This window comes from Nycticebus coucang, chromosome 14, assembly GCF_027406575.1.
Source record: "Nycticebus coucang isolate mNycCou1 chromosome 14, mNycCou1.pri, whole genome shotgun sequence".
NCBI classification, from domain to species: Eukaryota; Metazoa; Chordata; class Mammalia; order Primates; family Lorisidae; genus Nycticebus; species Nycticebus coucang.
In genome coordinates this window covers 63706490-63766520 of record NC_069793.1, presented here as the reverse complement: position 1 = coordinate 63766520, position 60031 = coordinate 63706490, and the positions used below count along the sequence as shown (strand labels likewise).

At 44.3% G+C, this 60031-nt stretch overlaps 2 protein-coding genes, 1 non-coding gene and 3 pseudogenes across 3 annotated transcripts; 5 read left to right on the top strand and 1 right to left on the bottom strand.

Annotated features, from left to right (window-relative positions):
• Positions 1-10557: 10557 nt before the first annotated feature.
• On the top strand, positions 10558-15022 carry LOC128564513 (splicing factor Cactin-like; annotated as a pseudogene).
• Positions 15023-24630: 9608 nt separating this feature from the next.
• Positions 24631-27935, top strand: LOC128564512 (ATP-dependent RNA helicase DHX8-like; annotated as a pseudogene).
• A 4271-nt stretch (positions 27936-32206) lies between these two features.
• On the top strand, positions 32207-36933 carry LOC128564511 (BUD13 homolog; annotated as a pseudogene).
• Positions 36934-45165: 8232 nt separating this feature from the next.
• On the top strand, positions 45166-48469 carry LOC128565892 (olfactory receptor 51D1). Its single transcript, XM_053562668.1, has 3 exons — positions 45166-45286; positions 45531-45660; positions 47415-48469. The coding sequence occupies exon 3, from the start codon at positions 47429-47431 to the stop codon at positions 48401-48403; it is 975 nt and encodes a 324-aa protein (XP_053418643.1). The 5' UTR covers positions 45166-45286; positions 45531-45660; positions 47415-47428; the 3' UTR covers positions 48404-48469.
• A 3430-nt stretch (positions 48470-51899) lies between these two features.
• Positions 51900-58775, top strand: LOC128565192 (olfactory receptor 51E1). Its single transcript, XM_053561539.1, has 2 exons — positions 51900-51969; positions 57685-58775. The coding sequence occupies exon 2, from the start codon at positions 57727-57729 to the stop codon at positions 58678-58680; it is 954 nt and encodes a 317-aa protein (XP_053417514.1). The 5' UTR covers positions 51900-51969; positions 57685-57726; the 3' UTR covers positions 58681-58775.
• Positions 56033-56139, bottom strand: LOC128566112 (U6 spliceosomal RNA). The gene has a single exon (XR_008374408.1). It is a non-coding gene; the product is annotated as a U6 spliceosomal RNA (small nuclear RNA).
• Positions 58776-60031: the final 1256 nt, after the last annotated feature.

Below are 60031 nucleotides of genomic sequence, written 5' to 3'. Positions count from 1 at the left end.
GTGCAGAACAGGTTGAAGTATTTCCTGTAGAGCTGGTCTTGTTGTGGTGAATTTCCTCAATATTTGTATATCCGTAAATGATTTGATTTCTCCGTCAATTTTGAAGCTTAGCTTAACAGCGTACAGAATGCTGGGCTGGAAATTGTTCTGTTTAAGTAGATTAAAGGTAGATGACCATTGTCTTCTTGCTTGGAAAGTTTCATTAGAGAAGTCTCTGGTCACTCTGATGGATTTGCCCCTGTAGGTCAACTGGCACTTACTCCTGGCAGCTTGCAGAATCTTTTCTTTTGTATTGACTTTGGACAGGTTCATCACAATGTGTCTTGGAGAAGCTTGGTTAGAGTTGAGGCGACCTGGGGTCCGATATCCCTCTGAAAGCAGTGTGTCAGAATCTTTGGTGATATTTGGGAAATTTTCTTTTATAATATTCTCTAGTATGGCTTGCATTCCTCTGGGGCATTCTTCTTCCCCTTCCTATAACTCATATGTTGTAACACTTTATAAAGTCCCATAATTCTGAAGGTGAACATTCTACTTTCTCTCTCTTCTTTTCTGCCTCTTTTACTATCTGAGTTATCTCAAGAACTTTGTCTTCTACTTCTGAAATTCTTTCTTCTGCATGGTCTAACCTGTTGCTGATACTTTCCGTTGCATCTTTAAGTTCCCTACTTGACTGTTTCAGTTTCTTCAGCTCTGCTACATCCTTTTTATATTCTTCATATCATTCATCTCTTATTTGATTCTGTTTTTGGATTTCCTTTTGGTTATTTTCCACTTTATTAGCAGTTTCCTTCATTGTTTCCATCATTTCTGTCATTGTTTTCATCATGTGTATTCTAAATTCCCTTTCTGTCATTCCTAATATTTCTGTGTAGGTGGAATCCTCTGCAGTAGCTACCTCATGGTCCCTTGGTGGGGTTGTTCTGGACTGGTTCTTCATGTTGCCTGGAGTTTTCTGCTGATTCTTCCTCATGAGTGATTTCTTTTATCTGTTTCCTTGCCCTAATTTTCCTTTCACTTCCTCTTGCTCTTGAAGTTCTCATGCCTGTGGACTAAGGGTTACAGGACCAGAGGGATGAGAAGGTTGAAGAGTAAAAAAGGGATGAAAGAAAGGAGGACCGAGTGATAAGAAAAAAAAAGGAAAATAGAGAAAGGAGAGGGGGTGTGTAAAAGGAATATTGACAAAAAGAAGAAAGGCACAGAAAGAGGGAGACGGAGCAATATAGGTGTACAGTAGGGTACTTTGACACAACCTTAAAAAAACCCCACTTTCTGGGGTGCCCAGTTGTGTGGTTCCCTTGAGGTCAGCAGCTCTTTGCTAACCTGATCAGACACAGTACCCCACCTCCACCAAGTAGAGAGAAAAGACAAAAATGCTATAAATCAAACCAAAACAAGCAAACAGAAAACTTTACGGGATAAAATTGTGTGGAAAACCGTATAATAGCAGTAGAAACACTAGCAAAAATCAAGTTCTAGTTATTGAAAAAGGCAGCAATGGGTAATCGTAATTAAACTAGAAAAATTGAGAAAGAAAAAGGATCTGTATGGAAAAGGTTGAAATTAAAAAATGAAACAACATCAACAACATCAAAATAAACAAACAAAAAAAACAACCAAACCAAAAACAAAACAAAACAAAACAAAACAAAAACAAACAAAAAAAAACACAACCAAAAACAAAGCAGTATGTATATGTTATTGAATAATGTCTGGGCAACACGTGGTCTTCTGTGTTATGAGATGTTAATCACAGTTCTGATACAACTGGAAGCTGCTGATTTCTCAAACCCCAGCAGGTAGACACCCTAAGTCTCTCTTCAGCCCACTTAAAAGGTACTTTGAACTTGTAAACTTGCTGAGCAGAAGCTTTCCCAGGAAAGTGCTTGTCGCTGGAATCGCTGCTGAAGTGGCTATCCACTTACCCAGTGTGCCAAAACCGGTCTCACTTGGCCCCTGAGGGTTAGGGCTGCAAGGTGGCTCAGACCCCACCCTTAGGCCACTTGGTCGCTGGGTTACCAGCTCCCACCTGATTCTAGCTCTGCAACCCTGAGGGCGGAGCTTGCTGGGGCAGATCGCTCACAATGGCTCCCTGTGACCCACAGCCAAACACTATTAGCTCCGTCTGGCTCAGTGGCTCAGACTGGGGCCCTAGACAACAGCCAAAGTTCTCCGCACTCCCGCTCAGGGTCTCCCCAAGGCAGTTGAACTGAGTGCCAAGTCCAAAGACACCAAAACAGTTCACAGGTAAGGCCTTTCTGGTTTGCAGTCTCGCTGCTACTGAACTTACAGTTGTGGGTGGGTTTAGCCGGATTGAACGCACTCGACCACTTGCCATTTTTCCACTGTTTTAGTCCTCCTCTTGGGGTCCAGAAGTCTCTCACTGACTCCCTGTATCCTCACAGGGGTGATGATAGGTAGATCTTACCAGCCATAGATGCCTGGAGTCCTATCTCTCCAGACTCTCGGTGCCCAGATGCAAGGAAACTGTTACTCGGCTGCCATCTTGCTCCGCCTCGAGAATTCACAATTTCAAACACAGCCAATCTGAGAGGGACCCTTTCTGGTACTAATGTCTTCTCCCACAGCCATTAGTAGAGATGCCTTGCATCCCCAGCTGGATCCACCACTGAGTGAAGTTGTGGACCTCACCATTCACTGCTGAGAACCATGATCAAGACCCCACCTATTCCTGTGAATCTTTGGAAGAGCTCAACCTTCTATTTAAAACACAACCAGATAGGTTATGATACTTTTCTTATACATTTTCCCTCTAACTTTTGGCTTACATCAACTCTTCAGCTCCCACTGCTGAATGTGTGGCCAGTTTAGCCAATCATACCTTTATTGGAAATATCCTAAAGGTAATCAAAAACGAAGACCTCCCTTTCATTGCTTTACCATTTAGCATAGACAATCTTATACAGATTAGACCTCATCACAGGTATAAATTCAATGTGGAAGACAAACTAGTTATAACCGTATAGGACATATCTGGGCAAAACAATTGTGGGCCAGACACCTAGGCTATGCTAGTTTCTGCACAATATTTAATACCACCTTGTTTTTTTAAACTACTCAGGGAACTGATCATAATAGTCATAGCCTGAAGAAGCATAAAACCATTACTTTGCAGCCATGCTACAGATAATCCCATATTACAGCACCCTGGGATAGTACGTTCTATTTTTAGAGGCCCTTTTTGGTTTACGATGATCCCTTTCTTAGGAAGGTCGGTTCTTAATGTCTCACCATGCAAGAATCTTGGTAGACCACTGTTAATACGACTGAGGCCCAGCAACGGTCTCTAAGTAGCCTCACAGATGTGGTATTCCAAAACAGAATTGTATTTAACAGCCCAAATAGGAGGCACTTGAGCACTCCTCAATGAGTCTGGTTTTCTTCTACCATACTGGCCAGATGGTTGAAAATTTGGATATCCTTAGGAATATTAAGAAAATTCAAACTCTTGGCTGGGCACCTGTAGCTCAGTGTTAAGGGCATCAGTCACATGCACCCAGGCTGGTGGGTTTGAACCCAGCCTGGGCCTGCTAAACAAAAATAAACAAACAAACAAACAAACAAAAATAGCTGGGCCCTGTGGTGAGCACCTGTAGTCACAGGTACTTGAGAGGTTGAGGCAAGAGTATCACTTGAGCCCAAGAGTTTGAGGTTGCTGTGAGCTGTGACATCATGGCACTCTACTGAGGGTGACAGAGTTTCACTTCATGGCCCTTGGTAGGCTGTGGCATCACAAAGCTCACAGCAATCTCCAGCTCCTAGGCTTAGGTGATTCTCTTGCCTCAGCCTCCCGAGTAGCTAGGACTACAGGCGCCTGCCACAATGCTTGGCTATTTTTTTTTGTTGCAGTTTGGCAGGGGCTGGGTTTGAACCCACCACCCTTGGTATATGGGGCCAGCACCCTGCATACTGAGCCACAGGTGCCACCCAAGTCACCACACCTTTTTAAAATAAAGTTTTCATTCTAAGTTGCTTCTCCCTCATCCTCCCCACTCTTGGGCTCAGAACAAGTTGAAAAAGTGGGTATAAAAGAACCAACTGCTTCTTCTTTGCAGAGACAGTACTTCTGGATAGCTTTAGATTCCTAGAGTAAGTAGACCAAGAAATGTTTAACTTAAGCACTTTGGCCATTCACCTGAGTTTTATTAGTTGTGGCATACCAATCTGAGTTTTTAGGACTTCCTATGTGGAGGTCCTTAGGTTCTGTTCCCTAAGGCTACCTTAGCTTCATGTCTTCTCTAAATCCACTGTCTTGGCAAATGCCTATTTTGATATTACCTGAAAGAAGTTCTCAGCCCAAGACTAAGGCTTCAGGGTTAGTATTAGGACAGCATTTTCCAGTCTTGATGACAAGGTGAACTTATTTTATTCATGCTGAGAGACTGAAGGAAACAAGAATTATGTCACCTGAAAACACAACTCTTGACATGAATGTTTGAGCTAAATGCAATTTAAGCAGCAAACATGAGAGTTCTGTCTTCCCCTCTTTGTAAAGACAGGGTTATTTCTCCCTTATTTGAGACAACGCTTAGCATAAGAGATATCAGTAGAACCATTGTGATAAAAATGTGTCAAATGGTCTATGAAGTGAGTGTATGATGCCCCACGATCATATCAATGTATACAGTTATGATTCAATAAAAAAAAAGAAAAATCGACAAACCTTACTCTTTTGCTTTCTTCCCAGACATTTACCTTGTCACAATTATTTGCCTTCAGAACCTAAAGTCACTTCTTTTGCCCGATAGTTTCACTATAAGTTTATCTTCTTTGCTCAAGATGCTACCTGAACTAGAATTCTAAGTCTTGAGTTACCTTTCATTGAAGTTTATCTCACAGGATGTGTGCTGTACACATAAGCTTGTTTTTCACTTGTTTCAATAATCTGTTATGGGTGTGTCCCAACTACAGATCCACAGGAGTGGAGAAATTATGTTTATTTTTTATTCCCTAACAAGATAAATAGCTTCCTACTCCAACTCCAACCTCTGTCCTTTGAGTACTACTGAATAGTTTAAGGATTTAGAGTTTCACAGGTAGATTCATATACCTCATTGATATATTTTAGTATTATTGTATCGTACAGCATCATTACACAAACAAGTCCTCAGATATTGAGAGGTCTGTGGCTTGCTGTACTAATTTTTCACTTCAGTAGTACCTGCATCACTGGCTCCTGAATATAGGTACAGTTTCATGTCAGTAGTGTCAGATAGAGACAGATAATTAGTTCCTTGAAGGATAGTCCATTTAACTTGGTAACATGATTTACTGAAAGGAGGGCCTGTTCAATAAGTCTAGTTTGAAATCATCCACACTTAAGATGGTTTTCCCCCCATCTTATTGTGTACACAACACAATGACTCTTGATTAAGGACTTATATGCAAAAGATAATTTTGTTCTTGGTATATGTTTTAGGCTCTGAAGTAGAGAAACTTAAAGACACTTCAAGAATTTTAATTCCACTCTAGGTTGGAATAAGCTTTATTTCCTGAGTGACAGTTGACCTCAACTGACACTATGAAGTACTCTGATCGAATCTTCTACCCATTTCATTACATTGCAAAAATCTTGGGGATAGTGTAATTTTACTTGTTTAATTCTGTAAAACAAGGTAGTGTCATTTAACAAACATTCCCTGCCAAAAGCTGAGTATTATCAATTTGTGTAGTATGAGCATTCCATGAGAATCTATTTGTACCCTTTGATTTCCAGTTCCCAGTTTCTGTATTCAGAGACCGAGGGATATGTAGGTCCATATTTCATTGAAACCAATGGGACAATATCATATTTACTGGTTTGAGTTAGTTTCCTGCTTTTTGAAGGTTTTGACTCAGTTTAGCTTCATAGTGGAGCTTAGGAAGAGGCTATGGACAGGAAGTTAAAACGCAACCTGAGGTGGAAGATTTCCCCCCAAAATATGTATGGGTAGTTGCTTCAAAATTACCTAAAGACTGCGAAAGTGTATACAAAATGCCTCCCCAGGAGGAATTAACACCATGTTATTACCTGTGTTCCTAAGGAGCACACAATGTATTCACAGGCATTCCAGTCTCATACAGTGTGTATGGTATGACAGATCATGGCATATAGTGAATCTGTCAATGAACTTTAGTGTTCATAATCATGAATAAAATTTCAGAAAATTTAAAATTCAACCTTTAAAATTCAGTAAGTTTTTATAGTTCATATACTAGTGTTACCCAGGTCAAAGCCACCAAATAGACATTTTGAAAAAGTCTAAAAACCAAACTTTAAAGCCTAAACAGTTTTTACCTTTATTTGAAATTGTTGTAGGAAAATTCCTGCATATGGTCTGTACTCTGGTCAGATTTCAGCTCACATACCAGTAAACTGTTGGGAGCTGATCTCCTGGGAGGCAAGGTTCCCCAGTTTTGAGGAACCGCATCTGAGTCAAAGACTGAATGCAACCTGGCCCCAGCTGTTCCCTGTTATGGCTGGTTCTTGAACCAGATTAGAATGGAGACATGCCCTTTTGGTCATCCCAGACTGCTGAGAATGCCATTCTGTTTTTAGGCTGCTTTTACTCAAGTTATGCAATTATGATAAAAATCATGCCTTCAAGCTACTGTATATAAAAGCTGTGCATTAAAGTTGAGGTTGCCTTGTCCTATTGAGGAAAGGTCCTCCTGATCCCGCTATTTTCTGTATCTCTTTTTTCTATCCCATGCCTGTCTACTCCTGGGTTCCTAATAACTCAGCTAGGCTGATTCTTGGCAGTAAACAGTAGGGGTCTTCACTTCCAATATTTCGAAAGAGCAAAATCTATTGCTATTCTAGTTGGTGTCAGTGAGACTTAAGGGTTTACCTAATTATACTCCTAAAAACCATTCTAGAATAAGATACAAGTCAGTATTATTTCCTGAATATGAAGTTTCCATTTGTAGGAAGCCAAAAATTTCTGGTATACTCATTTAAGAGAAATGAGATTCCTGTGACTCAACTGTTCATCAGAAAATCCACTAATTCAAAGCTTAATTCAAGAAAATTATTTTCAAATTAAAAAATCAAGTTGATAATGTAGGATTCAATTAAACAGTCTTACTGTTAAGCTGTAACTTCACTTTGCAGGAAAACCAAAAGACAGAATGTCAAACTTAAAGATGTAGTAATACTTATACAGGTGGCTGTAATACTTCAGGTGACTATGGGACCATTCCAGGAAGATATATCTAGTTTTGATTTAATGTGGAGAAGGTGATCCCAGGTTTGGCTGCACACAACTACTTATGAAGCCTGTTAGAAGTTTGAGCCCCACTGAGATTGCTTCATTGAATCTTGGAGGTGAAGAAAGTCTCTACTTTTTATAGATGCCATAAAGTGATTATGTAGGATAATATTTACAAATAAACATATCCTACATCAAGCACATAAAGTAAATTCAGTGTGAGTTTAAAATGACTTGCTTTTCTTCCAGAGGCTTAAGAGACCTGGACCCCACTGGGTTACTCACAGGGTTAGGCTTTTTTGGAGTTGTAAATTCCTTAGGCCTTTTCTCTGAAGCTGTACACCCCATGAAGCCTGAGATCCAAGGGCATGCTGCCCTTCCTCAGAGAGGGTTGACATATGTTAACAACATATTGTCGGAGGTCTATAAGTGCTCTGCCCTGAGGGAAGGACACAGTCATTACTTCACACTGAGTAAACTGAGTGAATGCTTGAGGATATTCAATTCCCCTGTGGCTACTTTCATCTTTGTGACCTGCTCAGAAATTAGTCACTGTTTATAAGAAGAGATTTACTACACAAGTGATTGCGTTGATAACAAAATATTTCCTTTTGAGTTAAATTTCAGATATGTAAAAAAGAAGATAAAGAAACTAATAGATAATAGATTAAGTGTGTACATGACTGGAAGAGTATAAAACTAAAACTTGGAATAAAGATGTTTGCTATATGCCATCCCATGGTGTATAGTCTGTTTCTTGACTTAATAATTACAGGAGCGAGTTTACACCCACGGCAAGGTTGCTGTTCATTCACCTCTCTGGTCATGCAACAGATTATGGCCCAGCTGGTCTAGTTTTGGGGTAACCTATCAAAACACGTTTAAAGAAAACCTTTGCGCTCTTGCAGTTCAGAGGTAGAAGTAGGTAGCTTTCTGAAGAAAACAGTTTTATGTTTGGGGGTAGATAACTACCCTAAAATGTTTCATGTAAACCCGGTAGGAAGTGAAGTCTCCAGCTAACTGATGTTTTTAATTACTGCTATAAGAAATAAGCTTTTATATATTGTCTTAAGCAAAACATTTTATGCTTTGGATTTAATGTGGATATAAGTTTTTGAAGAAATAGAATGGGTTTTAAATACACTTAATGATTCTCAAGTTAAAATTTAAGTCAGAGACTTCACAGCTGATTCAACACAGTTCTCTTTTATTTATTTATTTATTTTATTACATCATAGCTGTGTACATTGATATAATCATGGGGCATCATTCACTAGCTTCACAGACGAAGTTTCACATATACCCTTGTAATATGCACCGCTGGTGTAATCCCACCAATCCCCTTCCCTCTACCCACCTCCCCCTCTGCCCCCTCCCTCCCCTCCCTTTCCCCCTTCCCCCTATTCTTAGGTTGTAACTGGGTTAGTCAGCACAGTTCTTTATGTCAGGGTTCAGGCAGTTGACTGTTCTCAGTTTTTGGTGTGCTCTTAGCTGAAGAATCACCAGACCCACCAAAATCAAGGCAAGCATGAAACTAAGTCTGAGTAAGAAAAATGTTTACAGAACAAGAGGAAGATACATTTGTCATAAATAAATAGGCCTCCTTGTCACAAGGAATGTCTGGGACCCTTCCTCCTGGTTCAGATACAACTGTGCATCAGAATGGGTCCATGGTTAATTAGCTTCAGGTTACTGTAGGTGACTTTCCAAATCATATTGTGCCTAGGCTGCCAGCAACACTTCTTTCCAGGTATAGAAGTTGCTCAGGATGGGATTAAGGTGGGGCAACACAGAGATGGGGTGCTTCATCCTTCTTTCCAGGTGGGGCAATTATTCCAGGCAGAAATCAAAGTGAAGAAGCACTAAGTTGAAGTAAGTACCCAACACTTTGTGTCCAAGGAGAGCCTGCGGTCCTAACTCTCTACCTGACAAGTAGTTCAAAATTTCTCATTTTAGGATACTAAGCTGCAAAGAGTTGACCTTACCCAAAAGGAAGGCTGTCATTCTCCCTAGGCTCCTGGGATATAATCTCGACTCTTGGAACGCCATGTTTGATAAGAGTCTTTGTTCACTGGGGGCTTTGTGGAATACCAGATAGTAATGTAACGTGATTTAGTGTGGGGTTTTTGGGTCGTGTGGTATCAAGTTTGACTGCTGGAGAGGGTGGAGACTAATATTAGACCTACTTGGTTGTCTAACTGGGACCAAGTCCCAAATCAAATAGACCCCTGGATAAAAAATACTTCCTGGTCACCTTGCCGGGGAAGTTACTAATTGACTCCATTGGAGAGAACTGTAAACCCTTGAACTTTTCTGGACTCTGCCCCATGTTGCTTGCAAGCTGTGTCTTTTCTTTGTGGTAAATTGTAACCAGGAGTGTAACAGCTTTCAGTGAGTTCTGAGTCCTAGAGAATTACCAAACCTGAGTGTGGCCTTGGACATCTGAACATGTAGTTATGTCAGAAGTGAGGGTCATCTTATGGAATACCAGACATGGTGTTCCATGTAGCTGTGTAGAAGTAGGGTGGTCTAGCGAACTACTCATTAATATCATAGAAACATTTCCCCCCACTAAAGAAATTGTTTAAAAGCTGAATTAGCACTTCAATTTTACTTAACCCAAGTCAGTGTTTTCAGATTACTCACATATCCCTTCCTGTGAGGATTTTTGATTTGAGCAGTGTCCTCTGAGGCCATAGGCATACCTCTTAAAGCACGGGTCCTCAAACTATGGCCCGCAGGCCACATGAGGCAGTGTGATTGTATTCGTTTCTTTTTTTTTTTTTTTAACTTCAAAATAAGATGTGTGCAGTGTGCATAGGAATTTGTTCATAGTTTTTTTTTTTTTTTTAAACTATAGTCCGGCCCTCCAACCGTCTGAGCGACAGTGAACTGGCCCCCTGTTTAAAAAGTTTGAGGACCCCTGTAAAAGAGGATGTAAAGATTTCTCTTTTGTATCTGTAGGCTTTGATGCATGTCAAGACAAATAAAAATACCCAAGTTTGATCTGGTGTATATTGTTACTGGTGTCTTAGGTACTTGTTTCCTATAAGAGGTTTTACTTTCTCCATTAGGAAAATTACATTCACTGAGATATGTGCATTAAGAAGGAAGCATCTCCCATTTTTTCCTCTTGGTGTAAGTGGCTTTAAGAGTTTGGCTTTTGGCCCCGGGCCACACTTCTGCCGGCATACGTCATGCCTAGACCTGCCTCTTTCAGATCTCTCTTGGCCTATTCACAGTTCTTGACTTGCCCTTGCCCCACAGTTTCTCAGACCCCCCTCAGGAGAGGACCCGTGGGAGGATGCCTCTGGTATTGCCTGAAGGGAGATTCTCCCTTCGCGGAATGGACAGTTCCATCATGCTGACCACATTTGCAGATGGAGGGAAGGCTCCAGGGCATCAGAGTCCTCCAGTGTTGGGCCGGAGGGGTGGGTTCTTCTTTCCTGGTTCAGGCGCACAGAGGGCAGCCTGGGAGCGCACCTGTCGAGGAAGGCCCCCGGCGCAGGCCCCAGCTGTTTGTGTCCATGCTGAAGCCATAGTCTTTTTTTTTTATTAAATCGTAGCTGTGTACATTAGTATGATCATGGGGCACCATACACTTGGTTCATAGACCGTTTGACACACTTTCATCACACTAGTTAACATAGCTTTCCTGGCATTTTCTTAGTTATTTTGCTAAGACCTTTACATTCCACATTTACTAAGATTCACATATACCCTTGTAAGATGCACCGCAGGTGTAATCCCATTAATCCCCCTCCCTCCACCCTCCTCCCTCCTCCCTCCCCTCCCTTTCCCCCTTCTCCCTATTCTTAGGTTGTGACTGGGTTATAGCTTTCATGTGAAGGTCCTACATTAGTTTCATAATAAGGGTGAGTACATTGAGTACTTTTTCTTCCATTCTTGAGACACTTTACTAAGAAGAATATGTTCTAGCTCCATCCATGTAAACATGAAAGAGGTAAAGTCTCGGGTGGTGCCTGTGGCTCGGTCGGTAAGGTGCCGGCCCCATATACCAAGGGTGGTGGGTTCAAACCCAGCCCCGGCCAAACTGCAACCAAAAAATAGCCGGGCGTTGTGGCGGGCGCCTGTGGTCCCAGCTACTCGGGAGGCTGAGGCAAGAGAATCGCTTAAGCCCAGGAGTTGGAGGTTGCTGTGAGCTGTGTGAGGCCACGGCACTCTACCGAGGGCCATAAAGTGAGACTCTGTCTCTACAAAAAAAAAAAAAAAAGAGGTAAAGTCTCCATCTTTTTTTAAGGCTGCATAATATTCCATGGTGTACATATACCACAATTTATGAATCCATTGGTGGATTGATGGGCACTTGGGCTTTTTCCATGACTTAGCAATTATAAATAGGGCTGCAATAAATATTCTGATACAAATATCTTTGTTATGATGTGATTTTTGGTCTTCTGAGTATATGCCCAGTAGAGGGATTACAGGATTGAATGGCAGATCTATTTTTAGATCTCTAAGTGTTTTCCATATCTCTTTCCAAAAGGAATGTATTAATTTGCATTCCCACCAGCAGTGCAAAAGTGTTCCCTTTTCTCCACATCCACGCCAACATCTCTGGTCTTGGGATTTTGTGATGTAGGCTAGTCTCACTGGAGTTAGATGATATCTCAAAGTAGTTGTGATTTGCATTTCTCCGATGATTAAAGATGATGAGCATTTTTTCATATGTCTGAAGGCCGTGAGCCTGTCTTCTTCAGAGAAGTTTCTCTTCAAGTGCCTTGCCCAGCCTGCGATGGGATCCCTTGTTCTTTTCTTGCTAATGTGTTTGAGTTCTCTGTGGATTCTGGTTATTAAACCTTTGTCGGAGACATAACCTGCAAATATCTTTTCCCATTCTGAGGCCTGTTTGCTAGCTTTACTTACTTTGTTCTTTCTGTGCAGAAGCTTTTTAGTTTGATCAAGTCCCAATAGTGTATTTTTGAAGCAGCTTCAATTGCCCGGGGGGTCCTTCTCATAAAAAACTTGCCCAACCCAATTTCTTCAAGGATTTTCCCTGCACTCTCTTCTAGTATTTTTATAGTTTCAAACAAAGCAGGAGGAATCACGCTACCAGACCTCAGACTATACTACAAATCGATAGTGATCAAAACAGCATGGTACTGGCCCAAAAACAGAGAAGTAGATGTCTGGACAGAATAGAGAACCAAGAGATGAATCCAGCTAATTACCGTTATTTAATCTTCGACAAGCCAATTAAAAACATTCAGTGGGGGGTGGCGCCTGTGGCTCAGTCGGTAAGGCGCCAGCCCCATATACCGAGGGTGGCGGGTTCAAACCCGGCCCTGGCCAAATTGCAACCAAAAAATAGCCGGACGTTGTGGCGGGTGCCTGTAGTCCCAGCTACTCGGGAATCGCTTAAGCCCAGGAGTTGGAGGTTGCTGTGAGCTGTGTCATGCCACGGCACTCTACTGAGGGCCATAAAGTGAGACTCTGTCTCTGCAAAAAACAAAAAAACAAAAAAACATTCAGTGGGGAAAAGATTCCCTATTTAACAAATGGTGCTGGGTGAACTGGCTGGCAACCTGTAGAAGACTGAAACTGGACCCACACCTTTCACCATTAACCAAGATAGACTCTCACTGGATTAAAGATTTAAACCTAAGACATGAAGCCATAGTCTTAAGCGATAGGTCTGGACACTCCCTAGCGCTCACAGTCCGCGCGTCTCAGGGGCCGAAGGCGACAGAGCGGCAGCAGGAGTTGAAATGGTATCCTTGAGCAGCGAAACTGGCGGCGCCCAGAGGAAGAGCGACGGCATAGACGGAGGCGACGGAGCCGGGAGCGCAGGTCAGATTCAGAGGATGAACCGTGGCAGCGGCCAGGGAGGCGCAACCGGAGCTCCCCGCCAGTACGATGGCGCTTAAGGGACCATTTCTCTGGGTCTGACTCAGGCGAAGAACAGCAGCGGGGCTCGTGGGCTCACCACCAGAGTACGCATTCTTGGTCTCTAGGTTCCTCGGGGTCCAACTTCGTGTCCCCAGCACGCTCCCAGAGCCCCCTAGCTGTGGCAGCCGCCCTGAGCCAGCAGCAGAGCTTGCAGGAGGGGTTGCAGCTGTGTGAGGAGCGGAAGCAATAGGACGAGCTAATGAAGGCCTTGCAGTCAGGGAGAAATGTGCACTATGAATGGCCAAGAAGGAGGCCAAGGAGTGAGGGCAAGAAACGGGAGAAGATGGGCTGGGGCGAGGAGTACATGGGCTACATCAATACAGACAACCCCTTTGGGGACAACAATCTACTGGACACTTTTATCTGATCCCCTGGAGAAGAAAGGGATCAGCCACCTGGAAAAGAAGGAGCTTAAGGAATGCAACAAGAGAATCTAAGAGGGCAATCAGCGGGAGCAGGAGTGGGAGCTGTTGCAGCCAGAGAAGAAGGCAGAGCACTTCAAGACATGGAAAGAGCAAGAGGACAACTTCCACCTCCAGCAGGCCAACCTGTGCTACACGATCTGCATCTGGGATGGGTGGGCTAAGCCCATTGACCTGTTGGCCAAGTACATCAGTTCTGAGGATGACGACCTGGCTTGGAGATGCATGAGCCCTACACCTTTCTCAATGGCCTTACTGTGGCCAACATGGAGGATCTGCTGGAAGACATCCAGGTGTACGTGGAGCTGGAGCAGGGCAAGAATGCTGCTGATTTCTGGTGGGACATGACTATCATCACTGAGGACAAGATCTCCAAGCTCTGCAAGCTGGAGGCCTCCAGCAAGGGGCCAAGTGAGTGCCGTGAGGGAGTAAATGCCTCAGTCAGCTCACACATGCAATTGGTCTTCAAGGGGAAGTCATACAGCCAGCTGAAGGTCATCTTCCAGGGTATCGAGGTCAAGACCTGGACATAGGCTACTTAGAAAGCCTGCTGCAGTAGCTGCATGCCCACATGCTGGGGCCACTCTCCACCAGCGCCATCAGGATGCACTGTGGCAGAAGCTGTGTAAGCTTAAGCAGGAGCAGGGCATGGAGAGCCAAACTCTGTTCCCCATCCTGAAGCAGGAGCTGCAGACCCCAACCCCAGCCTGGGGCCCAAAGATGTGGCCCCCACCTCACAGGGGCCTTGGAGGGTAGCCAGTGGAGCCCAAGGCAAATGGGGCAGCAGCAGCAGAGGGCAAAGGTGAGGGTGAGGAAGTGCTCATGGAAGAGGACCTGATCTAGCAGAGCCTGGGCAACTATTACGCTGGCAAGTACAGCCTGTGGCTGCTCAATGCATGAACTGCCCCTGGATACACATGTGCTGGAGCCCAATGAAGACCTGTAGGGCCTGCAGCTGTCACGCCAGCAGCTCCACATCACAGGCAAGAGGACATGCCAGTGAGAGTGCAGGGGATATCTTCTTTGGGTGTGCCAAGGAGGGCATGGGCCAGGATGAGGCACAGTTCAGTGTGGCCATGCCATTAACAGGCAAGGCCTACCTATGGGCTGACAAATACTGACAGTGCAAGCCATGCTTCTTCAACCATGTGCACTTGGGCTTTGAATGTAACAAACATAACTAGATCCACTACAATTTTGATAACCCCCCCATTCAAGATGGTGCAAGGTTACAAGTTCAACATCTTCTACCCTGACCTCACCCATAAGTGCTCTACTCCAGAGTACTTCCTGGAGACCTGCTCAGACAACAAGGACTTTGCTATCCTCTGCTTCCATGCCCGGCCACCCGATGAGGACCTTGCCTTCAAGATTGTCAACTGTGTGTGGGAGTACTCTTACTGGCACAGCTTCGGCTGCCAGTTTGCCAGTGGCATCTTCTACCTCTGATTCCACTTCAAGTGCTACCATTACTGGTGATAACAGTGGCTGGAAGACAATGGCACCTCCAGGGGCAACGGGCAGGTGTCCTTGGGGATGTAAGTAAAGGGGGCTTAGTGAAAGTTGGAATTCACTCCAGAGTCACCATTTGGGTTACAGAATTGTGCCTAGCCATGTTGAGAAGCCAAATCCTACCCCAAGCTGGACCTTCCCCTTACCTGGCTTCAGTTTTACCTTTTTCAAAATGAGGATCACTGCACAACCTGCCTGAGAGTTGAGGGGATGCTGGGACAGTCTGGCCCAAGGGCTTCACATGTCAGAGGGGCTACTGTTGGCATCTTCAGAGCATGCACAAGACCAGCAGCTGCCACTGGCTTCTGTCTGGGTGGACACCTGGGCCCAAGACCTGCTGTCCCACTCAGAGTATAGAAAGCCAGACTTGAGCCTCTTTGGCTGCATCTGGGCCCTGCATGTGCCTGTCCCAAGTCCCACCCCTGACACCTCACGAAGCACTGATTGGTCCTCAGCGCCCTTGGACAGTGGCTACCAGTCTAGCAGTACCAGAGCCCACCCTTTCAGGCCATTCCTGCTCATGAGTCAGCAGCAGCAGGAACTGGACCTGTCCTTCTACACAGTAATTCTCAATCTTCCTAATGCCGCAGCCCTTTAATACAGTTCCTGTGGGTTACAACCCACAGGTTGAGAACCGTTGCTCCTGCACATCCCAGAAGAAACCATCTGGGGATGTTCAAGCTTGCAGTGATTGGGCCCCCCACAATTTGCCCGGTGGGTGTTAAGCACCTGAGAGGAAATGATGCCATTCAAAGGCCAAGTTTTGTCTCTAATCAGCATCTTTTTGCCTATGAGTATTATGACAGTGTAAAAGCCAAATTTTTTTTTTTTTTGTGGTTTTTGGCCGAGGCTGGGTTTGAACCCACCACCTCCAGCATATGGGACTGGCGCCGTATCCCTTTGAGCCACAGGCGCCGCCCAGCCAAATTTTTTTTTTTTATTCTAAAATAAAGCATTTATTGGGTGGCGCCTGTGGCTCAAAGAGTAGGGCGCCAGTCCCATATGCCAGAGGTGGCGGGTTCAAACCCAGCCCTGGCCAAAAACCACAAAAAAAAAAAAAAAAAAAAAAAGTCAACAGGGCGGCGCCTGTGACTCAAGGAGTAGGGCGCCAGTCTCATATGCTGGAGGTGGCGGGTTCAAACCCAGCCCTGGCCAAAAAAACCACACAAAAATAAAATAAAATTAAAATAAAGCATTTATTAAAAATACATGCAACCCCACTAGTAGACCAATTCACTGAGAATAAAGGGTTTCCCCTCTCCCTACATAAAAGAGTCTTTTTAGAGAAACAAACTAAACTGTTTTCAGATGAGACAGGGTGCCTTGGTTGTCCATGGGTTTGTGAGTGGCACTGCTGGGAGGTGGCACTTCAGGGAAACCTGGAGAGCTCTTTTCATCATGTTTAGGTTTCGGATGTCTGTCATCAGATGTTCAAAGAAACAAGCCTGGTTGCTGTCCTGAATGAGGACTTGGGCTGTAGGTACCCATGTGGCCCTTGGCCTCCCCTACCTGAGTTAAGGAGGAGGGTGGCTGGGAGGAACTCAACTTTCCTGATGTGGGTAAGAACTTAGGGACATGCCCCAATGCCCTGGCATAGACTGGATGGGGAGACATAAAGGGGAAGCCCCAACCTGCGGCCCTCCAGGCCTTGTGCTCAGCAAACCTTGGTTCCTATGACCTGACAGAAGACAAGAATCCTGATGACAGATGATGATACATCCTCTATGCCCACCTGGGCAAGGGAGACTGACCCAACCACCAGCACCTGATGCATTTAGTTCTCAGTACTCATTCCTAAGAATTAAGATCTCCAGATTTCTGAAATTTTCTAGCAATGAGTGTGTGGAAGTTTTGTTGGCAAGGAATATTGATCACCAGATTGCTGGATTTTCTAGACTTGAATTTGGGGGAGGTAATTATTCAGACCTTGTGTTATTTATATAAGTTCATGAAAACAAATGAATTTTGGGCCTGGGTCATCTTATATTTTTATCACAGTAAAAACCATGTCGGGGGAGATGCCTAACATGGAAGCTTGGGGGTCAGATGTTAGGATTACTTCATTATTTTATCCCCATGTTTTCAAAGTTGTCATGTATTTAACTAAATGTGTCATGTTTAGAGCAAGACATGTTTCAGAGCAAGACATGTTGCATCATCGCAACTTCCTGACACCTAGGGTTAGAGTTTTTAAAGAAGGTCAACTGGAAATACTTTCAAAAACCTAAGCAGTTTAACGGAGTGATCTGTTTTTAGAGTTTCAAGTCAAATTAGGTTTCCTACTGATGACAGCTAAGGTTGGCTGTCAGGTAACATGAGAAAAGTCAAGTAGCTGATTTCTCAAGAGAAGCAGCTATAGATGAGTGGGCTGCCAAATGAGATATCTCAATTTTGGAGAGTCATTTGAGATAGCAGGGAGATTTTCTGCAGGTCTCTGTACTCTGTTACGAGCTCTAGTCCCTAAAGGGTTCTCTTCTAGACTTCCTATTATGCTACTGAAACAATTTGAAAGTACTAAATATTTTGTAGCTTAAGAAAAATACATATTGGTTACTTAAATGAAATCAATTTTGCACTTGGATGGAAGTACAGACTAAGGAGGGATCAAGAGACAAATAGGCCATTTCAGACTACAGTTAAGGACCTTACTTGTGGCCAGGAATTTTCCATGAATAAACCATTTCAGGAGGAGAGAAATAGCTCATGCTTCTAATATCCAGGTGAGCAATGTTTTTGACTCAGAAACAAGGTATAAGATGGGCAACTCCCACAAAATTCTATAACAGCACAACAGGAGGGGCTTGGGGTATTGTCCCACTAGCTCATGTGGCAAAAGTTTACTTCTTAACATTTTCCATTGAAATTGATAGAACTAGCTTAACAGTGACGTCTTAATGTCCAGGTAACCTAAGTATGCATACTTTGCTGAAAGATACTGGAAAATCTTTAAGAAAGGCCAACAGGATGTCCAGGGAAGACCAAGGGACAGATTACATTTCTACGTCAGAAGTCCTGCATGTGGCTAATGTTACCAAGTGGACACAAAATGAGGTCCTATGTCAGATTAAGAGCATTGAGAAGGTGGGGAGAAATTGCTAGCTTCTGAAGTAGCCTAGTCCACACTCAATCTAACACTGTCCCTGGTTGTACCATGAATACTGAGATACTGGCTGCCTGTGGCCATTTCCTTCCTTTTCAAGTGAGCATTATAAGAGGCAGGACAGGACAGAGCAGGGTGCTACTTTATGGATAAGTAGGGACTGTCCATAGGCCAAGGAGACATTATTTTCTGTAGGACAATTGAAATTGGCAATGTAAACATCCAGATGTCTGTGAGGGACTTTAAAGGGCCCCATACCAAAAGACCAGAGGCCAAGTCACTGGCTTAGTTGGACTTTATTTTTCTTGACCCATAGGAACATCTTAAGACTCCCTTTTTAATCATACAATAAATTAGAAACCTTCCAACTGTTATGAAGACAGATAAAGAATTTTGACTTGCTGGACTCAAGAAAACCAAGAGATTTGTGAAGTTGGATATCTAAGACAGATTTTACTTATTTTTGCTAAAAATGGTAGGCACTTATGTGCTATACAGAGTTCCCTATAGTGAGGGACTAGTTGTACAGATGTTACAAAGCAGACTTTAGCCTCTTCAGAGATCCTCAGTCTCAGATTAAGGTCACATCTTCATAGCCAACAACTGAGCAATGTGAGTATAGAAAGCCATGGTTAGTGTAACCCAACTCAGAACAAGTCTAAAAGGCTACTCTGGAGAAAATAGTACCAGGAGAGATTCAAGAAAGCAGGCAGTAGGGAGAGGTATTAGTTGTGCTGCCCATCTGGTAATGGGGACATCATCCTGTGGGTGTTACAGAAGGGTCTTTGGCTGAGTGTTCCAAGAACTCTGCTGGCAAGAACCCAGGTCATATGGCCTTCTATACTGAAAATAGTATGCACTGAAGACAGCCTAAGGGTTCAGAATGACCAGCAGTTAAAGTTAAACAGGAATAGGGACCAGGGTAAACCATATATTTGACCTCGGATATTTCCTTTGAAGACTTCCAGCTGTGCTTGCCTATCTGTGAGTAAATATTCATTGGTAACTCAGCAAAGAAGTGCAGCCCCTAGCTATCTGCTTAGCATGTAAGGTGGTCGGCCTCCTCAGACCCCTCTGTTGTCTTTGCATAACTGAGAAGGAGAGTTTTGTTGCATCACTGATCCCATAAAATTTTGAACCCACACTATCCCTGGTGGTAGGTAAAACACAGATAACCCCTGGCAGCAGTCTGATCACTTAAACTTTTATGGATGTTGTATTGGATGATTACAGAAAGTAAGTGTTAGTATGGAGCAACAAAATCCAGAGGTGGATGGTCAACTTCTAAGAGCAGTTTTCCCAAAAAGTATTCATAACCTTTTGCCCTATGTTTGAGTTTGGAACATTGAATTTTCCTTTAAGAAGTTGACAAAACCGTTTTTGGACTATAATGATTCCCTTAGTTTCTCCCTCAAGGGGCTCTAATGGTCCAGTGAGATAATTTTATACTGGAAAAAGAGACAATTTAAGAATGTTTGGCAAGTCCTAGAGACATTGGTGCCCCAAACCTAGACACTATGGCTTCCCATAGGCAGCAAGGCAAGTGGCTTTCAACTCATGCTGGAAACTAGGTAGCCAGCTCACAGTGCGTTCTCTAGGTCTAAGATGCAGCTGGTGATCATTTGTCATCCCACAAATGTATAGTCAGAATAGACCTGTCTACCCAGAATCTTGTCTTGTGAGGCAAGTGGTATAGTGGGAAAAGCCAAATAGAAGCCCTTGGAAACTCCATGTTTCTGAACAAGACAGTAGAAAAAGTATCATGTATTAGAGGAAATAGAAGTGACACTTAGAATGACCAAGGACACAGAGGTGGTGGTCCTAGCATATCCCCATGTAACTCACCAGTATGTAACCTAGAATGCCTGGAGAGAGACTACATCAAGTCTGACCAAGTGTTAACGTCACTCGGTCTGTTCTGCCAGATGTAGTACCTCTGCTAGATAAGTTTCAAATACATGGTGTGCAGCCATTGGTCTGGCAGATATTATTTTTCTACAATCTCAGGAAAGGGGCTTGAACAGTTCTTGTTCACATAAAGGGAACATGTTATTTGTTTATAGGTTTGCTTTAGTACCTAACTTTATCACAAGGTAGTACAAAGACCTGGAATAATGCTAGGAAAAAACATTCTAACAGAAATATTTTGTAACCTATGATAAGTCAGTGGCACTAGCCACAAGTGGCTATTAGAACACTTGATGTTGGGCGGTGCCTGTGGCTCAGTGAGTAGGGTGCTGGCCCCATATATTGAAGGTGGCAGGTTCAAACCTGGCCCCCGCCAAACTGCAACAACAACAACAAAAAATAGCCGGGTGTTGTGGTGGGCACCTGTAATCCCAGCTATTCGGGAAGCTGAGGCAAGGAATTGCCTAAGCCCAAGAGCTGGAGGATGCTGTGGCACTCTACCAAGGGAGACAAAGTGAGACTCTGTCTCAAAAAAAAAGAACACTTGATGTTGCATGTTGGTGACTTATTAAGGCTCATGCATGCCAGAGAAATGAAGTAAACACTAAATGCCCAGGTTTTGTTCACAGATAGATCTACTTGGGGTGCAAGCCAAAAATGGGTGGCTGATGCACAACTCCATTCAAGGGCTTTTTTTTTTTTAAAGACAGACTCACTCACCGTTGCCCTGAACTAGAGTGCCCTGGCCTCAGTCAGCCTATCTCACAGCAATGGCAAACTCCTCGGTTCAAGTGAAACTTCTGCCTTAGCGTCCCAAGTAACTGGGACTACACATGCCTGGCACAATGCCCTGCTAATTATACCCCCATTTAAGAGACAGGAGTCTTCCTCAGGCTGGTCTGAGCTCAAAGGATCTACCCATCTCAGCTTCCCAGAGTGCTAAGATTATAGGCATGAGCCACTATGCCTCACATACGAGTATTCTTGAATAGCAATGAAGAGATGTCCTCCCAGTGGGCCTAAGTTCAAGCAGCATATGAGGTTGTTCATGTGAGCAGAGTCCTCCAGCTTGTGGATTTCTCTACTTCGATTACATAATTACATATAATACTAATAGGCGGTGCTAAGTTGCTTAACTGCTGGTAAGTGGCCTTAAGGAGAAAAACTGAAGATACAACAAGCTGGTATGGAGCAGAGGCATATGGCCATGGGTGGGAGCAGAGCAACATATGCCCTTATAGTGCATGTTAGTACCCAGCAGAACACATATGCCAGGAAAGAAGCACTAGAGTAAGTAGATACCATCTGAAGATCATAGCAATGTTTATCATTTAGCAGTTTTGAAATAGTCACTTCACCCCATAAAAAGTGGCCAGAAGGGGTAAGAGGGCTACTGTTACTGTTGTGCTCATAAGACCTGGGTTACTGGCGGTCTCTAGAAGAACCAGCTGGAGACCCACAGGGGTAAGAAATTCCCCATGTATATGAAAGACATGGCCCAATATGTGGTTCTGTCTAAATGCAAACCTACCATATTGACCAGAAAGAACCGATAACAAAGTCTAATCACATGGAAGATAGTCTTGCATTGTTCCCACAGGGCTGAAATCCAGGAAGTGGACCCCATAGCAAACATTCAGGAGAGTAAGGACTAGAAAAATCCATGATTAAAAGAAAGCTTAGAGCTTCAGGAAAACTCATGAAAAGGCATGGGCTATGGAAATTCAAGCCACTGTTCATAGAAACATCTTGGCTTCTTTGACTTCTGTTTATCTTCATAGGTGTAAAGCTCTCAGGACACCTAACCTTGAGATCAGATTCAGAAGCTGCCTGCTGGAACTCATCCCCTTCAACTCAAGAACTCCGGGGGGGAGGGGAAGGGAGGAGAGATAATCAGGTTTTGATGCCTTAAATAGTGATGTGCTATGAAGAATACTATTTTCCAGTTACTGAGGAAATGTGAAACCAGTCAGTTGGCAAAACTCACATAAACTGGATTTGTGGCCTGATAAAAGAACCTCAGAATTCTTGTCTCTTCCATCATCTAAAGCTAACATCTGTGGGCAAAAAGGCACCTTCTATAAACCAGAAATCAGGCCTTCAGACACGAAATCTGCCTTAATTTTGGACTTTCCGCCCTCCAGAACTGAGAAAAATGAACTGTCGTTTACTAGTTAGCCAGTGTGATATTGTTATGACAGTTTGAACACTAAGATACGGGTCCACATGTCCACTGTTACTGAAACACTGGGATTGTTTCCTGGTTTCCAACCCTCTCTCACCTTGTGAGTTCAGCTGTGAAGAGGTTCACCCACTGAGTTCAAGTACCCACAGTAGGATAGAGTCTTCCCAACAGTTATCCCTGCCCTGGAGCTTTATCCAACAGAGGCTTCTGCAATAAGAACACTGCCCCGGAAGTAGCTCAGTCCAAGCCTGAGAAGACACTGCCATCATTTCAGATACAGTCTCTACATGACAGAGAGTGAGTTCCCACAGTGCCTTTAGGCAGAAGCATAGGAACGGACAAGATTAGAATCGAATGACAGATGACCCAACTACTGGCAGAGGCAAGTCAGTGTGTTCTAGGGAGATAGGGCTATAAGGCAAATAGATCAGGGCACATCCTAAGGATGCTTTTGTAGTTATGTAATTCCAGGTTAGACGATAGCTCTGATCATTTGGATTAGAGTTTAGGATATCCTCAAATTATTCCCAGAAATATTATAATATGATCACTGAGTGTGCCCATTAAGAACAATGGCAACTTCTAAAGAACTGGAAGGTTTAAGCAAGTGAACAATGCCCCTGCTTTCCAGGATGAGATTCTGGAAGAGAATCTTCCTGGGATCAGACATCCTTCCTTAGGCCTACGCTGAATGGGCAGCCTCACTTCTCCAGGACTTTTGGAGGGAACAGGGAAAACAGGAACCCGGAGACTTCTGTTGAGGCTTGAAGGAACTGACAGTTGGAGTAGTTTTGCCAGAGCTTAGTTTTCCTTTCATCACTTCTCAGCTGCAGGTGCATTTTCAGAGTTTGTCCTCCCCATCAGAGGTGCTTCTGCCTCATCTCCAGGATGTGAACATCACTGGCCTTACTCCTCCCCTAGTGAGGCCAAGTGCCATTTGATTGGGCAGTAAAACTAATACTCTATTATGATACATTTGCTTGTGCTTGTTCAACTGTTAAAGACAACATTAGAAGGGAGGGAAGTTGTTTGCTTGGGAGGGCTGATAACATCTGTTTCCACCTGTACATACAAGAGGAACTTTATATACACACATATAACCTATATGGGCAACTCTCTTGCTTAGTTATCTGACTGCACCTGGTTCTTTCAGTCTATGGGCACAGTCAACTTCTAGTGATAGAAAAAGCTGCTTTGCTTGATTGTCAGGTGGCAGGAAACCCAGTAAGAGTCAAGTCACAACCTGATACAAAGCAGCTCATTTGTACAAGGACATCTTACTCTTGCTGGGTCAGTCATAAATGATTAGAGGCATCTGTGAACTTCTGCATTTAGTGATATTGGTTTTGGAATTTATTGGGAGATAGGCTTGTGGAAGCTTATTTCGAAAGTGAATTTATGGACATAGCTCAGCCCTCAAACATTCAGAAAAGTTACACATATGCGACTGAGAAAAAACTCAGTTGCAGGATTAGTTGTGAACATGAGATCAGGAGGCCAGCTAATACATAATTAGGCTCTTTAATCACTTTTTTTTTTTTTTTTGCAGTTTTTGGACAGGGCTCGGTTTGGACCCACCAACTCCGGCATATGGGGCTGGCACCCTACTCCTTTGAGCCACAGGCGCTGCCCTCCCCCCCTTTTTTTGAGTCAGAGTCTCACTTTGTGGCCCTTAGTAGAGTGTCATGGCATCACAGCTCACAGCAACCTCAAACACTTGGGCTTAAACAATTCTTTTGCCTCAGCCTTCCAAGTATCTGGGACTACAAGTACCCATCACAACATCCAGCTATTCCTTCCCCTCCCCCACACAAGCAAGTCTCTCTCTGGCTCAGGCTGGTCTCAAACTCGTTGGCTTAGGCAATCCTCCCACCTCAGCCTCCCAGGGTGCTAGGATTACAGGCGTGTGCCACCCTGCCCACCCTAACCACTTCATTCTTGATCCAGTTCATCCTGTGAATTTTTGACTAATTTATTCAACCTGCATCATTTTCTGATAAGATTTTCTTGTTAGGTGGGCTGAAATTCACTTCCACATTGCTACTATTTGGCTCTGTAGAGCAGCTCCCAGCTCCAGTATGGAGCAAGGAGGTTCAGGGAAAGTTGTATCCATTGCAGTTGTTGTGGCCTTGGCGGGAGCCATAATATGGTAGGAGCCAGGCCCCGCAAGAACTCGCCCAACTTGAATATCTGTCATTGGTGTCGAAAGTTTGCACTGAGCTGGACATTCACTTGGGGATCAACGACAAAGATCTAGCTGAATTTGTGATCAGTCTTGCTGAGAAAAACAGCACCTTTGATACTTTATAGGCTTCTCTGGTCAAAAGTGGTGCAGAATTCACAGATTCTCTTATTAGTAACTTGCTGCATCTCATACAAACCATGTGGCCTCCAGCAAAGCCTTGTACAGGCTAAGATCCACTTGTTAAGGTGAAAACGGAAAAAGAAAAGCTGAAGGAACTCTTCCCAGTCCTTTGCCAACCAGACAAACCTTCTGTCCAGACCATGCTGGACAAGGAGGATGGGAAAGTTGCTGTGGACGACCTGAAAGTACTGGAAGCTTTTTTGCCTAGTGCCAGGAAAAGCAGAGAGATGCCAAGCCCCGGACAGAGAAGAAGCGGAGTCAGAGCTGAGATCGAGACAGAGACAGAATGAGACCCACAGAGAAACCGAGATAGACACCATAAGCAGAGGCGCCGATCCTGCTCTCGATCGCGTTCCAGGACCTGGGAGATGAAAAAGGCAAGTCTAGATATAGGTCTCAGAGCAGAAGTCAGAGTCCCCCCAAGACCGGAAAGGCCGGGACAAATACAGGGAGAGGAATCTGGACCAACGGCGGGATCAACATGTGGTCCGCCCTCCCCCTGAAGAGCCTGCCACTGGGGACATTGACAATGGCACAGTTACCAGCGTGGTGCAGTTTGGTTGCTTTGCGCAGCTGGAAGGACTAAGGAAGCCGTGTGAAGGCCTGTGCACTTCTCAGAACTCCGGCAGGAAGGCTGTGTGGCCCATGTGGTGAGCAAAGGCCAGAGAGTAAAAGTCAAAGCTCTGTCCTTCACTGGCACCAAGACCAGCCTGAGCATGAAGGATGTGGATCAAGAAACTGGAGAAGATTTAAATCCAAGTCAACTCTGAAATCCTGTCAGGGGAATGAATGAGGAGACCTCACTGCGGAAACTGGAAAGACCCACCCGCCTGTCCCTCAACAGTGCCCCAGAAATAGAGGATGACTCACTGGAACGCAAGTGCCTAGCCCTTGTCCCCATCTGGAGAAGTGGGAGATCCAACAGATGGTTGCTGCCAATGTGCTTTCCAAAGAAGAATTTCCAGACTTTGATGAAGAGACTGGCATTCTCCCTAAGGTGGATGATGAAGAATATGAGGACCTGGAGATTGAACTGGTTGAGGAAGAGGCTCCATTCCTGAGAGGGCACACCAAGCCAAGCATGGACATGAGTCCCATTAAAATTGTTAAGCACTCTGATGGCTCCCTCTCCCAAGCAGCAATGATGCAGAGTGCCTTGGCCAAAGCCAGGCAGTAACTCAAGCAGGCACAGCAGGAAGCCCAGATGGATTCTATGCCTAACAGACTCAATAAACACTGGGTTGATCTTCTGCCCCATGCTGAAGGCAGGCAGATTGCTGCCAACATGATGGGTATTGGGATGATGCCTAACTGCATTCCTGAGTGGAAGAAGCATGACTTTGGGGGCAACAAAGTTTCTTACGGGAAGAAGACCCAGATGTCAATCACTGACCAGAGGGAGAGCCTGCCCATCTACAAACTGAAGGAGCAGCTTGTTCAGGCTGTTTGTGATAGTCAGATCCTCACTGTTATTGGAGAGACAGGATCTGGCAAGACAACGCAGATCACCCAGTACCTGGCAGAGGTCGGCTTCACTTCCAGGGGCAAGACTGGATGTACCCAGCCCAGAAAAGTGGCAGCCATGTCAGTGGCCAAAAGAGTATCAGAGGAGTTTGGTTGTTGCCTAGGCCAAGAGGTGGGCTACACCATTCAATTTGAAGACTGCACTAGCCCCAAAATGGTTATCAAGTACCTGACCAATGGGATGTTGCTCAGAGAGTGCCTGATTGACCCTGACCTTACTCATTATGCCATCATGTTGAATGAGGCTCATGAGAGGACAATTCACACTGATGTGCTCTTTGGATTATTGAAAAAGACAGTTCAGAAACAGCAGGACATGAAGCTGATTGTCACCTCAGCCGCCTTGGATGTGGTGTTTTCTCAGTACTTCTACGAAGCTCCCATCTTCACTGTCCAAGGTCGAACATATCCAGTGGAAATGCTGTACACAAAGGAACTTGAGATAGATGATCAGGGTGCCAGCCTGATCACTGTCATGCAGATCCATTTAACAGAGCCATCAGGTGACATCCTAGTCTTCCTGCCTGGCCAGGAAGAGATTCATACAGCTTGTGAGAGCCTGTATGAAAGAATGAAATCCCTGGGACCTGATGTTCCTGTGTTAATTATTCTCCCAGTGTACTCTGCTCTTTCCAGTGAGATGCAGACCCGAATATTTGATCCAGCTCCACCAGGCAGCAGAAAGGCTGTGATTGCCACCAACATCACAGAGACATCGCTGACAATAGATGACATCCACTATGTTGTGGACCCTGGATTTGTGAAGCAGAAAGTTTACAGTTCAAAGACAGGGATTGAACAGCTCATGGTGATGCCTATTTCTTAGGCACAGGCAAAGCAACAAGCTGGCAGAGCTGGGAGAATGGGCCCAGGGAAGTGTTATAGGCTGTATCTGGAATGTGCCTACCAAGATGAAATGCTGACTACCAACATGCTGGAAATCCAGAGAACTAACTTAGCCAGCACAGTGCTGTCACTCAAGGCCATGGGCATAAATGACCTGCTGTCCTTTGATTTCATGGATGTACCCCCAGTGGAAACTTTGATCATAGCCATGGAGCAGCTGTACACATTGAGGGCCCTGGGTGATGAGGGCCTGCTCACTTGCGTGGGCTGCAGGATGGCAGAGTTCCCTCTGAAGCCGAAACTGTGCATCTGAGCTGCAGTGAGGACATGCTGACCATTGTATCCATGCTTTCTATGCAGAATGTCTTCTACAGACTCAAGGACAAACAAGACCTTGCAGATTAAAAGAAGACCAAGTTTCACCAGACTGAAGGAGATCACCTCACCCTACTGGCTATGTACAACTCCTGGAAGAACAAGTTCTGCAACCCATGGTGCCATGAGAACTTTATCCAGGCTCATTCCCTGCACTGGACCCAGGACATTAGCAAGCAGATGCTAGGCATAATGGTCAGGCACAGCTGGATGTTGTTTCCTGTGGTAAGTCCTCAGTCCGAGTGCAGAAGGCCATTTGCAGTGGGTTCTTCCATAACGCTGCGAAGAAGGACCCCCACGAAGGTTACTGGACAATGATTGACCAACAGGTGGTCTACATTCACCAATCTGGTGCTCTCTTCCATAGACAGTCAGAACGGGTGGTGTACTGTGAGCTAGTGCTCACCACGAAGGAATACATGTGTGAGATCACCACCATCGACCCCTGGTAGCTTGTGGGGTTTGCCCCAGTCTTCTTCAAGTTCTCTGGCCCAACCAAGCTAAGCAAGCAGAAGCAGCATCTTGAAACCTTGGGCAAAAGCCCAACACCTGGAGAATATCCTGGGCCTTCCATTAGCACTGAAAGGCAAGCTTGTCCATTTGCCTCCCCAGCAGCAGCCTAGGGCTTGAACTTAACCCTGATCAAAGAAAAGCTGGTCCTGAGGATGTAGCTGTCCTGTGACTGAATATCTCAACTGGGCATTTTCTAAACTTGACTCATTTCTTCCCTGATTATAAAATTGGTACAGGGATTTAAGCCTGGGTTTGGCTAGAGACTCCAGCCGTCCCTCCCACTACAAGTCATGGGGACAGTTGGAAGGTCATGGGCAATGAGGGGACACATTGCATCATCTTTAAGAAAGGGGCAACTAGGGCAGCACCTGTGGCTCAGTGAGTAGGGTGGCAGCCCCATATACTGAGGGTGGCAGGATCAAACCCAGCCCTGGCCAAACTACAACAAAAAAATAGCCAGATGTTTTGGTGGGCACCTGTGGTCCCCGCTACTTGAGAGGCTGAGGCAAGAGAATCGCCTAAGCCCAGGAGTGGGAGGTTGCTGTGAGCTCTGATGCCACAGTAATCTATCCACAGTGACAAAGTGAGACTGTCTCTAGAAAAAAAAAAGATAGAGGGGGGGGCAACTTGTGTACCCCTGAGATGGGCAGGGGAGTGTGAGCATCTTGCAGAGGGACATACCGAGGGCCCTGGTGCCTTCTGGAGGAGGGAGCAACTATGCTTATCTCAGTTGTTGATCCCATTACCTGCCCTCTTTCCAGCCCCTGTACTTCGGCTTAATTTTTTGGAAATATTTTCATAAGGAAATAAAAAAATTAAGTGAATCGTTTTCCAAATCCATCCAGGTAAATGCAGAAGATGCAAAGTTCACATCTTTTTTGCCCATTGGATAGGCTTTTGATTGGTTGGTTCTATGTATACTCTGGTCACTAGCCCTTTGAGTCCTAATATTTGACTACCTCCCCCCATCCTAAAGGTTATCTATTTTGTTTGTGTCCTTAGCAGCCTGGAAGCTTTCTAAGTTGATCAGATTCCATTTATTTTTGTTGCCGCAGTTGCCCATGAGGTCTGCATGAATTCTTTTCTAAGGCCCATATCAGTAAGAGTTTTTCCCTATACTCCCCTCTAGGGTTTATCATTTGATGTCTGAGACTTAAATCTTTTATTCAGCGTGAGTTAATTTCTATAAGAGGTGGGGGCCCATTTGTCCTTTACGTGTGTCTAACTGGTTCTCCCCTGCACCACAATGACTGCACCATTGCATCCAGAAACTCTCAGGGACAAGGTGGTTGTCAGATGTTCCTTGACTCCAATCCTAACTCCACTCAGGGTTACTGAATTATCTCAAACATGGTTAGCATCATCTGACCTGATGACACTATCTAGGTTATCCCTCATCACTGATCAGAGTCCTGCATTGTTTGTTTTCACTCCATTGATGCATGTTTTGCTCAAGTTTTTTGGAACTGGTTGATACAGGATTCATCCACTCAGGACTGGACAGTCCTCCATTCTCTAGGCCCAAGTGAGCCCAGAAATCAGACCCCCATTTCAAGGCACAAACAGACTGCCTTTTTTGTTTTTTTGAGACAGTCTCACTTTGTTGCCCCCAGTAGAGTGCCATGGCATCACTGTTCACAGTAATTTCCAACTCTTGGGCTCAAGCAATTCTCCTATCTGAGCTTCCCAGGTAGCTGGGACTACAGGTGTCCCCCATAATACCCAGCTCTTTTTAGAAACCAAGTCTCTCTGTGGCCCAGGCAATCCACCCCCTCAGCCTCCCAGAGTGCTAGGATTACCAGCCTGAGCCTCAGCATCCAGCCCAATCAGGCTGCCTTTTCCAGGCCACACCCTCTGGGCTCTAACAAGATCCTGAACAGAGCAGCCTGAATGGTTTTGGGTGGTTCCACCTTGAGGAGGGAACACACATCCTAGTTCCTTCCTGAGGCAAAACAAGCAAAGACCTAATAGTATAAAGTATCCTAGACAAAGGACCCATGGACCCCTTGCGACTTGGGTCTTCTTCTTTGCCAGCAGCTCTGGTGCCTTTTACTCCTTCTGTATTCCTCTCTGTCTAATAAAACCCTATCTTATCACTGTTCTGTGGTTGATGGGGTCATTATTCAGATCCCTGAGACCAAGGACCTACTGAACAAAGAAATTCCGGTAGCAAAGTCAGGTGAAAGAATGGATTGTGTTCTGTGCAGTGTGGTCAATAACTAGAAGTTAGTCTACATTGTGCGCCTCTCCTTGGAAAAGCAATGAATGTAGCACTTCAGTGCTGTGAGTCCAGAATTCCGTATTCCTAGGAGATCACTTTCTTTTTTTTTTTTTTTGTAGAGACAGAGTCTCACTGTACCACCCTCGGTAGAGTGCCATGACGTCACAGGACTCACAGCAACCTCTAGCTCTTGGGCTTACGTGATTCTCTTGCCTTAGCCTCCCGAGCAGCTGGGACTACAGGCACCCGCCACAACGCCCGGCTATTTTTTGTTGCAGTTTGGCCGGGGCTGGGTTTGAACCCACCACCCTCGGTATATGGGGCCAGTGCCCTACTCACTGAGCCACAAGCGCCGCCCAGGGGGATCACTTTCTATTTAGAGCCACTCAAGAAGGGATGGGTTGATACCCACATAAGATACCTAAACCCTGAAGCCCCAGGTGGAGGCTTAGGATCCTCAGTGACAATTCAACAAGGAGAACTAAGGATGCAGTTACTGTGTCATGCTCTTTGCCAGAGCAACAGTTATCCCTGCTCTTAACTGGACAAACCAAGAAGCTTGAGTAGAGGGTGGCTTTAAAGCATATTTAATTAAGCCCAGCTCAGGAGCTATTATGCAGAATCCCTAAGACTACCAGGTGGTCTAAAAAGTCTTCATCTGAAGATACAGATTGGGGAGTATGTAAGTCTGAACCACCAACCTTCAGTTCCTCTGGGATAAATAGTGTCAAATAGGGCCACAGCAATGTCATTAGTAAGGTGGGAAGACCTCCACGGTATTTAGTTTAGTTTAGTTTAGTTTTTTTTTTTTTTTGAGGCAAGAGTTTCACTGTGTCACCCTCAGTACAGTACCTTGGCATCATAGCTCACTGCAACCTCAAACTCTTGGACTCAAGGGATTCTCTTGCCTCAGCCTCCTGAGTAGCTGGAACTACAGGTGCCCAGCACAACACCTGGCTATTTCTAGAGATGAGGTCTTGCTCTTGTTCGGGCTGGTCTCAACCCTGTGAGATCAGGTAATTACCCGCCTCAGCCTCCCACAGTGCTAAGATTACAGGCATGAGCCATTGCACCTGGCCCTGGTATTTAGGGCTATATCTAGACACCAGCTGCGAAATACCTGACAGGTCAGGCAGCACCTCTTACCTCTCAAGGCACTGCTGCCTGCCCCCTAAGGCATACGTTTGAGGCTACAGACACCAGGAGAAACCTCCCATTCTTCTTCTTGGTTTCCCTTGTTTATCTTTCCTGCTGAAAACTCCGTATTTAAGTCAGTGTTTTACTACCTTTTACAAGTGGTAGTTGCCACTTGTTACCATACTAGTCGGGCATTGGTATTGGGGAGTAGGTCTTGTGTATGGCATCGTCATCTAAAGGCTCTCAAAAGTTTTAGGATGTTTGGTATCATGAGTCATAATATGAAACAAGACTTCTACACAGGGCCAATATAAGATCTCCTCAGGCAGGCAGCCACAGCGCCCGGCTAGTTTTGTGTTGAAGTTTGGCTGGGGCCGGGTTTGAACCTACCACTCTCCGTATATGGGGCCTATGCCCTACTCACTGAGCTACAGGCACAACCCAATTTTTTTTTTTTTTTTTTTGTTTTTTGTTTGAGAGTCTCACTTTGCTGTCCAGGGTAGAGTGCCATGGCGTCATAGCTCACAAGAACTTCAAATTCTTGGGCTCAAGCAATTCTCTTGTCTGAGCCCCCCAGGTAGCAGGGACTACAGGTCCCATACTCAGCTTTTTTTTACAGAACAAGCCTTCCTCTGGCTCAGGCAATCCGCCCACCTCAGCCTCCCAGAGTGCTAGGATTACAGGTGTGGGACTCAGCACGCATCCCAATCAGGCTGCCTTTTCCAGGCCACATCCTCTGGGCTATAACAAGATCATGAACAAAGCAGCCTGAATGGTTTTGGGTTGTTCCACCTTGAGGAGGGAACACACACCCTCAGCCAATTACACAGGGGTCTTCTTGCTGGAATCCAAGAACATTATGAATACCTCACTGTCTAGGCTAGGAAGAAGGCAGAGATCCATACCAGAAGGTGAGTTCTGATAAACGGGTATCGCGTGTATTAAAATCCCAACTTGAGCCCGCCCTCGCCGCTGCCATGATACCAGCTGCCCCCTTCTCCAAGTCTGCGTATCTGAAGCGATACTTGTCCAGCACAGAAGCCGGCATAGACAGTTCTGAGCCTTGTCACAAGCGTTGTAAAAAGCGGCCCAAGTCTGGCAGGGGCAGCAGCAATGGAATGAGGATTGTAGATGACGATGTGAACTGGACAGCTATTTCTACCACTAAAGCAGAAAAGGAAGAAGAGGAAGATGAGGGAGATTTGCCTGTGGTGACTAAATTTGTGGATGAGCGGCCAGAAGAGGTAAAGCAGATGGAGGCCTTTCGTTCCAGTGCCGGATGGAAGGTTCTGGGAGGCTGTAGTGAAGATCTGACCTCACGTAGTCATTATCATCATGATACCCCAGATCCATCTCCTCCCAGGAGGGCCCGTCATGATTCTATGGATTATTCTCTTAAAAAGTGGTCTCCAGATCTATCCAGGTAAATGCAAAAGATGCAAAGTGTGTGTGTGTGTAAACATACATAGGTGTGTATAATGTAACTGTATATATATTACAGCTCAAACTTGGTTAATTATTGTCCCTACATTACTGTTACATAACTGGACACTCTTCTCCTGCCTTAGTCTCAGAAAAAAAAAAAAAAAGTTCAGTATTTTTTAAATTGCATCCCTGAACTTTTGGCCCCAAGATGGGTAAATCTGATTAGAGTGTAAGGTATTAAAAATTCTTACTAGTTACTAATAGCTGTTGATTCTGTGAGAAGATGTCTTTAGTGTGGTTGTCCCTGCCTAATAAAACACCCAAGGGGGCTCTGTTTCTGGTTGGGATCAAGCAGTTATTTTCCAGCATGGCTTGTTCCTCCATTCTTGGTTGAGAATTAATTTCCATTAAAGAAATTCTCTACTATAAAATCACTATCTCTGAGATCTTGGTGATGAATATTCAGAGAGGCAACATCTGCTTCACTAGGAAGGAGCCTGTGGCATTATTTTGTTCCTGTCTGTGCATTTGGGCTCGACAAGTAGAGGTTTGGTTTGTAAGGAGGGAAAAGACTCTGTGCTTGATCCTGCGATCAGGTGTGGCTCATCCCAGTGGGGAGATTAGTGATGTAGGTATTGTAGATGCATGGGTTTCCCTGGAGGCCCTTGCTACTCTTAACAACAGGTGGCAGTACAGGGGTCCTCAAACTACGGCCCACGGGCCACATGCAGCATTGTGATTGTATTTGTTCCCGTTTTGTTTTTTTACTTCAAAATAAGATATGTGCAGTGTGCATAGGAATTTGTTCATAGTTTTTTTTTTTTTTTAAACTATAGTCTGGCCTTCCAATGGTGTGAGGGACAGTGAACTGGCCCCCTGTTTAAAGAGTTTCAGGACCCCTGGAAGAGAAAAGTAAAATTCAACAAAATATTGAGGCTTTGTGAAAGTCTAGAGCTCATTTGATGTATCGTTTAGACGAGGTGGAAACTGAGAACTTGAGAAGAATATACGTGATCAATGTAATTAAGTTTTGACTTGTATTAGCGTGGGGGAAGGGTAGGGAGGGAATAAAGGAACCCAGAATGGGGCGGTGCCTGTGGCTCAGTGGGTAGGGTGCCGGCCCCATATACTGAGGGTGGTGGGGTCAGATCCGGCCTCTGCCAAACTGCAACAACAACAACAAAATAGCCGGGCATTGTGGCTGGGGCCTGTAGTTACAGCTACTTGGGAGGCTGCTGTAAGCTGTGATACCACAGCACTCTGCCAAGGGTGATAAAGTGAGACTTTGTCTCAACAAAAAGAAAAAAAGAAGAAGAAGAAGGAACCTAGAATGTTTTTTTCATCCTACTTTCACCCGAGTTTCTCATTTGGTGGTGGTTTTAACCTGCATCATATTTGGCTGCTTTCTTTAAATACATGGATCTGGGTGGTACTGAATGGTTAGTCCAGTTGAGTGTTGGCTAGTACCTTATATTGGACTAATTAATTGATAATAATTTTCAGACAATAATTATATTCTTAGTGAGGATCCATAAAAATATTCACAAATGAGGACAGAACCCTGTTCTCAGTATTTGTGAATCATCTGGAGCAATACACTCTAAGAACTTCTAACTCTAAAACATGGATTGAGGGCCTCAAAATGTTTTTTTCTCATTCTTTAAGGATGTGCTGCTGTATTGAAATGGGTCATTTTCAAATTCGAGATCTGTCTGTACTTTGACTCCAGGCAAAGATACAGGAGCCTTGTGAAGGCAGTCGAATGTAGCAATTTACATCATTTGCTACCTACTTTGGCAGCCATCTTTAATCCCCCCAAGTGGTCACTAACTTAGGCATCCTATTGCCTTCTGTCTGTACTATCACTGTGGGATACAGTTCCATTGTCTCTCTTATGTTTAATTGTACATTTCTTTGCTTTGCCCAAGTACTCATTATAAATTCTTTGGGACCTTAGGATCTATGCTATATTCATTTTATATCTTATGTCATCACTAGACCCAATACATACACATAGAAAGAGTATTTGTTGAATGAGTGAGCGTACGTCTGAATAATTTTTCATGTTTTGTTTCCATTATACATATAATTTTAAGTTGCTTCTATTTTATTAAACCTTATATTTTTTCGTGTAAGTAAAATATCTTTTATAAAAACTGAAATATGTAGGAGATTTTTTTCAAAAGAAGGAATATTACTTATTTACTCACAATATGAAAATTCCTAAACACATAATGATACTTGATTAGGTTTTTCCTCTCTCACCTTAAAAGTTAGATCTTAATTAACCTAATCATCTGTTTGATCTTTCAAGAGCTTGATTTGATTTTAAAATATGTATGGTATTTACATAAAGAAACTGGGAATATTTTAAATTTTAATATTTATCTTTGTGTTCATTAATTCAACTATTTTTCAAAATCTTGATTCTACTGGCAGCTCATTAATACAAAGATATTATTTCTGAAGGTAAAATTCTAGAGTTTTTATATTTAATGAGCACACGTTTGCAAAAAGGGAAATTTATGAGGATAATCTGTCTCCCAGCAGTTACTGTGGTTGCTATTCATTTTACTATGTACATTTTATATTTGGGGAAAATTTATCTTTTTTTCTCATCTTTGATACTTATCACTGATAAGCATCACTATAATGATGACTTGGGTTTGGGCAATGTTTGAATTTTAACAACACTTAAATTTGTTTTCTAAACCAGGGCCATTTGGTCTTTTCCATTTTCATCATTATGCCCATCGTAGGAGAACTCTATTTCTTGCAAATGTAACCTTCCAATTACATTCTAAATCCATCTCTATTAAAATGTGCTACATTCCTATTAACCTGGTCAACGTAAAGAAAATGGTTACTCGATTACATTTTTTACTTCAATATCATTGCCATTTATAATGTCTTAAATGGTTAAAAAATTTCTGTTACCTCAAAATATGAGGCTTTTAATTAGCATCTTTTGATTTGTGTAATAAAACAATAGAAGAATTGAAATTGGAATTATGTTGTAATTATATGTTTTGTTTTCATCATTTGATGAAACTTATAGCAACTTATAATTAGATCATAATCTTTTTGACAACAAAGATGTTTTCTAATTCTGTACATTTGCTTTGCCTGTGATAGGATTAAGTCTGTGGGAAACGAGAATTGTTGAGGTCCAGAAGTCTACAAGATATGGTGCTCAGCCCCTTCTTTTTTAGTTGAGAAATTTTCATTCTTATATTATTCTCAATATCTATAAATTGCTGTTGAATATGAAACCAAGTTAGCATTAATTTTTTCAGTAAGTTAGCTATTTTATCCTTTTTTATTTTATTTTTTTTGAGCCAGAGTCTCATCATGTCACCCTGGGTAGAGTGCCGTGGAGTTACAGATCACAGTAACCCCAACCCTTGGGCTCAAGCAATTCTCTTGACTTAGCCTCCCAGTAGCTAGGACGACAGGCGCCCACCAGAACACCCAGCTATTATGTTGTTGTTGTTATTGCAGTTGTCGTTGTTTAGCTGGCCTGGACTGGGTTTGAACCTGCTCACCTAGGGTGTATGTGGATCTTTCTCCTTGCAAGTTCCTATAACTGTCTCCCCATATCCCCTTTACAGGCTTACAGAGGCTGATTCTGATCTATCTCCACCTCGAAGGAGTCAGCCTCCTGGAAAGAAGGCTGCTCATATGGATTCTGGGGCTAAAACTGGGCTGGTGTTAACTGAGATGCTGTGAGGGCAGCCGGACCTGAAGAAACAGGACCAAAAAAATAGTGGCATTTGAAGCTGCATCCCAGTATGCTGAAACTGAGTTTCGAGATAAGTCTGTAAGTAAGAGGAACTTGAAACTGGAACGTTTAGAGCACAGGAGGAAAGCAGAGAAGGACTCAGAGAGGGATGAACTGTATGCCCAGTGGGGGAAAGGACTTGCCCAGAGCCGGCAACAGCAAGAAAACGTAGAGGATGCCATGAAGGAGTTGCAAAAGCCTCTGGCCCGCTACATTGATGACGAAGATCTTGATTGGATGCTAAGAGAACAAGAACGAGAGGGAGACCCCATGGCCAAGGTCATCAAGAAGAATAAAGTGAAGGAGAACAAGAAAAAGAAAGTGAGACCTCGCTACAGTGGTCCAGCACCTCTTCCCAGCAGATTTAATATCTGGCCTGGATATCGCTGGGATGGAGTGGACAGATCCAATGGATTCAAACAGACGCGCTTTGCCAGACTTGCCAGCAAGAAGGCGGTGGAGGAACTTGCCTACAAATGGAGTGTTGAAGACATGTAACTTTCCGGAGGGTGTTGGGAGGGCTGTGGGTTATGTTAGTGGGCACAGGACAGTAGGACATCTGTGCTACTAATCAGGGCCCCAAAAACCTTGAATGGTAGTTTTGACCACAGAAGAATATTTGAGACCTGATTTTTGGACTGAGGTACCTGCACTTCTCAGGTATGACAATACTGGCTGTTGCTGGCTTTCAGAGGAAGCATTGCTTTCTCAGCGTCCCAGGGTTTCTTCTTGATTAGGCTTTCTATTTATTCTTTTTCTAAACGAACATACATTTTTTTTTTAAATTAAAAAAGAAGAAATAAAATACCAATTTGAAACTAGGGGAGTATCAGACCCACATAAGCTCATAGGCAACATGGGGACACATTGCATCATCTCCAAGAAAGGGGCAACTTGTGTAGCCCTGGGATGGGAAGGGGAGTGTGAGCATCTGGCACAGGGTCGAACTGAGGGCCCTGGTGCCTTCTGGAGGAGGGAGCCACTGTGCTCATCTCGAGTGTTGATTCCAGTTCCTGCCCCCCTCCTCCAGCCCCTGTACTTCAGCTTAACTTCTTGGAAATATTTATTTTCATAAGGAAATACAACAACAAAAAAAAATAAAAATAAATGAAAAGCAAACATGGTCTCCAAATCCATCCAGGTAAATGCAAAGGATGCAAAGTTCACATCTTTTTTGCCCATTGATGGAGATGGCTTTTGATTGGCTGGTTCTTTGTATACCTGGTCACGAGCCCTTTGATTCCTAACATGTGACGATCTCCCCCATCCTGAAGGTTGTCTATTTGCTTTGTGTCCTTAGCAGCACAGAAGCTTTTTAAGTTGATCAGGTCCCATTTGTTTTTGTTGCTGCAGTTTGCCCATGAGGTCTGCATGAATTCTTTCCTAAGGCCATACCATTAAGAGTTTTTCCCTACACTTCTGTCTAGGGTTTATCATTTCATGTCTGAGACTTAAATCTTTTATCCAGGGTGAGTGAATTTCTGTAAGAGGTGGGGGCCCAGTTTGTCTTTTACGTGCAGCTTACTGGTTCTCCCTGGCACCACGATGACTGCACTATTGCATCCAGAAACTCCAAGGGACAAGGTGGCTGTCAGACGTTCCTTGATTCCAATCCTAACTCCACTCAAGGCTGCTGAATTATCTCAAACATGGTTAGCATCATCTGACCTGATGACACTATCTAGGTTATCCCTCATCACTGGTCTGAGTCCTGCATTGTTTGTTTTCACTCCGTTGAGGCATGATCTGCTCAAGTTTTCGGGAACTGGTTGATACAGGATTCATCCACTCAGGACTGGACAGGGATTCCCCCATTCCCAGGTGAGCCCAGAAGTCAGACTCCCATTTCCAGGTACAAACAGCCTACCCTTTTTCTTTCTTTCTTTCTTTTTTCTTTTTTTTGAGACAGAGTCTCACTTTGTCACCCTGGGTGGAGTTTTGTGGCATCACAGCCCACAGCAACCTCCAGCTCTTGGGCTTAGGTGATTCTCTTGTCTGAGTCTTCCAAGTACCTGGGACTACAGGTGTCCCTCACCACACCCAGGTCTTTTTACAGAACAAGTCTCTCTGCAGCTCAGGCAATCCACCCTCCTCAGCCTTCCAGAGTGCTAGGATTACTGGTATGAGTCTCAGCACCCAGCCCAATCAGGCTGCCTTTTCCAGGCCACGCGTTCTGGACTCTAACAAGATCACGAACAAAGCAGCCTGAAACGTTTTGCATGATTCCACCTTTAGGAGGGATACACACCTTAATTTCTTCCTGAGGCAAAACCAGTGAATATCTCATTCTGTAAATGGTCCTAGGCATAGGACCCATGTGGAAGACTTGCCACTTCGGTCTTCCTCTTTGCCAGAAGCTCTGGTGCCTTTTACTCGTTCTGTATTCCTTCTGTATATTATTAGACAGAAGTCTAACAAAATCATTCTTACATAAGTCTAATAAAATCCTATCTTATTTCTTACTGAAGGAATACTTCTGTATTCCTTCTGTATTTTACTCCTTCTGTATTTTATTAGAGAGAAATCTAAGAAAATCCTATCTTACCACTGATCTGTGGTCCATGGGTTAATTCTTCAGATCCCTGAGACCAAGGACCTACTGAAGAAAGAAATTCCGGTAACAAAGTCAGGTGAAAGAATGGATTGTGTTCTGTGCAGTGTGGTCAATAACTACACAGTGTTAGTCCTTACTGTGTGCCTCTCTGTGGAAAAGAGTCCACAGTGAATGTTATCACTTCAGTGCTGCGAGTCCAGACTTCCCTATTCCTAGGGTATAGGCTAAAAGCCTATATGCTCTGTGCCCAAGTGACCTGAGAAAAGCAGTTTAGACTTCTCTCTGCCCTAGGTATCATTGTAGGCCTGGCAACCTCAGAATATGGCTGTTAAGCCTGGGGGCATTGGAGCCAAAACTCCAGTCCCAGAGATACCGCTCAAAGGCTGATGCATGCAAGTCATGTAATCAATATGCTGAACGGCCTCCGGACCATGGTTAAGTGAGATACTTTCTGCCCCTCAGGTTGTTATGGGTTTCTAGAGATTTTAAGGAACAATCTACTCTTTCTTTATTGTGGTCTTGTGACTTATTGGCTCACGAGCAAAGCAGCTAACGTATGACTCATGTGATAGTTGTTTTGGGTGAAAAAAAAAGTATATCAGTTAATCAGCAGGCACCAAGAAAAGGTTAATTGGATCTTACCATAAGTTTTGTAAAGCTATTGTGTGATTATAGATCAACAGTGTGCACGTGCCTAGCTGGCTATTTAAACTGGCTGGAAATAAAGAATATCACTACTTGCCATCATGGACTTGTAGCCGTTTCTTGCTTTCATACCATTTCAGGAGCGGGCTTTACACCTATGACGCCAGTCATTCCACGATCCCTCATGCAACACGGGGATCACTTCCTATTTAGAGCCACTCAAGAAGGGATGGGTTGACACCCACATAAGATACGCAAACCCTTAGGATCCTCAGTGACAATGCAACAAAGAGAACTAGGGTGCAGTTACTGTGTCATGCCCTCTTCCCAGAGCAACAGTTATCCCTGCTGTTAAGTGGACAAACCAAGAAGGTTGAGTAGAGGATGGCTTTAAAGCATATTCAGTTGAGCCCAGCTCAGGAGCCATTATGCAGAACCATTAAGACTCACAGGTGGTCTAAAAAGTCTTCATCTGAAGACGCAGATTATTGGGAAGTAAGTCTGAACTAAGAACCTTCAGTTTCTTGGGATAAATAGTGTCAAACAGGGCCACAGCAATGTCCTTAGCCATGTGGGAAGACCTCCACTGTTATTTAGTTTTTTTTGAGGCAGAGTTTTACTGTGTCACCCTCGGTCGAGTGCTATGGCATCATAGTTCACAGTAACTTCAAACTCTTGGATTCAAGGGATTCTCTTGCCTCAGCCTCCCAAGTAGCTGGGACTAAAGGCACCCAGCACAATGCTTGGCTATATCTAGAGATGTGCGAGGTCTTCCTCTTGTTCAGGCTGGTCTCAACCCTGTGAGGTCAGGCAATCCACCCCCCTCAGCCTCCCACAGTGCTAAGATTACAGGCCTGAGCCACTGTGCCAGACCCTGGTATTTAGTACTATATCCCCTAGACACCAGCTGCTGAAATACCTGACAGGTTGGGCAGCACCTCTCACCTCCTGAAGCACCGCTGCCTTCCCCCTTAGGCACATGTTTGAGACCAGAGACACCAGCAGCACTCTCCCACCCTTCCTCCTTGGTATCGCCTGTTTATCTTTCCTGGGGAGAACTTCTTTTTTGAGTCAGATTTTACTACCTTCTACCGACAGGTAGAAGAAGTTGCCACTTGTTACCATTCTACCTGGCACTGTTATTGTTGGGTGTGTTGTCGTGGTCTAAAGGCTCTGCAAACATTTTAGGATGTTTGGTATCATGAGTCATAATCTGAAACAAGACTTCTACACAGGGCCAATTTAACCTCTCCAAGGGCAGGCAGCCACAGGTGAGGGTGTCTAACCTTAACAGTTTCATAAGTGATGAAAGGCACCTGTGAAGGGTTGTATTAGAGACAGATGAGCCCTCAGGCAGAAGGAACACCCTGAGGAAGGTGCTTTGAAATCCTTTTAAGGAACCAAGTGATTTTGATAAGAACATTTAGATTTGACTTGTGAAGAACCTCAATGCATTTCATGGATTTTCCAGGGGTCCTCAAACTACGGCCCACAGGCCACATGCGGAGGTGTGATTGTATTTATTCCCGTTTTGTTTTTTTACTTCAGAATAAGATATGTGCAGTGTGCATAGGAATTTGTTCATAGTTTTTTTTTTTTAAACTATAGTCTGGCCCTCCAGCAGCCTGAGTGACAATGAACTGGCCCCCTGTTTAAAAAGTTTGAGGACCCCTGTTTTTGCCTGTATAGACTTTGTCCACTCTTTGACAGATATGTGAAGATAAAGAATGTCTAGGATCAGTATCACAATCCTACTGTCCCAATTCTAACCTTCAACCAACATACACGGTCAGGGGTCTTGTTGCTGAAATCAAAAAACATGAAGTGAAGCCCTCTACACTGCAGGCTACGAAGAAAGCAGAGATCCATATCAGAAAGTGAGTTCTGATAAATGAGTATCACATGTATTCAATACCAATTTGAAACTAGGAGATTATCAGACTCACATAAGCTATCAAATGCAGGAGGAGGGAGAGGGGCATTCAGTAGGTTACCACCCAGTGCATAGATATATAGCACACTCCTTGGCGCAGGGAACAACCCCTGACTTTAACCTTTCATGCACAAGGTGCATACCCTAATGGTATACCGTATTGATCTGAAATAGGAAAGTGCGTTCTGAGGTAGAAATTTTTCTTTGAGACAGTCAGTGCCATGGCATCATAGCTCACGGTAAACTCAAACTCTTGGACTCAAGTGTTCCTCTTGCCTCAGTTTCCTGAGTAGCTGGGACTCTTGGCACCCACCACAAAGCCCTGCTATTTTTATTTTTTGTAGAGACAGGGTCTCGCTCTTGCTCAGGCTGGTCTGGAATTCCTGAGCTCAGGCAGTCTACCCACCTCAGCCTTCCAGAGTGCTAGGTTTATAGGCCTGAGCCACCATGCCCAGCAAGTGTTCTATGTTTTGATGAAGAGAATGTGAATTCCACAGTAGTTGAGAGAAATGTCCTGCAAATGTGAGTCACACTTTATTACATCTAGTATGGAGTTTAAGTCTGATGTTCCTCTTTTTTTTTCTTAATTTATTGTTGGGGATTCATTGAGGGTACAAGAAACAAGGTTGCACTGATTGCATTTGGTAGGTAAAGTTCCTCTCACAATCGTGGTTCTTCTGGTTTTTGTGTCACTGTCTCAACCAGATTTCTTCCCACTTCATTGGCTTTTTCATTTATTCTGGCAATAATACATTTTGTAACAATATGTTCATAGTCACAAAATCTGAATGAGAAGTAATACAACTTTCATTTCTAACCCAGCATAATTCAAAAGTTTCCTTTGAAGGAGATTGAATTATTTTGGTCTAATTTTGCTTTAGAACCCAAGTGTAGTTAAGTAGCTATTCAGAACGTTTGTTTGTTATTTGTTTATTTAACAAAATGCTGTTGCTCTGAAATTAAAAAAAAAAAAAGTGCATGAGTCTTGCATGGTGGCTCCTGTCTGTAACCTCAGAACTTTGGGAGGCTTAGATGGGAGGATTACTTGAACTCAGGAGTTCAAAACAAACTTGGGTGACGTAAGAGACCCTGTCTTTACGAAGAAAAGCCCAGGAGTTCAAGGGGACAGTGAGCTATGGACAGGCTACTGCACTTTAGCCTGGGAAATAGAGTGAGACTCTGTCCCTAAAAAACAAACACAAACACTCCACAAAACAAACACTGCCCCCCCTAAAAAATTGCACCAAAAACATACATGCTCACTGCATGTTTAAAAGATTATAATCATTTAGATTTAACTGTAAAATTTTCTTCTTTTAGGTCTTCTTTATTTTTTAATCTGAAAAATATTTCCCCCCCTAAATGACTGCATAGAAGTTAGTAAGAAAATGAAGGATTTTATCTAACCTATATCAAAACCTGGGGTGATGGAGGACGAAGAGCTGCATAAAGAAACTGGCAGCCAGACATCTGCAGAAGTCAAGGTGGCTGGTTGACAAGGAAACCAGTAGCCCTGGTTAGCCAAATTCAGGAGCATTACTAAGATGTAGCAGGGACAGTACAGTTTTGGGGGCCAATCACTGTATACTACCTGCCCAAACTCCAGAGGCTTTAGAAGGGACCCCCCACACCTGGATAAGGGCACTGTGCTGAGTGCAGTCACTGGGGAGTTCAGTGCCAGTGACTGGGAGACCATGACAGAGAATAAATTCATCAAGAGCCCTCCTGAAGAGTGAGCTACGGAAAAGGAGTGCCCCCCCACAACTGTACTGCCCCTGCCCCACCCCGGTGCTGCTTCGGAGTGTGGATTTCTACTGTTGCCAAGTTTGTGGGTAAGATGTGGCCTGTTCAGGAGAATGTTCCGTGTTCTATGGTAGTCGAGTCAGGCCCCATTGGGTCCTAGTGTGTAGTTTTTTTTTTTTTATTGTTGGGGATTCATTGAGGGTACAAAAAGCCAGGTTACACTGATTGCAATTGTTAGGTAAAGTCCCTCTTGCAATCATGTCTTGCCCCCATAAAGTGTGACACACACCAAGGCCCCACCCCCTTCCCTCCTTCCCTCTTTCTGTTTCCCCCCCATAACCATAATTGTCATTAATTGTCCTCATATCAAAATTGAGTACATAGGATTCATGCTTCTCCATTCTTGTGATGCTTTACTAAGAATAATGTCTTCCATGTCCATCCAGGTTAATACGAAGGATCTAAAGTCTCCATTTTTTTTAACGGCTGAATAGTATTCCATGGTATACATATACCACAGCTTGTTAATGCATTCCTGGGTTGGTGGGCATTTAGGCTGTTTCCACATTTTGGCGATTGTAAATTGAGCTGCAATAAAGAGTCTAGTACAAGTGTCCTTATGATAAAAGGATTTTTTTCCTTCTGGATAGATGCCCAGTAATGGGATTGCAGGATCAAATGGGAGGTCTAGCTTGAGTGGTTTGAGGTTTCTCCATACTTCCTTCCAGAAAGGTTGTACTAGTTTGCAGTCCCACCAGCAGTGTAAAAGTGTTCCCTTCTCTCCACATCCACGCCAGCATCTGCAGTTTTGAGATTTTTTGATGTGGGCCATTCTCACTGGGGTTAGATGATATCTCAGGGTTGTTTTGATTTGCATTTCTCTAATACATAGAGATGATGAACATTTTTTCATGTGTTTGTTAGCCATTCGTCTGTCGTCTTTAGAGAAAGTTCTATTCATGTCTCTTGCCCATTGATATAAGGGATTGTTGGCTTTTTTCATGTGGATTAATTTGAGTTCTCTATAGATCCTAGTTATCAAGCTTTTGTCTGATTGAAAATATGCAAATATCCTTTCCCATTGTGTAGGTTGTCTCTTTGCTTTGGTTATTGTCTCCTTAGCTGTACAGAAGCTTTTCAGTAGTGTGTAGTTTAACTTTGAGGTTCACCTGGCTTTTATGTCACTGTCTCAATGGGATTTCCTCCTACTTCATTGCCTCTTTCTTTTAGTCTGACTAATGATAATGAACACAAACATTCACTGAGGAAGCCTAGTATCTCATTTTGTTTTTCACAGCAAACTAAGGCTTAGCGTGGTCATATTCTTTGTGTTTGGACCCCATTCTGTTTCCTCACAGAGCTCCACATTCAACCAAACGGGCTGCACGCTCTCATTTCTGGAGAGACGGACAGCTACAAGGAGCAACCCACAGAAAAAAGGCTTGGCTTGAGAGGTAAATAGGGAGAGAGAACTAAAGGACATGCAGTGCTGTGGGAGGAGCCCGGATTCAGAAGACAGTTGAGTAGTTGATCCTTAAAGGCATGGTCCTCAGAGCCACTGTCCTCAGAGCCACGGGCCAGGGAAGGCCAGGAGTCTGCGACTTCCCTATATGACCACAAGGGGGCAGCATCAAGAAGCGAGAGGCAGCCCCTGACCCCACCCGGGCTCTGCTCGCCTTCCGTAGCGCGCTGAGCGCCTGCGCTGGGGGGAGCACCCACGCCTCCCTTTCTGGAGCTCCTCTCCTGAAACTTCGTAGCTTCTTCTCTCCTCTCCACCCCCTGGTACTCCTCCCCCTAGTCTCCCAAGCTGGCCTCAGAAGAATAGTAGCAGAACTTGTTCCCCTGGGGTAGGAGTTGGGGCTCTGTTTTCCTAGGGCACCTGAGCACAGTGCCTCCTGGTTGACCCTTAATCACTCCTCACACTCCACTCCCTAGGGCCCCAGAGAAGTTACGTATGGGCGCGAGAGGCGTCATTGGTGAGTGCTCCAGGCTCAGAAGGAATGGAGGCCAGAAAAGTCTTGTCCCTGCCGTGGGAAGTCGCGGGGACTGGCAGGGAGGGCGCTTTGCACCAGGAAGCTGCTCTAGGGGTCGTCCAGCGATCGCGCTTCCAGATGACAGTAGCACAATTCCGGATCTAGTTCAGAGACCTACATAAAGAGGAATTTCTTCAAATCTGTGATGCTCATTCCAAGCTTTTGCCTGTCCTTTGTCCCACGACAGGGGTCCCTAGTTCCTGCCTCCTACTCTTCACTCAGGCGAGGGGAATTACTTTATCAGGAAGAGAGAGAGAGAGAGAGATGGTATGATGGTGATTGGTAATGAAGAAGGAGACTGAAGCTGGGTTGTAAACGTAAGTTGGAGCCACACTGTCAAGGGTTTGGGGTTGGGGTGGGTTTGCATGCATAATTAGAAGTTCTGTCTGTGGTTTCCTTACAGGCCCACTGTAATCTGATTTAGGACAGGAAGCAGGAGCTCAGTTTTGGAGGTGGGATTATAAGAGTGCTGACTTTATCTGGAAGGCTCTGGGAATCTCACCTGCAATTTGCTCAACAGGAACCTGACATGCCCAGTTTTGCTTTTCAGATGGCAGTGGTGTGGAAGGTGGATTGGAATAGACTGGATAGGGAGGCAAGTTGGAAGGCTCTTTTTATAAGCAGCATAGAGTGATATAATGAAGTTGGGAGAAGAAGGGTGTGTCACATGAGATAAAAAACCCTAATTAATTAATTGAAATAGCAGAATCACATGGGTGGGGGGAAAAGCAAAAAAGTTGAGCTGAGACCAGCTGCCCTGACTTGGAGAACATGGGCACTGGATGGCAGCATTCTCTGAGACCAGGGGCAGAGCAAAGGAACAGGCTTGGAAAGAGCCCTGTTTGGGGCAGATGAGTGAGGCTTTCTAGGTGGAAGTATCAAGGGGGCAGCAGTAAGGTTCTGTGACTGGATCTCAGGCCAGAGGTTCAGCACAGTGGGGTCTGCATAGAGAAGGTGGAGCCTGGGGTGCTGTGTGGTCACCAGGCAGAGAAGGTGGAGGAATGAGTATGCCTGTGGTTGCTGGAGAGGGATGGCAGCACAGACTGATTTTCTTTTCATGTCTCATCTGCATCTGTTTTCCATGTCACCCTCATGACAAGCACAATCTTCGACTCTTATGTGGTCCTTGAGAGAGCCTGTTGGCAAATTCTGTTCTGTTCTTTGTTAGGGTTGGGAAATGACAGACCCTCTTCATCCCTACCTCCTGCTCTCCCAAACACTAGAATAGCTTTCTCCAGATTTCTTCAATTAAAAGACAAACCACTGGGCGGCGCCTATGGCTCAAGGAGTAGGGTGCTGGTCCCATATGGCGGAGGTGGCAGGTTCAAACCCAGCCCTGGCCAAAAACCACAAACAAAAAAACAAAAAACAAAAAAAAAAAAAGACAAACTACCTATTAAGAAGGGATTTAATGTTTTTTAAGCAGATTTCTAGGCCCCTCCTTTCAAAATTCTAATTCTCTGGGCCTGGAGTAAGATCTGGGTGATTTCTGCCTTTGACTACTCAGATCATAATGTCAGAAAAATTTGAGAAATGCTACTCAGGCTCAACACAAACTTCTTTCTTGAAATCCAGTACTGGACTGTACTGCTTCCTGTCCTAAGTCAGATAATAGTAGGTCTATGAAGAAACCATAGACTGAACCTCTAACTATGAATCTAAACCCACCCTAACCCCAACATACACCAAAAGAGCAGTGACCAGTGTGGGCAGTTCTGTGCAATCCTGTCTACTCTTGTGAAGTGGCCAAAAGCAGTGCCCTGGTCAGCAACATCAGCTCTGAAAATGGATGACTGTTTCACATGTATTATGAGTGGCCTTCAAACACTGAGATTAATGGGCAGTAATAGAATCTGCTGGTGCAGTGCTAGGGTCTTAGGGGGCTCAGGGAAAGGCTCAGGATATCCTGAGAGTGGTATAAGAGAAGAATCAGATCAGAGAGAGACTAGGGCGCAGAAGTATGAGAAGTAAGTCTATTTGGTACCATTGGTACTCTGAAACTTTTTCTTTATAAGTCTTTTCTTTCTCCTGACCTGTGGCCAAATGATGTCTCTACTTTTCCTTTTCCTAGGGCCTGGATTTGAAATGCAGAAGTCTCAGATCTTGATCCCTGCCATGGCCACTCCAAATGGAACTCTGATCCACCCAGCATACTTCCTTCTGGTGGGCATCCCTGGGCTGGGGCCTGACATACATTTTTGGCTGGCTTTCCCTCTGTGTTTTATGTATGCCTTGGCCACCCTGGGCAACCTGGCCATTGTCCTCATCATTCGTGTAGAAAGGCGTCTGCATGAACCCATGTACCTCTTTCTGGCCATGCTTTCCACCATTGACCTAGTACTCTCCTCTGCTACCATGCCCAGGATGGCTAGCCTTTTCCTGATGGGCATCCAGGAGATTGAGTTCAACATTTGCTTGGCTCAGATGTTCCTTATCCATGCTCTGTCAGCCATGGAGTCAGCTGTCCTGCTGGCCATGGCTTTTGATCGCTTCATGGCTATCTGCCACCCACTGCGCCATGCATCTGTGCTCACAGGGCCTACTGTGGGCAAGATTGGACTGGCTGCCTTGGCCAGGGGGTTTGTATTCTTCTTCCCATTGCCCTTCATCTTGAAGCGGTTGTCATACTGCCGAACAAATACTGTCACACACTCCTTCTGTCTGCACCAAGATATTATGAAGCTGTCTTGTACTGACACCACGGTCAATGTGGTTTATGGACTCTTCATCATCCTCTCAGTCATGGGTGTGGACTCCCTCTTCATTGGCTTCTCTTACATCCTCATTCTGCGGGCTGTGTTGGAGCTGTCTTCTCTGGGTGCAGCACTCAAAGCTTTCAACACCTGCATCTCCCATCTCTGTGCTGTCCTGGTCTTTTATGTGCCCCTCATTGGACTGTCAGTGGTGCACAGGCTCGGTGGTCCCACCTCCTTGATCCATGTAGTTATGGCTAATATCTACCTGCTGCTGCCACCCGTGGTCAACCCCATTGTCTATGGAGCCAAAACCAAGGAGATCCGTTCAAGGATCTTGCGCATATTTTCACAAGGTGGTAGGTAAGAAGGCCACCTACCTCAGTGTCTTCAATACTTTCAAAGATGGGAGAATTAGTATCCTATCAATTGACTTAGTAATTGGATCGTGAACCCACTGGGCTGTCTATTATCTAAGGAGATATTGCATTTTATCTTCAGTAATATGTCAATATGAAAGGACTTGCAACCCTGCCTGGAAAGAGCATCCTAGAGGATAACTACCCTAGTCTCTGTGCTTTTGTGGGCCTGCCTTCACCCCCTCTCCTAACTGGAAAATATACATAGTGTTGGCATGGAAAGGCTATAAATCTCACACATCATGATTCATTCCAGTCTTGAAGTATAATTTTAATTATTTTTGCCCCAAGTCACATGAATCTGTGTTCTCCATACCCTAGAATGGTTACCCAGTTATAATTAGGGGTTAATAAAGGCACACAGTGTTCTGGGGATAGTAACTGGGGAGAGAGGAGGGAGCAAATATGAAGCGTTTAAGTGTCTGAGTGCATGTGGGTCTATTTATGTGAAACTCTCAGTGTGCATCTGTGCAGCTCCATGGAGACTATTTGTTCCTAAGGACACTGTATTCTGGTTGTGGGTGTGAGTGTGTAGGCATGTTTATGTGGACATAACTTGTGCTTTTTATCATGTGTGTGTGAGAAAGAGAGCATGTACACACAGAATATGTGCCTGTGTGCCTCAGTGAGCGTGGTAGCTGTGTCCTGGCATGTGTATGTTTTGTGAGTAGCATCCCTGATTGTATGTGTTCATATGGTTTCTGTTAGTCGCTATGTGGTGTGTGTCCATGTGACAATGCTGGTGTCTGTACCTGGATGGTGGGCAACATCTCTCTGGGAATGTGATGAGAATGCTGCCACTACCTTTTTCCTTATTTGTAACATGTAGATCAATGTTTTTGTTTTTTTTTTCTTTTGCAGTTTTTGGCAGGGGCCGGGTTTGAACCCACCACCTCCAGTATATGTGGCTGGCGCCCTACTCCTTTGAGCCACAGGCACTGCCCTGTAGATCAATGTTCTTCAACTTTTTTTTTGTTTATCTCATGGAACACTTGAACCTATGGTTAAATTTTTGTGGCACACTTAAGTTATGTTGATCAAAAAAAGAGTAAAGAAAAGAATAAACCTACCATGTTTCGAATGTCTTTCAAAAATAATTGAATTAATGATCTTTAAAAATTTTTGCAGCACACCTAAGATCCTCTCACAGTGCTGCAGCACAAAGGTTGAAAATCACTGATGTGGACTGTGGTGTATGCGTCTGTGGAGAGTGCAGTATTGGGATGTTTGTGCCTTTCAGCATACGTGATATTTGTCTGTGCTCATGTATGTATTGTGCATGGTATTTGTGAGAAGAAATCTTTTGTGTGGTGTATGTATTTCATTCATATGTAGGTGGAAGGTGATGTCCAAATTGTATGTGTGGGGCACACTGGATGATTGTATTTTGGTGCCTACGTCTGGTGCGTATGGTTTAGGGCAAATTTCCTTTGTGTATTGGGTGTGGATTATGTGGTACAGCAGTGAGTACAGCATCTGTATTCTTCAGCATTGATCAATGTGTGATGTCTGTATGTGTCTGGAGGTGGAGGTAGGTGATTGAAGATGTCTGGCTATGAGTAGCAGAAATAATTTCCAAAGTTGAGAGACAAGACCCTAAAAGGCTCAGCTTCTCTTGGCTCAGTCCAGGATTATGGCTTAGTCTCTGGGAGTGAAAGGTGCTTTCTATTTCCACCCTTCATAAGCCAGCCACGTCTTCATCCCCCACCACAAAGATTTCAAGTATCTTTAACCTCATATATTTTTTAATTTTTTTTATTTTTTATTTGTTTTTTTTTCTTTGTTAAATCTTTTTTTTTTTTTTTGTAGTTTTTGGCTGGGGCTGGGTTTGAACCCACTACCTCTGGTATATGGGGCCGGTGCCCTACTCCTTTGAGCCACAGGCCCTGACCTTCTTTGTTAAATCTTAACTGTGTAAAATTCTTTTCCCCCTCTTCACACCTTCCCTGCCTTGTTTGCCTGAGGCATTGACCTCTCAAACCCTGCCTTCTTGCCTTGATAGCAAATCATAGCATCTTTACCTTCCTTCTTTGTCTTGTGGAGAGGTCAAACATATACTATGAAAGGCCTCCGTTGTAGGGAGTTCTGCTAATCTTGGGGGAGTAGGCTAGAGGGGGACTTAGCCATCCCTCCCTGTGCTGAAGTATGAAAACTCGCTGAAGGCAGCAAGCTGGTAAACCTACACGTCACCTCATGCACCTAGACTCATGTCACACTGCCCTTTCGTGCCTGATGTCCAATGTCTTGCAAAGCATAGTTTTATGTGCATTATCTCCTTTTCCCCTTCAGGTTGTTGCTTCCTGTTACTTCAGAGAATTAGAAGTCTCTTGGGTATTTTCTTAAGTCCTTGCATCATCCAAGTCTATGGGAGTTAATAGAAACAGCAGAGATAGCTGTAGGGTGATGACATCAAGTGTCAGGCCACAGGTTCTACAGGCACCAGAAGCTCTTGTAATCAGTGATTTTTATGTGGTCCAAATTAGAATAGTCTGATTTTTCATTGATTTTTTTATTCTTGAGTTAACATTCCTTGTGTTATGAATTTTAAACTTATGGTTGTAAAACTGGTCAATAAATAATGAGGAGAAACCAACTACAAATTGTGCTGTTCTATTTATTGACAAATTTTTACTTGAATATAAGGGATTCAGTTTCACATTCAAATTGTTCTCTAAATCTCTAAAATGTTCTCTTACTATTTTTGCCCTGAAGAGCGAAACCAGATGGCACAGGTCTTATATGGCTGGTGTTGGTAGGAGAGGGTTAAAGAAATGACATTCTCTGTCCCCAGCCAGAAATTCTGTAACCTAAGGTTGAGGAGTGGAAAGCAGAGGCACTGTCCCCAGAGACCTATACTCAGGCACCAGAGCCTGGGAGAGAAAGGGAGGGAGCCCTAGGGCATTGGGGAAGGGAGGATGGGCCCACTGGGTTCCAGATTCAACCATGGGACAGAAGGCAGGAGAGAAAAAATAACACTTCAGAATGAAAATGGCTGACACTTAATTGTGGAGTCCTCCTGCAAGCATACTTAGTCTATACTCTGGCCTGTGAAGAAACTTGGAGAAAGACCTTCACAAAAACCATGGCCATACACACGAGTTTCTTCCAGCCTTTTCTTACTCATTTCTCCTGTCTAACGTCATATCGGGAGCCAGCATAAGTGTCCCCGCTGGCACAGGCCTATTGCAAAGGACTCTACAAACCTCTTTGCCCACTTCCCCTCCTCCTCACACCTCTAGACACATCCTCCCAGGACACAGGAACTGAAGGGGAAACACAAACCTCAGTGGGCTACTGGGAGGCAGCTGCTGGTGGACCCTCTGGACAGCATTCTGCCCTCCAGCAGGGAGGAGCAGAAAGAGGGAGGAGCTAAGGATGAGAATAAACAAGCCTGCTCAGGGAGGAACACAGGAGGAGGTGGAGTCTGAGAGGCTGGACTTCAGTGAAGCTTGTCAGACCTCTTCAGGAGGAGTGCTGGATGAAACAGGCCCCAAGTTCCTTCAGCACAGCTGAGGTGAGTGCAGGAGGCCTGGGGTACATCCAGGTGTGTGGGTTTCCTGTGGTGAGGGATCTCCCATTAGGTCTACTGAGGGGGTGAGAAACCAGACTGAACAACCTGGTTGAGAGGAGGTGAGAGGAGGTCAAGGAAGCCCCTGACTCAAAGGATAGGCAGCCGTAGCAATTTCTATGAAGGTGTTAGAACTTGCCTAAGGATAGTGTTCAAGCAGTGGCCAGTTTACGGGACACCTGTCTAGAGACTGGCAGGGGCTGACAGCAGACTCAGTGGGGTCAGATTGGGGCTGCATTGGGGTTGGGTTGGGGTTTGGTGTGTGAAGAGGGCCCAGGTTGTCAGTGTGGCTGAAGTTTGGTCTATCACTGGGGGTCTGGTAATGGCTGCATTGAGGTGGGAGCCCTCGGTGGAGTCAGGGTCATTCTATACAGTGCATCAGGGGTCAGGCTATGTAGCTGAGACTAGGGCTTTGTAATCTTCCCAGGGGGTTGGTCCTGGCTCATCTCTGCCCAGAATCAGGATTCAGTCTTCAGCTCTTTTAAAGAGTGGATTAATGTGCCCTTCCTTGCCACATGTGGCTACTTGTAGCTTTCCAAACGAGGTTTGTTCTCATTATTTCTCTGGGACCTTCCGTTTGCCAGATGTAATTTTTATTTTTATTTTTTTTTGCAGTTTGGCCGGGGCTGGGTTTGAACTCACCACCCTCGGTAAATGGGGCCGGCACCCTACTCACTGAGCCACAGGCACCACCAAATGTAATTTTAAAAACAAATTATATCAGGTTTGTTTCTTAAGTTCTCCCGAGTCACTTAGAATTAAAGTGAAGTTATTTGCCATCTCCTGCCACCCCCTGTTACTTGATCTGGTCTTGCCCTCCCCAGGCCTTTCCATGCTTTCTGTGCTCCAGCCACCTTTACCTGCTTTCTGTTCAATGAGTGCCCCAGACTCATTCTTGCCTGAAGACCTTTTCCCTGGCTGTCCCCTGTGCCTGGGAGGCTCTTTCCTTAGATCTTAGAATGGTTGGCATTTTCTTATCACATGGCTCATACATCACGTCCTCAGAGGGGTTTCTCTGATCCTATCTCACGTGTGGGTGCCCGGCACCCGTCTTCCTCTACTCTATCACTCGTCCTCGTCTTTTGTACACTTACCTGTACCTGACATTTTCTTGCTTATTTATTTCTTTTGCTTTTTTTTGTTGCCCTAGATCTCCTAGTACATGAGATCCATGAGAGCAGTGATCTTGTTTGTTTTATGCGCTGTTTGATCTCCAGTTTTGACACTCAGTAAGTTTTTTTTTTTTTTTTTTTCCAGACACAGAGTCTCACTTTGTCACCCTTGGTAGAGTGCTGTGGTGTTACAGCTCACAGGAACCTCCAACTCCTGGGCTTAGGCGATTCTCTTGCCTCAGCCTCCCGAGTAGCTGGGACTACAGGTGCCTGCCACACACCCGGCTGTTTTTTGTTGCAGTTTGGCCGGGCCTGGGTTTAAACCTGCCACCCTCAGTATATGGGGCTGGTGCCCTACTCCTTGAGCCACAGGCACGGCCTGAAACTCAGTAAGTTTTTGTTGTCTAATTCAAAGCCACTATCTCCCAGTCCCCCTAATGGCTTGGTTAACTGCAGCTGGTTCCACAAGTTGTCAGAAATCACCTCCTCAAGAAAGCTCTCTGAGCCTACAAAGCTTGGTGAGCTGTTACTGACTTTGCTTCCATGCTCTTGTGCTTACCCTTGTCCTGGCACTTATCACAGTGTGCTAAAAGTTTTTCTAGTTTCCCCCTGCCCCTGGAGGGTGAGACCATGCCTTCTTCACTTTGTGCCTCTGTGTCTCCAGAGTTCAGCACAGAGTCAATCAATCAATAGCTGATGAGAAAATGAGCACACTGACAAAAGTCCCACATCAGACATTTCCCCAGCCAGAGTAGCTCCTAAGGGCATTAATACCTAAGTCCAGCTTTGCAGCTGTGTAACACTTATCTGGTCCCACTGTGGAAGTAGAGGACTAGGGACCCTAGGAACTCTGATTTTAGGGGGCCAGGCTGACTTGAGTGATTAGGGTGGGATGGGGCCTCACTTTGCTTTTTTGGAGTTTTGTGGCCAACACCTTGCAAGAGTTCATCTGCTTTATCAAATCCAAGCAAGGTACAGGGGACTGCAGATGCAGATAATTTGGGTGGATGTGATTCTCACCGAGCACTAGGGAAAGGGCTCTCTCTCTAAGAATCAAGTGAGAAGCTCTCACAGTCCTGGCCAGCTACAGTATTGCCCCTGAGGTCTACCATCCTCTCTGGGCCTGGGAAAAGGAGTCAGAGGTTCCCAGGTATGTCTCGGATCCCTTCCAAAGATATTCTCTTCCAAATGTTCTTAAATGCTGGCAGTAGCCCAATAGGCCCCAACTCCATTGCTCTGGGCATGGGACAGTCTGTGTATTTAGCCTATCTTGTGACAGCAATCACAGATCCCCTCCTTGGTCTCTTTCCACACTGAACCTAAGTGGGGAGAGCTGGTCAGGTATCTTTAGTTGTAGAGGGGCCCTGGACTCTTGGGTCTTCAATTTTGGATTCCTTGGAGATTAGCATTGAAATGGTTCTTAAAGCACCAGTCAACTCTTAAGGAGCCTGGCATATTGAAAAGCAATGGATTTGGCACTAAGGTGTCTAAACCTCAACATCCTTATCTGTCAAATGAGATTAATAATACATACTTGATCAGGTTGACAAGAGGCTCTAATTAGGTAAGAAGGAAGTATTTGATAGAGGATAAAGTTTTTGAATCTCTATTGTGGGGCCTGCCCATGTCACAGACAGCGCAGTTGGGGCTGGAAGAGGAGGCAGGTGCCTCATGTCCCTATTTGGAGAGTCCTTTTTGCTGCCCTCTTGGTTTCCCTTCTAAGAACTTACATGGGCCCAGTGTCAGACTTACAAAGACCATCTTGTACCTTACCTCTTAGGCAGATGTTATTAGTTTTCAGAAGGTTTAACACAATTAGAGGCAGTCTAGAAAGTGTATAGGCCTTGGTGTTAGACAATCTAGGTTAAGTTTCTGCCTTAACAGTCAACTCTTAAACCCTGGGAGTATTATCTAAGGTCTTGGAGCTTCAATTATCTCACATGTAATATAAAGATGATATATAGAACTTCTACTATGGTTAGAGATATTCTTTACACAGATGGCATTGCTTAGTGTCTGGCATTTTGTAGACACTTAATAATCTATGTTCATAATATAAAACAATAAAATCAGGGCTGAGAGTGACCTTGTTGTCCGCTTGGGTCAGAAGAGATAGGGCTAGTAGCCTGTGGTCTTCCTCCCTGCCTGCTTTTCTGTGGGTCTCTGAGAAGGAAAGAATTCAGAATTCTGGGGCAGAGAGTGATGATGGGCTGTTGGTGATGGGGCTGAGCGGGCACAAGAAGACTGAGTCCTTAAGGCTGGGAGGAAGGAAAGGAGACTAAGGGCCTCACAGTGGATTTCCACTCAGTAAGTTGAGGCTATGCTTCTCCATTTCTGAGAAATGGCTGAGTTTCATAGTTATCTAAGAAACATTTCTGGGACTTGCTAAGATAATTCAAATTTTCAAGAGAAAATCTCAAGCATAGTGCTATTCCCTGGAGATCAGGGCAGTGTGTGAGCTTTCTTTCTTTTCTTAAAAAATAAATATGGAGGGCGGCGCCTGTGGCTCAGTCGGTGGGGCGCCGGCCCCATATACCGAGGGTGGCGGGTTCAAACCCGGCCCCGGCTGAACTGCAACCAAAAAATAGCCGGGCGTTGTGGCGGGCGCCTGTGGTCCCAGCTACTCGGGAGGCTGAGGCAGGAGAATCGCTTAGGCCCAGGAGTTGGAGGTTGCTGTGAGCTGTATGATGCCACGGCACTCTACCCGAGGGCCATGGAGTGAGACTATGTCTCTACAAAAAAAAAAAAAATAAAAAAATAAATATGGAGGGTGGTGCCTGTGGCTCAGAGGGGTAGGGCGCTGGCCCCATATGCCAGAGGTGGCGGGTTCAAACCCAGCCCCGGCCAAAAACTGCAAATAAATAAATAAATAAAATAAAAAATTATAAAAAAAATAAATAAATATGGAATACTTCATGAATTTGCATGTCATCCTTGTGGAGGGGCCATGCTAATCTTCTCTGTCTCATTCCAATTTTAGTATATGTGCTGCCGAAGCAAGCACAGTGTGGGCTTTCTTTAAAAAGCTTTCTTAGTTTATTTTTATTTGATTGTGTTTTACTTTCAAAATAGAGTTGATTGAGTTCCTACTACTTCCAGGCTCCAAACCATGTCTCTGAGTCTTAACACTAACTTCTGCTCAGGGTGGAGGGCCACCTGGAAGTCATTTGGTTCCTCTGTCTACCTGTTGGAGGGACTCTTAGAGATTTAGATGCTGTAGGGTGGTGGTTGGGCTGGCTGCCTGGCCCGCTCTGTCCTTCATTTCTCTCCTGCTGCAGTCTTCTGAGGTCTAGCCTGATAGTTTACTCCCATCTGTAATAGTTTCCCATCTGTAATAATTAGGGATGATGAGCATTTTTTCATATGTTTGTTAGCCATTCATCTGTCTTCTTCTTCTTTTTTTTTTTTTTTTTTTGCAGTTTTTGGCCAGGGCTGGGTTTGAACGCCCCACCTCCCGCATATGGGGCCAGTGCCCTACACTGGTGAGCCATAGGCATAGACACTGTCCTCATCTGTCTTCTTTAGAGAAGGTTCTACTCATGTCTCTTGCCCATTGATATATGGGATTGTTGGCTTTTTTCATGTGGATTAACTTGAGCACTCTATAGATCCTAGTAATCAAGCTTTCATCTGATTCAAAATATGCAAATATCCTTTCCCATTGTATAGGTTGTCTGTTTGCTTTGGTTGTTGTCTCCTTAGCTTTACAGAAGCTTTTCAGTTTAATTAAGTCCCATGTGTTTATTTTTATTGTTGTTTTTTATTGTTGCAATTGCCATGGCAGTCTTCTTCATAAAGTCTTTCCCCAGGCTGTTATCTTCCAGTGTTTTTCCTATGCTTTCTTTGAGGATTTTTAGAAGTCTGGATAAGTATAAAACTATAGACAGGCACTTGGGTAAGAGTGAAATACAGAGAGTTTAGGATAAAATGAGTGTTGTGTTTTATTGGATTGGGGTTTATCATAATAAAATAGGTGCTTATTATGTTCTAGATTAAGATTGAAATAGCTATTAAGCTTAAATCTTAGGCTAATATTCAAGTTAGGGCTAAGACTAGAATTGGGGGATCATTAGATTGGTGATGAGGTTATGTTTAACTGTTAATCTGTTACTACTAGTATTGCTACATTTGGACTGGAATTAATCTTAGAGATAGTCTAACCATACGCTGAGATTTATAGTTTAGTGTTAAGCAAAAGGGAGAAAAAGGATAGGCTAGGGCAGAGAGAGTGATGAGATATTTTTGTCATCTAAGATTGATATATACTCAGCCTTTTTTTGAGAACTAAATGATTTAAAATAGACTTTAACATTTTTATCTTAGTGTTTTACTTGCTGTCAGGATTTACTATACTGATGGGGTTAGTAACTGGAACTATGTGAATTTGCCCATAATCCTTGGGTTGTGGTTAGCATGAATTTAGAATAGTATCAGAATTTGAATGGGCAATGGAATTGGAGTTTGGGTTTGAGAATATGACATTGGGATGGAGCAAGTTGTGGTATTGGGATTTTGGAAGATCTGATAATGGCTTATCTTTGCATTACAGCCCTTACCTGCCTGGCGGTGGTGATCACTCATCTTTATCACTATGGTGGGCCCCAACAGCAATGGATCCAGTGCCACATATTTCATCCTAATAGGCCTCCCAGGCTTGGAAGAAGCACAGTTCTGGTTGGCCTTTCCATTATGCTCTCTCTACCTTATTGCTGTGCTAGGTAACTTGACCATCATCTACATTGTATGGACTGAGCACAGTCTACATGAGCCCATGTATATCTTTCTTTGCATGCTTTCAGGCCTTGACATTCTCATCTCCACCTCATCCATGCCCAAAATGATGGCCATTTTCTGGTTCAATTCCACTACTATCCAGTTTGATGCTTGTCTGTTACAGATGTTTGCCATCCACTCCTTATCTGGCATGGAGTCCACAGTGCTCCTGGCGATGGCCTTTGACCGCTACGTGGCCATCTGCCACCCACTACGTCATGCTACTGTGCTCACGTTGCCTCGTGTCACCAAGATTGGCATTGCTGCTGTGCTACGGGGAGCTGCACTGATGGCACCCCTGCCTATCTTCATCAAGCGGCTTCCCTTCTGCAGCTCTAATATCCTTTCTCATTCCTACTGCTTACACCAAGATGTCATGAAGCTGGCCTGCGCTGACAACCGTGTCAATGTCATCTATGGCCTCATTGTCATCATTGCTGCCATTGGGCTGGACTCACTTCTCATCTCCTTCTCATATCTGCTTATCCTTAAGACTGTGTTGGGCTTGACACGTGAAGACCAAGCCAAGGCATTTGGCACTTGTGTCTCTCATGTGTGCGCTGTTTTTATATTCTATGTTCCTTTCATTGGATTATCTATGGTGCACCGTTTTAGCAAGCGGCGTGACTCCCTCCTGCCCATAATCATGGCCAACATCTATCTGCTTGTCCCTCCTGTGCTCAACCCTATTGTCTATGGAGTGAAGACAAAAGAGATCAGGCAGCGCATCCTGCGTCTTTTCCATGTGGCCACACACACTTCAGATCACTAAGTGTCAGTGTGATCAAACTCTTTTTCATGCAAAGTCTTCTAATTCAGAATTTAATACCAACATTTTGGAAGACAGTATTAAGAGAAAAAAATCTCATGTAATAAAAATATAATTCAGATCCTTCAAAGATGAATCTGGTTTGGGAATCTCCATGTGGAAAGTGATGGCAGGATTATATACTTCCAATCTCAACTTTCAAATATTTTGCTCTTTGTTATCTTTATATGTAATTATTAAGACCTTGAGTTGGTTGTGGTTAGGGAGTTATTATTTTTCATTTTACCATCCAGTATAAATCTAAACTGATTCTACTGATGGTCTACAGCATTCTGAGATAAGGATGGTACATTTAAAGAACATTTACCAAAAGGCTTAAGCATTTAAGAAAAATAAAGGCAAAAGAAGAATAAACACAAGGATACAATAAAATGAGATAATTCGTCCTACTTCCTCTTTAGAACTCCCAAACATATTGGATCTCAGGAAAAGAGATGTACCTGGATTACCTCCTTCAACATAACCTCTACAGAGACAAAGTACTTTCTTTTCTTCTGGGCACTAGCCCCCAAAGGGAAGATTGGAAGTAAAGCCTTGAAAAGACTACATTTGCCTGTATTAATGATAGATGACATACTCCATTCTGAGAGTTTTCATAGCATATAAACACTCTCTCTCTGTATTTAATTTTCGACGAACCTTTTGATTTAGGCAGGGATGTTATTAATACCAATGGGGAAATTGATGTTCAATGAAGATCAGTGAATTACATGAGGTCACACAAGCTCAAAAAAAAAAAAAAATTCCCTATCCCACATTGTGTGGAAGAACTGTCAGAGAGACCAGTAGGATAGTGAATTAGGCATTTCCAGAATCTTGCACTTTCTAGAAAAGATATTTAACTTCTTATCACTCATCTAATGTTGTATTTAGGAGTTTCCTGATGCAGAATTTTTGGCTTTAATCCCAGGAGTTCTTAATCATTATCCCGGTCCAGTTGCCACAGCAACTGCGTAGTGGAAGCAAGAGTGTGTTTGGGAGTTACTGAACAGTGGCTTGTTTGGGAAATTGTGTGATTAGCAGAGGAATCACTGAGACATCTGAGAGATACTTTATGGAGAGTTATAGTTGAGAACTTCCAGAATCTCATGGAAGAATTACAGAACTGACTACCACAGACCAGGGAGTTAACAGCAAGAGGCACCATGAGGCTGAGTAGTACCTTTGTGGCTGTCCAGGAAACAAGGCTAAGGGAAGGATGGGACCACAAAAAGTGAAGAGAGCATGTAAGTGGACACCATGTGTCCCAGGACTTACAGCTTTCCTATAGAAGCTCACAGCCTTGATAATTGGA

Coding starts and splice junctions, on each gene's coding strand:
- LOC128565892 (XM_053562668.1), top strand. CDS start 47,429: ATGCAGAAGTCTCAGATCTTGATCCCTGCCATGGCCACTCCAAATGGA.
- LOC128565192 (XM_053561539.1), top strand. CDS start 57,727: ATGGTGGGCCCCAACAGCAATGGATCCAGTGCCACATATTTCATCCTA.